Below are 72089 nucleotides of genomic sequence, written 5' to 3'. Positions count from 1 at the left end.
GTATACATTTCTGAAATAAATATTAATAGGTATATATATTATATTGTTGAATTACTTGCCTTTTACTTTTAGAGATTAAAAACTATGTTCATTTTGCTGTTGATCTATGAAGAAACTGGTTGGTAAGAAAGGGGGCGTTTTACCCCACCGCTATGGCAAAACGCCCCCTTTGTACAAAAATATTTTCAGCAAAAAAATTAATTATGAAAGTTGAGCAATTTTAATATTTGGTAAAAACTCCTGCCAAAGACACTCAAAACTGGCATGGCAATTCTAGTCACATTTATGTTTTGTTTTACAGTAATGTCACATTTTCCTTAAGGGGGGCGTTTTCCCCCACTCTACCCTAACGCTCTTGCAGGTAATTGTCGGAAAACGCCAATGGGCCGGACCTGTCCCGAAACACTCTTTCACGTCTGAAAGGTCTTCTCAATATAAGTGCTTCATCATCTATGATGTCATCCAAAAATGGGCATGCCATTGTAAAGGACGAAACATGTGTTTAGAGCTACTTATATTGCCTGACTTGATTGACAAAACTTTTGCTTCTTTATCAGCCATTTCTCTAATTCCCTCATCACATATAGCCTTTTAAAGACCTATCTGTCAAACTTAGAACAGCAGTCTTCAAAAACACAATTGAACAGCAACAATGCCCATATGGATAATAATTATTATAGTTAATAATGGTAGGCTACCATCAAAATGTTACAATAATAATAGTAGGCGACTGAATGCCAATATGTATCTGAGGTATTTTAATGCAGGCTGATAAAAAATTGCGCTGAACACATAGATGACAAAACGGAATAACTGACAAAACACATTGGATTCTGATCTGCATGACCGCTGACTGAACAGATAAGGCACCTGGATTGACTAAGCCTGGCTGTTAGCCTGGTCTGGAGCAGGCTAGCTGCACAGACTAAATCGCCATGGTAACTTATGTGCTACTGCTTTCGTGAAACCGAGTCCCAGCTTAATTCAGCAAGGATATCTGGAAAATCCCAGCTTAATCCGCTATCTTGGTTTTGTGAAACAGCCCTCAGGTCGCCAGCATATCACATGTCTCTCTCCCAGATCAAACACAACACTTACAATGACACCTAGTGGTTACTCCAAGATACTACATCCCCTCCTTCTTAAGTTAAGCACCAATAATACTTACAATAAATTACTTACAAAATGAAACAATATAACCCACATTCTAGATTTTTTTTTTTTAACTCAACAACTATCTTAGTTATTGACTTAACTTATGTAACATAGTCTTTCAAGTAAGCAGGAGCACGTCTCTCTCTTGCCGACCTTCTCAGGTGTATAGGTTGGTTAGTCTCTTTTTCTACTACAGTCACTTCTATCGACGGTCCTCCTTCAAGCGAAGCCCTCTCCTGTTCAGCAGATGCATTAGCCACATCCTCACTAGACAATGTAGAAGTGTCACCATCCTGTTCATTTTCAGTGGGTATTGCAGTCTCAAGCATCTCGTCTGTACAGCGTTTTCTTATTTGGTCCACATGTCTTTTCACAGTTAGTCCATGCCCTAGCACAGTCTTGTATGAAAGAGGTCCTGTACAACATTCCACTACTGCAGGAATCCATTTGGTTCCACCACCATAATTTCTCACGTACACTGAATCTCCCACTTCAAAACTTCTAAGTTTGCAGCTTTTGTCATGGATTTCTTTTTGTTTCTGCTGTTTTTTTTTAGAATTTTGGACTTCATATCGGGAATGAGTAAGTCGAATGTGGATCTCAACTTCCGTGACATTAGCATTTGAGCAGGTGACAACCCTGATGTTGCATGAGGAGTGATTCTATAATTAAACAAGAATCTTGCAACTCTTGTCTCCACAGTGTCACCTTTCATCTTTTTCATCCCCTCCTTGAAAGTTTGAACAGCTCGCTCAGCTAGGCCGTTTGAAGAAGGATGGTAAGGAGCTGACGTTACATGATGAATGCCATTGTTTTTCATGAACATTTCAAACTCATTACTGGTAAAACATGTCCCGTTGTCTGACACTAACATTTTGGGTAATCCATGGGTACTGAAACACATTCTCAGTTTCTCAATTGTAATTCGGGATGTGGCATGTGTGACAGGATAAACTTCCATCCACTTAGAATGAGAATCTACCAGAATGAGGAACATTCTTCCTAAGAAGGGCCCTGCATCTACATGAAGTCTTTCCCAGGGTGAGCTCGGCCATTCCCACGGGTGCAGAGGAGCTTGAGCAGGTGCCTTTCGGAAACGCTGACATACTTCACAATTCTGGACCACCCTCTCTACATCCTGATCCATACCAGGCCACCACATATAGGATCGGGGCAATCCCTTCATTCTTGACATACCAGTATGAGTCTGATGTAATTGCTTTAATACAGCCGCTCGACCTTGTGAGGGAATTATGATTCTCGCTCCCCAAGTCACACATCCATCTTTGACACTCAAAGCATCTCTCCTATGATGGTACGGTAACACTTGAGGCTCTACTTTCTCAGGCCAGCCCTTTAATATGTACTCATGTACCACGGAGAGTGTTATGTCGTGAAACGTCCATTTCCGAATTTGTGCTGCACTTACAGGGGAGTCATCCATTAAGTCCATCATCAGTACCTGATCATTAGTATCATCAGGTTCTCCCACGCCTGGCACTGGGAGTCTACTTAGAGCATCAGCATTTTGATGGTACTTCCCTGGCTTGTACACAATATTATACTGATATGCTTGTAACATTACAGCCCACCTTTGCACTCTGGGTGATCCCATTTGAGGAACTGCCTTTGTTTCATTGAACAAATGGATCAAGGGCTTATGATCAGTGCAAATAGTAAATGCCCGACCATACAAGTACTTATGAAATCTTTGGATGCCAAAAATCACAGCTAAGCCTTCTTTGTCCAACTGTGAATAACGCTTCTCTGCAGACGTGAGTGTTCTTGACATGAACCCAAGGGGTTTCTCCATACTCTCTCCTTTTCTACGCTGCGAGAGCACTGCACCCACCCCATAGGGAGAGGCGTCACAAGCCAGAACCAGTTCAGAATCTGAGGAATAATGAACTAGCACCTCGGCTGATTTTAGCAGGGATTTAGAGTCTTTGAAAGCTTCTTGTTGTGGCTTTTTCCACATCCACTGAACCTCTTTTCTCAGCAGCAGATGTAGAGGAGCTAGCAGCGTTGCCAGGTTGGGAAGGAACTTATTATAATAATTGAGCAAGCCCAGATATGCTTTGAGTTCTGCAACATTACTTGGTTCTGGTGCTTCTTCTATAGCTTTCACTTTAATTGCCATCGGATGTAAACCCTGGGCATCTACTCTGTGGCCTAAATATTCCACCTCATCTGCCAGGAACATGCATTTTCCCCGTTTCAATCGCAAACCAGCTTCTTTCAATCTCGCCAGAACTTCATCCAGTGTCTTCAAGTGACTTTCTTGATTTACGCCAGTCACCAATATATCATCAAGATAAACAACTACTCCTTGAATACCTTGCAACAATCCCTCCATTGTTCTCTGAAAGATAGCAGGAGCGGAAGCAACTCCAAAGGGTAAATGATTATATGTGAATAACCCTTTTTGTGTATTTTGTGTATTCGTCAAGTATTTCTTGGAGTTTTCATCCATGATGATTTGTTGGTATGCGTGACTCATATCCAGTTTTGTGAACTGTTTTCCTCCATCCAACCGAGCAAAAAGATCCTCCACCCTTGGTATGGGATACTGTTCCAATGTTGAGGCTCTGTTAACTGTGAGTTTGTAATCACCACATAATCTTACACTGCCATCTGGTTTCAGGATAGGAACAACAGGAGCTGCCCACTCTGAGTACTTCACAGGTGAGATGATTTTGTGCCGCAGCAGTCGATTAATCTCCTCCTCCACCTTTGTTTTCAGGGCAAATGGCACAGATCTAGGTCTAAAAAACCTGGGTGTGGCATCAGTCGGCACATGAAGAGTGGCAGTAGTACACCTTAATGTCCCCAGCTCCTCCTTGAAAACTTCCTCATGCTGGAATAGCACCTGTTGCAACGTCATCTCCGACTGCACCAGCTTTATCTCACTCCATTGCATTTGAAGCTCTTCAAGCCAGGATCGGCCTAGTAAGCAAGGCCCAGTTCCCTTCACTATAACAAGTGGCATTATCTTTTCTTGCTGCTGGTATTTTACTTCTACATCAGCCACACCCACTATTCCCAATGGCTCTCCTGTATACGTTCTCAACTTGATTTTTGTAAGTCTCAGTTTGGGAGCTTCAGAATCTTTCCAGGTGACCTTGTACATTTCCTCACTCATAAGACTGACACTACATCCAGTATCGATTTCAAAGTTTATCAGTCGGCCATTAACAATTAACTCAACAGTAAGGGGTTTTACTTTCTTCAGTGCATCAGTTTGTACACATGCCAACGTGAATGTTTCTTCAAATTCATCACTGTCATTATTGTCACTTACATTGAATGCTCGATGCGGCCGCACCCCCTTTCCACTTCTTCCAGTTATTGCGGGTCCACTCTGTTTACTTTTGTTACGACAGGCCCTGGCGATATGACCTATTTTTTCACACACATAACATTTGTCCTTCTTAAATCTGCAATAATTTGCTTTATGATTTGTCCCACAGCATCTGTAACATTCTCTTAATTCTTTTTGTTCACTCATTTCTCCCTTTTTCCAGCGATCAGGTTTCCCCTCTTTATACATGACGCTGTTACATGCCTGTACGCTGGATTTACTTTGTAAGTCGAGCACATTTTTACTTGCCCCTTCATTGGCTACTGCAATTTTAAAAGCAGTCTCAAACGTCAGATTTGCTTCTGAGAGCAGCCTTCTCTGAATCCGATCACCATCTATGCCACAAACAAGTCGATCCCGCAGCATTTGATCCAAAGTTGCTCCATAATTACAATCTTGTGCCAAACGACGTAACTCTGCTACATATTCTGTCACAGTCTCTGTCGGCTTCTTCATCCTTGAATCAAATCTAAATCGCTGTACAATCTCACTTGGCTGAGGGTTGAAATGATCTTTTAGCAGTGTTACCAGTTGCTGAAAAGTCTTTTCACTGGGCTTTGTTGGACTCAAAATATTTCGCATCACACTGTAAGTTTGTGGTCCCACAACACTTATGAGAATAGCTCTTTGCTTACCCTCATCTTCAATTCCATTAGCCACGAAAAATTGCTCCAGTACTTCAGAATAGTCTTCCCATGTTTGAGCTTGTGCATCAAATGCCGCTAGAGAGCCAATAGTTCCTGTGGCCATGGTTAATCCTCCATATGTTGTCGTCACAGGCTTCTTTTTTTTCCTGGTTGTCACAATCCAATCCTCGTCGCCAAAAATGTAGTATCTTTACACTGCAGAAAGTAGACAACTACATTCATAAAGTTTGAGTCAATGCTTTACTTGGTTTGTTGCTACATACACACACCAGGCTGCCAGCATATCACATGTCTCTCTCCCAGATCAAACACAACACTTATATTACAATGACACCTAGTGGTTACTCCAAGATACTACAAAATATGATCTTCAATTCCCGCGTTTTATACAGATTTAATGAAGTGCACGTCACCGAAAGCAACAGATATGAGTTGGATTTTATTGATCATCGGCTAATTTCAAAATCAGCAAAGACGGTGATAAGAGAGAGCGGCAACAGAACTGGTAAGATCATTTCGTTTCTTTACTTTTAATGAAGATGGTAGTGTTAATCGTCTGCGACTTACTTTCACTTTGATTTGCGATAGATTGCGGCACGTTGGCTTGCGTTCAGCCGCTCATCTGAGGTGATGATGCGCGTCGCAGTAGCGTCGTCATATCTGACTAAAATAGCATGACATGTAGCCTGTAACACGCTCTCACGCGTTTCTTTTTTCTTTTTTTTTTTTTTCTCGCATTTTTGGGAGTATTAACATTTACATATGTGGTTTCAAGAACAAGATGCATTTACTTGTCCAGTTTCGTCTGGAATGCGGCCCAGACCACCTTCTGAAGTGGTTTGAGTGATCGGATTCAAATCCGCCTCGAATGCGTTTCGGGGGGCATTTACACCAGGTCTTGTAGATTGTTGTAGATGCCTTTATTAATCCCCCCAGGGGAAATTCAATGTCCATCAGCATTAGTGTGTGTTGATTACCAGCAAACATTCTCACTACTATACACACATAAAAGAGAGCACCAATAATAACAATTAATAAAAGTTAATAAAAGAGTCGATAAAAAAGTCCCACAACAAACTGCTACAATCATTAGTAGTAGATCGATAATGCACTTCAAGCAGTTCCATTGTATAGCCTTATGGCGGCCGGAAGAAATGACCTCCTGAACCTCTCAGTCCTGCAGCGCATAGAGAGGAGACGGTCGCTGCGATTGCTTTGCTGGGCAACCACAGTTTCATGTAGTGGGTGGCTCCTGTTACTGAGGATGGATTTCATCATTCTCCTCATTCTTCTCTCCACCAACTCGCCTACAGAATCAACCCTCCTCCCCAGCACTGACACACCCTGGTTGACCAGTTTGTCCAGTCGGTTCCCATCTCTGGCTTTCATACCGCTGCCCCAGCACACCAGAGCAAAGAACACAGCGCTGGCCAGCGGTCTTTTCACGATCGGATAGCTATCCGATCACAGAAAACGCATGAAGTGGCCAGGTGTAAACGGCCCCTATAATGTAGCATAGGGTTCTTTAATCAACTCCAAAGGACATTTTATGCTAAAAAAGGTTCAAAACTGACCAGAAAGAACCCTTTTGGCTCAAAGGTTTTTTAAAGGCTATTATTGTCACGGGAACACACAGGGAAACAGGTGGATCCAAATGCAGCATATTTATTATCAGGGCAATCCAACTCATAGTCATCCATGCAGGGGTCAAAATCCATTTTAGCAGTCCAATAAACAAATAAACAAGAAACAAACCACGACCAGGCAAGAAAACAGACCTCAGAAGTGTTGGTGACATTCAGCAACGAATCCGTACACAAACTAACACAGACAGGGAATATATACACAGAACTAACAAGACTAACACAGAACAGCTGGGAACAATGATTACAGGGAACAGCTGAGTGCAATGAACTGATGAGTGACAGTGACAGACAGAATGCTGGGAAATGCAGTTCCAGAATTACATGACACCGAGGGGAAGGAGGACATCTAGTGGACAAACAAGGAAACACAACCAGACACTGTGACATAACCCCCCCTCTACGGAGTGGCTACCAGACACTCCACGACAACAACTACAACACAATCACAAGAGTTCAGGAGGGAGGTGGAACGGTGGAGGATCAGGGGGAGGGATGGTGGGCCAGGTCCATGAAGGGAGACAGGAACAAGGGGTGAGGGCTTTACCGAGGACCAGGGCGAGACACAGAGTCCATCGGGTGGCCAGGGCGAGACACGTAGTCCATCGGGCGGCCAGGGCGGAGCAGACCTTTCGGGTGGCCAGGGCGGAGAAGACCCCTCGGGTGGCCAGGGCGGTGAAGACCTTTCGGGTGGCCAGGACGGTGAAAACCACTCGGGTGGCCAGGGCGGAGCAGACCCCTCGGGTGGCCAGGGCAGAGCAGACCTTTCGGGTGGCCAGGGCGGAGAAGACCCCTCGGGTGGCCAGGGCGGTGAAGACCCCTCGGGTGGCCAGGGCGGTGAAGACCTTTCGGGTGGCCAGGACGGTGAAGACCCCTCGGGTGGCCAGGGCGGAGCAGACCCCTCGGGTGGCCAGGGCGGTGAAGACCCCTCGGGTGGCCAGGGCAGTGAAGACCTTTCGGGTGGCCAGGGCGGTGAAGACCCCTCGGGCGGCCAGGATGGAGCAGATCTTTCAGGTGGCCAGGGCGGTGAAGACCCCTCGGGTGGCCAGGGCGGTGAAGACCCCTCGGGTGGCCAGGGCGGTGAAGACCTTTCGGGTGGCCAGGGCAGTGAAGACCCCTCGGGCGGCCAGGATGGAGCAGATCTTTCAGGTGGCCAGGGCGGTGAAGACCCCTCGGGTGGCCAGGGCAGTGAAGACCCCTCGGGTGGCCAGGGCGGAGCAGATCTTTCAGGTGGCCAGGGCGGTGAAGACCCCTCGGGCGGCCAGGGCAGAGCAGATCTTTCAGGACCAGACACCGGCTCGGGAACAGGCGCTGGCTCTGCCTCCGGCACGGGAACAGGCGCCGGCTCAGGAACTGACACTAAAACAGACACAGTCACAAGAACAGACACAAACACAAACAAAAACGCTGGGTCCTGAACCAATATGAGCTCCGACTCAGGGACAGGCACCGGCTCAGGGACCGGCTCAGGGACCGGCTCAGGGACAGGCTCAGGGACAGGCTCAGGGACAGGCTCAGGGACAGGCTCAGGGACAGGCTCAGGGACAGGCTCCGGCTCAGGGACAGGCACCGGCTCAGGGACAGGCACCGGCTCAGGGACAGGCACCGGCTCAGGGACAGGTCTCTCCAACGTCTTAATCAGACGCTCCAGATAGTCCCAGCTCAGGGATACAGACGGGACCTGACCAGTCTTTCGTCGGGCAGACGGGACGTGGACAGTCGCTCGCTGGGCCGACGGGACGTGGACAGTCTCTCGCTGGGCAGTCTCTCGCTGGGCCGACGGGACGTGGACAGTCTCTCGCTGGGCCGACGGGACGTGGACAGTCTCTCGCTGGGCCGACGGGACGTGGACAGTCTCTCGCTGGGCCGACGGGACGTGGACAGTCTCTCGCTGGGCCGACGGGACGTGGACAGTCTCTCGCTGGGCCGACGGGACGTGGACAGTCTCTCGCTGGGCCGACGGGACGTGGACAGTCTCTCGCTGGGCCGACGGGACGTGGACAGTCTCTCGCTGGGCCGACGGGACGTGGACAGTCTCTCGCTGGGCCGACGGGACGTGAACAGTCTCTCTCTGGGCAGACGGGACGTGAACAGTCTCTCTCTGGGCAGACGGGACATGAGCGGTCTCTCGCTGGGCAGACGGGACGTGAACAGTCTCTCGCTGGGCAGACGGGTATTTCCTCCTCCTTCTCCGTCGTTCTTTATGGTGAGGTATAGGCTCCAGGCTGGACAGGACCAGCGGTGAAGGAAGCTCTGGGCTGAGCATCACCGGCCCATGGTCGGAGAAAGACCAAAGTTGAGAGTGATTCCGGGGCTCACTTCTAGGACCTCCTCTCCTGCGGCCTCCACGAGTCCCAGAAAACTTGGCCAGACGGGTTCCCCTAAAAGATTCTCGGTCATCGGTGGCCGGGTTCTCAGGGGAATTGACCACCTTGACCTCAGTCCAGCGGGCCAATAAAGCAAAGCCCTGAAAAATGTTCATGCTACTGGATCCATTATTTGACGGATTCGTTCTGTCACGGGAACACACAGGGAAACAGGTGGATCCAAATGCAGCATATTTATTATCAGGGCAATCCAACTCATAGTCATCCATGCAGGGGTCAAAATCCATTTTAGCAGTCCAATAAACAAATAAACAAGAAACAAACCACGACCAGGCAAGAAAACAGACCTCAGAAGTGTTGGTGACATTCAGCAACGAATCCGTACACAAACTAACACAGACAGGGAATATATACACAGAACTAACAAGACTAACACAGAACAGCTGGGAACAATGATTACAGGGAACAGCTGAGTGCAATGAACTGATGAGTGACAGTGACAGACAGAATGCTGGGAAATGCAGTTCCAGAATTACATGACACCGAGGGGAAGGAGGACATCTAGTGGACAAACAAGGAAACACAACCAGACACTGTGACAATTATTCATTCATATATTACATTATTCTGCAACATTTGTAGTTGTTATTAAATTATTGTTTATTAAACTGTTGTAGTAACTTAATATCACATTTTAATCATGCAGATTTTTAGAGGATAAAAAGTGAAATGCCACTCTTTGTCTGATTGATTAATTACATTTTTTAACCACCATATATTGAATTTTGTGATCATTCACATGCATTGCATTTTAAGGGTTCCAAATACATAACGCTTTAGAACCTTTTAAGGTTCTATATTGAACCTTTTCTTCTAAGAGTGTAATTGTTACAGCAGACACAAAGCGAACAGAACATTTCAGGGTAACACTTTAGAATACGGTTCCTTCGTTAATGAATAACTACACAAGAACTAATGAGTAACACAATATTAACAATCTAGTAACTATTATTAACTAACAAGAAACTCTGATTAACAAACTTGTAAGTAATAGCGCATAGATGAAAGGTAGTTCACTATTAACTAATCAATAACTTCTATTTTTTTAATACTTCCCAGAGAACTACTGAAAAAGTTTATTAACAATCTAGTAACTACTATTAACTAAAATAAACTCGTATTAACGAATTAGTAAGTAATAGCTCACAGATGAAAGTGTTACTAGATACTTCTGTGGGAATTACTAATTATTTGGATCCGTATTATAAAGTGAAGATCATTGGAACTAACTAATGACTCAAGTGTTACTACATGATCTAGTCATGATTTGTGCAACCGTTGTAACTTGTTGTATTATCACAAATAAATTGGATGTTGCACTTAAAATGCAATGGTTTACCTAAATAAATTATCGCCTAATATGACAATTCATATTGTGTCTTTCTGTCATTTGCACTAAAAACATCCCTGTCTCATGTTAAGGTCCCTAACCCCTCACATAATGATGACACATTGCACTCGCGCATTTATCAATTAGACATTATTAGTGTCATAAGGGAGTTCAATCCATTGTTTATGGCCTGACGAGCCACGTGTGAGTTTTAGTAATAGTAGTTTTTGACAATCAAGTGCCACCCCAAATAAAAGACTGGCACAAGCTGGCCCCCCCAGAAATAATGTCCTGGCTACGCCCCTGCATATAGCATAAATAATTTGCAAGCTGCTAAAATAAAGCATACAAAACATCATCTAAAATGATCTATAGGCTATATGATTATAATCAGAGCATGTGCATGTTTGTCAGTGATTTATATTAGGTTATTACAGCATTTAAAGAGCATTTGAAACGCCGTAACCTTTGCCGTTTCTGCATCTGAGGCAAACGCATTAACAGACTCTTTGTCAGACTCCGTACAGTTAAAATCCGATTCTGAAACGTTGTCAACCTCGGGCTGAAGTAAATTTATGTAGGCTACTCATTTTCACAAACTAAATTAGAATTACGAGTTTGCTTACTTGGCAGAAGGAAACGCTCCATCTTTCTAAATAATTCTAATACATTGCAATTTATGTGACCTGACGTTGGACATCGCATATGTGTAATGAGTAAAATGTTTGTCTTAAATTATTTTATCATTTATTAATTAGAATATACGAAAACATTGATTTTTATTAGTAAACTATTTTCTAAACAGCCAAAATATAATTGCTTCCAGATATTAGCTATTGGGGTGCTTTGGTCTTTCTTGGGGGTGCTGAAGCACCTGCTAGCCCCTCCCTAGCGCCACCTATGCCCTTTATTAAAAATTCATATAAAACAATCACTTAAAATGTCCTCCAGAGATTAATATTAATATGAGGAAGTCAAACACATGAACACTCACCTTGATCAAACTTTCCCTTATGGAACAAAATTATATTGCAGTATGTTGGAATATACCATGTGATATATTAGGCAACATATATTTATATATATATATATATATATATATATATATATATATATATATAGGATTTAAAATATTTATATTGTCCAATATATTGCAATATAGTCCATATATTTATATATATTGATACATATATTGCAATCAAGACCAAAATAGTCACTATATTTTTTACATATAGTTTGTCTTTTTAAAGTTTGGCTTTATAGGCTTTAATATACTGCAATATATGTGCTAGATACACGTCTATAGTTCTCAGTTCAGCTCAGCTGTTATTAGTCAAATAAGACAGAAACACACACAGGAGAACTGAGAGATCTTTAATTATAATAATGACAGAAGAGAGAGAATACAGGACAGTCTCTGACTCCATATGTGACACATGAAACACTTCTATAAACACACAACAATATTACTAATAACTCTCTTCTGATTTCCATGCAAGCTCTGGTTAATATTTCATATAAACTTAAATCTCTTCTGATATACTTTCTGCACTTTAAATCAAGTGTTTTTAGGGATAGTTCACCCGAAACTGTCCACTGACTTCATAAAATCATCTCACAATATTGTCTTTTCTGTTCCACAGAAGAAAGAAAGTTATTCATCTTTTGATGGACATGAGAGCATATGTACATTATGTCAGTTATCTTTGTAACAGCGTGAATAGTAGTTATTTGGTCAAAAGAGTATAATGTACATGCATTAGGAACACAAGCAAGACTACGAGCTGAAACTACTTGATGTTGTTGATCTGAAGTGAGAATAAACCGTGCTTTATACAACCCTCCTCTCCATCGTATGATAAAGTCCTGCTGATCCAGAACGCCAGCAGAAGCATCAACACTACATCAACACATCTTTAATAAAACTCTGTTCACCGCATGTGTTTTATGGGCCGCAAACAGAGCAATTGATGAATCAAGAGTTGTCTCTAATAAAGCTGAATGCCATAGAAAGGACGGGTGTGTGAGTGAACAGAATGTCATTGACTTCATGATGTTGAAACTGAAGTGCAGGTCCGTGAATGAGACGCAGGCATTAGCACTGAAACACAGCAGGCAAACGCTGCACTACTGTCTCCAGAGTGTTCGTCCCGTGTGTGTGTCGAATCCTGATGTGTGTCAGTTCTACAACAGCAGTGAACAGACTTCATTAACCCTCCCACATCAGGCCTGATGAACATGTACAGGACACAGTCAGCCAGCGGGTTCAGGAGCAGGAGATACTCAGAAAAACGCCCAAATATATCGAGCAATACCATATAGTACCACCTGAAATAGTAAGCACCATAATCTATAATAAAATTCGTGAATATGTAGGGGAGAATGAGAAAAGTGTAAGTCAGAAGCACCAGGAACAAACTGCCCAAAATCTTTTTGCGCTTTACAGAAGTAAGAGATATTGCGCGTGAAAGACCGCGACAAGTGCCGATAAAACACAGAATGATTATCGGGTAGGGGATTAAACAGGCGATCGATCGGGGCAGAGGTCTAAAAAGAGAATTGTACTTAAAGTCTGCAAAGATCAGAGGAACAAACCAGACGATCACAGAAATAACACAGCAGACTTTCAGTGAATGATGAGATCTGGACCAGATAGGACGAGAAACCAGAAGATATCGTTCAAGAGCAACACATGCCATAAAATACAGACCCACAATCAAACTATACAAATATGCATGACCTGCATTTCGTGACTCTGTGATTGTCCATGTCTGAATGAGATCTGACAGAATCAAATGAATCACAAACACTGGAGTGGAGCGCTGAGATTTGAGAAGAGCACACAACGCACACAGAGTTAAGATCATGATTACAATCTCAATGGTGGAAATGGTCCTGAGATATATTGGGTGTGCAACATAAAGTTTCCAGAGAAATTCCTTCATCTGACCCCATTCATGTTCATAATCTCCTCCAGTTGATCCGTTGATGCTGGCGTTTTGTTCTGCCATTGTTTCATGAAATCTTGACAGGCACTAAGGGCCAATCCCAATTCTACCCCTTACCCCTTCCCTTTCCCCTAGCCCTACCCCTTAGCCTTCCCCTTGACCCTAGAAACAGAGTGGCAATGCGTAGGGGTGAAAATATTCCCCTAAGAAATGGGACACCACTACGCCTCCGTTAAACGTCATTATAAGTCGTCGCTAGCGCCTACGTCACAGGATATGCGGCGATGTTTATCACAACTTCCAAGATCCCGTCGACAGCTGCAGTTATCTCAGTCGCGTGGGTTACAGCTATTTTCTTGCATCTTGTGAAGTTCGCAGGAAACAACGGAGACGACGAAAATATGTTGCGGGACTATCGTTAGCAAACTACAGTAATTTTAGCGATTTTTTTACAAACGTTTCTGTGAAGAAACTGACCGTAAATATGAACACAATATTGAATGTAACATAAAGCAAATCATTATTTGTCGTTATAATACTAATTAAAGCCACAAATACTTAAATTTATGGGTCTCCTTTGTCGCTTGGGCAGCCAGTCTGGGTTAGCAGTGACACTTCTCATACCCCTTCGTTTGAAGTGTGCTCCCGAAAAATCTTCGTTTGAAGGGCTATCTGGCCCTTCACCCTAGCCCTCCCCCTCCAACCAAAAGAGAATTGGGACAGCCCTACCCCTTCACGTGGACGCGCAAAACGGAGGGGAAGGGGAAAGTGAAGGGGTAAGGGGTAGAATTGGGATTGGCCCTAAATAACAAACCAGTCATTAGTTTAAAAAACATGCATTCATTTACTATTGTTATCATATATTCTCTTCATTAAAAACATTAGAGCTAAATATTTGACGTGACGTGTTTTCTGTGTGTGTAATGTTAGAAAGCTTGAAATATGTGAAATGTCAGATTAAAGTTAATAAATCCTCCATTTGAACAATATGACAGAAGCAAGAATGCTGTTGTTGTGAATATTCAGTCCAGCACAGCTGCAAGTGTACAATGGTTTATTAAAGGAGGAATAAATCTTGAAGAACTTACGTTACTGACAGGAGTGTGTGTTTGGTCTGCAGGTCAAAGCAGAAGTTTGTGGAATAACACACAGACTGACAGATGTTTCACAAGTTTCCACTGCCGTGTTTAAAGAGCTCTTCATTCACTGCACACACTGGAGAAACACACATCTTAAAGATCTTCTTGATCTAACAGAGGAAATGCCTGAGATTACACACACACACACACACACTATTTGACCCAACGTGTGAAACGTCTCAGTTACGGATTGTAACCCTCGTTCCCTGAGTAGGGGACGGAGACGTTACGTCAGAAGTGACGGAGATTGGGGGTTTCGCATAGAAAGCCAATCCTCTTCGAGTATTTAAAAACGAGCCAACGGCATGCAATGCCTTGGGGCTGCGGAAATTTGCATAGCGTACTCCGCCCTACTCCGTGAGTATAAAAGGAGGAAGTGAACGCAACCGCAGTATGTCTTCGCTGAGGAGCCAAGACTGAACTCGGCGTCTACCCAGCGGTACAGCAGAAGTGGCAGGGAGACGTAACGGGGAACGAGGGTTACATCCGTAACCGAGACGTTCCCTTTCGTAGTCACTTCGAGTTACGTCAGAAGTGACGGAGATTGGGGGTCTGTGCCATCACGCCATCTTCAAGCTGTCTTCCAGTGCCCTGCGAAAGTCTGGACCCCTGAGCCTTACCTTCTTTCTTTTTTTTTTTTTTTTTACAGGGATCCCACTTTGACACAGGATTACCAAGGTACACTGGGAAACATATCCCGGGAGGGACATGCTATAGATGCCTACCGAAGGAGGACTTACAATACACACAGTGGCGGCTGGTGAAAAATATTGTAGGGGGGGCTGAATAGGAGGGCGGTCTGGGGGTCCCCCCCCAGAAAATTTTGAATTTAGTAGATGTGATTTCCTGCATTCTGGTGCATTTTAGGCCTTAGGCCATGCCCTTACCTATACCAATAAAATAACTTAACACAGTCAATACCAATGGTCAAATAATACAATAATAATAATAACAGTTTGACAGTTAATGATAATGAACAAGTTGCATGTTTATTATGCTCTGTGTGCTGACAGAAAAAAGTGCAAACGCATAATATTGATAAATTATAATATAAAATAATAGGTAATACAACAATCTAGTTTAATCAATCCCCAGCTGTAGACTACATATTTATTTTTGACAAATTGGATAATGGATAACAATGTGTTGATACTAGAGAAAGAGAGGGTGGGACAACATTCTCGAGGGTAACACCCAAGTATGAGAAGAAAGTTGATTTTAACTAGTATGAAACACAGTAATCTAACTCAGAACTTAAAAAAAAAAAAAACAAAGCAATCAGACAGGTATTAATATTCCTATAATAACTATTTTAATATCAAATGTGTGTGAAACAGTGTTTATGTGTGTGTGAGTGAGTGAGTGAGTGAGTGAGTGAGTGAGTGAGTGAGTGACAGAGACAGACAGGTCAATTCCCACGACTAACTTTACATTATTTCCACTCGACGTCACTGGCGCTGCCATTCTGCTCTCATCTGAGGTAAAAAAAATGTCCCGTGGTGCGCGTGCACGGTGCACTCCCCTAATCTGATACTGTGGGCGATATTTTCAGCGCCCCCAAACCATAAAATTTGACGACGCTGATTGGCGAAATATAAACTTTTTTGCATAGCAACCGGGGAACCATTGGCTTAAATTCCAGCACTGTGGGGCTGAGCGAACTGGCGCCCTGAGAAGACAGCCTATTGGCTATACTACTACACCAACATGATAAAAGTAACGAAAGTGAATGCAAATATCATTCTGGCGAGTTCAAAACACTTTTCAAAGTAAAACAATTATTAGCATATAATTAACACAGATTATTTTTCAAAATGATAAATTATAATATATATTAAAAAAACAGACAGACAGGTCGGAGGGAGGGCGGCGCCCCAGCGCCCTCTATGGGCGAGCCGCCCCTGAATACACATATGGCCGTAAAGGAACACATATGGAGATCACTGGAGCACCAACCGTAGGTGGCTACTAGAATTTAACTCCAGGGGTGGCAGATGGCTTGCCAAGGGAAGACACATGCTCAGAGAGGCTTACAGTGGAAATACACATGAGACGGTTACCATGGGGAACCGTACGCATGGAGGCACCTAGCCGGCATCCAGAGCAACAGCAGTGGTGCCCGCATCGTCGGTGCTGGAGGACTCAAGGCTTCAATGGAAGAACTGAGGAGATATCGCACTTATCCAGTCCGAGGAGTGGAATGGCGAGCAAGCGAAGACACCTAAGCGGGTACAGTACTGGCGGAAGCGAGTACGTGAGAGGACACCGGCTCAATGTTGGTGTTGGGTGTCGCCCAGCCTGCAGCTCTGCAGATGTCTGTTAGCGAGGCGCCGTGCGCTAGAGCCCAAGAGGAGGCCACACTCCGAGTGGAATGGGCCGTCACACCAAGGGGGCACGGCCGGCCTAGCTGCTGGTAAGACAAAGCAATGGCGTCCACTATCCAGTGGGACAGCCGTTGCTTTGAGAGAGCCCTTCCCTTCTGGCTCCCCCCATGGCTCCCCCCGTAGGTGCGGAGAGCACGTACCGGACAGAGCAGTGCCAAGGCTGGGTCTGCCTCCTCCAGGGGCAGCGCTTGCAGGTTCACCACCAGGTCCCAGAAAGGAGTGGTAGGAACCTTGGGCATATATCCAGGCCGGGGTCTCAGGAATACGTGAGAGTAAGCCGGCCCGAACTCCAGGCACACTTCGTCAACGGAGAGTGCGTGCAGGTCCCTTACTCTCCTGATGGAGACCAATGCAATCAGGAGTCCTGTCACATAGGACAGGGCAAAAACTCTACCGACTGCAAAGGCTCCAGGGGAGGCCTCTGCAGAGCACTCAGATCTACTGAGAGGTCCCCAGAGGGCACGAGGGGAGGGAGGCGGATTTAGCCCCCTCGCACCCCTCAGGAACCTGATAACCAGGTCATGCTTCCCATAGACTTACCTTTCACTGCATCATGAGACGCGGCAATGGCCGCGACATAAACCCAAGGGTGGAGGGCGAAAGCCTACGCTCCAACCCTTCTTGCAGGAAGGAAAGCACGACTCCGATCGAGCATCTCCGGGGGTCTTCTCCGCGAGAAGAGCACCAGTTGACGAAGAGGTTCCACTTCAACGCATAAAGGTGTCTCGTGGACGACGCTCTAGCGGAAGTGATGGTCGCCGCTCAAACCTGCCTCGTCCCTTCCAGGAGCCACACGTGCAGCCTCCAGAGATCGGGACAAGGGTGCCACAGAGTGCCCCGTCTCTAAGAGAGTAGGTCTTGTCTCAGAGGAATAGGCCAAGGAGGTGCTGTCGCGAGGAGCATGAGTTCGGAGAACCACGTCTTGGTGGGCCAATAGGGGGCTACCAGCAAGACCTGCTCCTCGTCCTCCTTGATCTTGCACAACACCCGTGCAAGAAGGCTCACTGGGGGAAACGCATACTTGCGTGGGCCCCGTGGCCAGCTGTGCGCCAGTGCATCTGAGCCGAGCGTACCCTCGGTCAGGGAATAAAACTGGGCGCAGTGGGATGAGTCCCGGGAGGCGAACAGATCTATCTGTGCCTCCCCGACCTGGTCCCAAATCAGCTGGACCGTCTGGGGATGGAGTCGCCATTCGCCGGAGATAGGACGGACCCGTGACAGCTCGTCGGCTGCCAGGTTCCGGTCTCCTGGAATCTATACTGCACGAAGGGACCTCAGGTGCTTCTGACTCCATAACAAGAGGTGGCGGGCGAGCTGCGACAACCGGCGTGAGCGTAGACCCCCCTGGTGGTTGATGTACGCTACTGCAGTGGTGTTTGAGCGGACAAGTACATGTTGACCCCTGAACAGTGCTCGAAAGCGGTGCAGGGCCAGGCGTACTGCCAGCAGCTCGAGGCAATTGATGTGCATGAGGCGCTGGGGTCCTGTCCAGGAACCTGCGGCTGCATGCCCATTGCACATGGCACCCCAACCCGTGGTAGATGCATCTGTGGAGACAACGAGATGCCTGGAAGCTCGCTGGAGCGGGACACCGGCCCGCAAAAAGCTGAGGTTCGACCAAGGAAAGAAGGTTCAGCGGCATGCTGGAGTCACTGGAACTCGAAGCGAGCCGCAATGCCATGCCCACCTCGGGACTCACCAGGCCGTCCTGTGTCCTCAAAGATGGTGAGGCCAGGGTGGGCTTCGAGCACAGCACAACGAGTAAGTTTGCATCACCTGTTTTTATATATACCTGTTAATATATAGATTTTTAGGCAAACATTTAGCCTTAAAGTACATTTGGATACCCATTTCTATTTTGTTTTGTTCCAAAATGTTATTTAACCATACTTTTCATTATCATTCTGTATGTTTCAACAGGCGCTTGCGTTCGGAGGATCCTGTGCCAGACAACTGGAGGGATCTCTGTCTGTAACAGATGCACTGTTTAATGTTTAAAGTGTCTTTCTGCTTTTTATTGTGTGTGTGTGTGTGTGTGTATAGTTCTTAACTTGTTAAAGCTTTAATTGAGTTCATCTATATATTTCTTTGTTGTTTCTGTATTAATTGTGTATATAGTTTTTACTTTGCTTTATTGTAATTTTAATAAAATACAGTTTGCTTTGAACAATTGTTTGATTTGATCACAATACAAGCTAAGACGTCATATCCCAGAGGGCTTTGCATCTAAACAAACATGGCTGCACCCTCAATGTTACAAGACACACAAATAACACGCAAATATCTCTGCAAAACCTCGACAGATTTGGAAATATATTTCAAAAAATAAGAAGAGTAGACCATAATGATATTTATTTAAAATAAATTATAAGTCCTCCATCTCTTCATTGTTGGCACAATACTGTAGAGAAATAAAAATCAAACGAAAAGTTTACACAATTGCAACAGAGTTTGACAGCTGTCTGTAAAATACTGTAGAAAAATCAAAATCAAATGACAAGTTAAAGTTATTTTAGTCCTATTTTATCTCAGTCACTCTAACATTTGGTGAATGTAGGGTCACAGACAATAATTATATTAATAAAAGATTTTTAACAGGAGATTATTTAAATCGAAAACCATAAGCTACAGCATAATCAACAAACAATCATAATGCAACAATAGGTTTGTGAAAATTATTTTTTATTAACAATATTAAAGAGCACTCCAAAAGAATATGTACACTGCTTGTTGTTTACACATTTTATAAACTTGACACCATTATATATAAATGCACAGCCTCATCACATGCTCAAAAACACGTCACACAGTTTTACAGTTAGGGATTAGAGCTTATTCAGTTGTTTTGAATAGAGATCACTGTATTCTAATTTTTAGAAATCTTTTCCTGGGCATCTGAGAATGTGTGGAAGAAGATGCAGGCCCCGTGAACACTCCCGTAAGGCTCCCACTGTTAAAAGAATGATTGAATTCAGATTAACGGAAATTATTTTTTTAAAACAGAAAAGAAATATGCATAGCAGCTTTAATTCTAATTCTTATTCGTATAGTTCTTTACACAATAGTGCAATTCTGAATTGTCCATAGAAAAATACAGTTAGTTAATCATGTATTAGTTTATGGGAAAACACATCACCGATGTTGAGTCGCCTCTTCACAGGGGTCGAGTCGTCTCTTCACGGGCGTTTGGTCATCAAAACACAGGCGTTGGGGCATCTGAAGTCTCCGTGACACGCTGGATACAAGCTGGACCTGACGAACCCCTATTTTCTCGGGACAAGCGTCCCGAGATAACAGCAGAAAGGCAGAGGGGAAATAATTAGCATAGCTGATGTTCATAATATTAATGCATTTGATCTGATTCAGCAGTAGTATAAAAGGTGAGCAATATGTGAATGAATGGTTAAAGAGATGCGTAACTTTATGGAAATTGTTCTCAGGTTCTGGCTCGCTCTCAGCATCCCTCAAGGAGCTCTGAGGAGCCGACGATGGAAGGAGACACTGTCCTGGGATGCCCGGGTAGAGTGTGTGGTGCCTTCTTCAAAATCCTGCTGTGGTAAACCAAAAACAGAGAGGTTATTTTACTAATGTACAGTGAGCATAAATTCATGTACAATACTGTTCAAAGTATTTACAATACACTTACAATAAGTACTCTACTTACAATACAGTCTGTCTGGGTTGTCAGTTCACAATGAGGCTCCATTTAAATTTGTCACACATGGTCTGTGAGAGGCAAGCAGACGTCCGGCAAAATCACAGTCTGAAAAAATAGAGTCTGTCCGGGTTGTCAGAGATCCAACCACTCCAGCTCCAGGATGTAGATCAAGGTCAATTATTTCATTGGTCACACTGAGGCTCCTTTTACATGAAACTACAATGTTTAGACGCTATTGAGGCTCCTTTTACATGAAACTACAATGTTTAGACGCTATTGAGGCTCCTTTTACATGAACATTAAGTCCATACGCAAGCTCCCAATTTTGTCCAAACATTGATAGTCCATACGCAAGCTCCCAATTTTGTCCAAACATCTATAGTTCATTCGCAAGCTCCCAATTTTGTCCAAACATCTATAGTTCATTCGCGAGCTCACAGTTGAAAAAGAAAACATTGATAGTTCATAGTCTTGTGTCATAAAATGTGACACAAATTGTAAAGAATCAAATGTCCAGCCACTCCAGCTCCTCTATCTCCCCACGAAAAGTCCTCTTCTTGATGCCGTGGTCGAAGCAGATCTTATCATCTTTCTTAATGTCCGTGGTGGCCTGAAAGAGCAGGACGTGCCTGTCTCCCCCCTGAAGCTTCACTATGCAGTGGCATGGCTGCACGTTGCACTTCTTCTTTGAATGTGTAATCCATCTCCCGATGGTTTCCAGAGACGGGTGGCACTCACAGGGGAAAGTCTCCGCATCGATGCAGATTTCGTCAGGGCCATGTTTGAAGAAAAACAGGTTGCCCAGCTGGTCCTGCGTCTCTGCCATCTCCCTGCCCTCAGCACCTGTGATCACCTTTCCGTGGAAATCACACAGAATGGAGCCCTTCCCGAAGGCCTTGGTTGCAACAACGCCTGTGGTCAAAAAGAGGGAGTCATTAATGTGCTGTTCATGATGTTATTATATTCATTTTATTTATGGATTTTACTGTGCTCATAAGACAGTTGTACATACCTTTCTGCTCCCCAAAGGCCTTCACAGCCAGACCCGACCATTTCTGCCTGGTCACCCCCTTGATGATGCCCGGGTCACTCTCCGCCTGTGCTCTGCTGAGCAGCCTCCACTTCGCCATGATGTCCTCTGGACGAGGATGATTGGCCGTCCAGCCCTCTGCATCTATGACTTTGGCCACCATCGCTGCAGTTGGGGTACGTCTTGAGAATTTTGCTGTCGAAGAGAGCACATTTGAATTAAAATTCAGGTTCACACACTAGTTCAAAATGTTTCTGTTGGAGCAAATCTAATCATTGGATCATAAGGAAGTATATACACTTACACAAAAGATGTTGCTCCCGAAAGCTGTACTGCAGAGCCCTCCACTTATCATAAAAGACTCTGTCGGCGGGGAACCCAGCTTTTTCTCTCTGGGTCTTGTTGGGTGGTTGGCCAGTGATTCCCACAGGGAAGGCCTGCAGGAAAGCATTAAAGTCCGGGGCTGGGCTGCCAACCTCTTCTTCCACCCGCCTTCTCTTCACTGCCTGGGTGCCCTCTTCACCAGAGTCGTCAGAAGAGGAGCTGCAATATCGAAAAGGTTTGGAGGTTACAAACTAACGAACTGATGGATGAGCGTTGAGAGACATTATAATTATAACAGATTTATAACATAATTATATTACAGATAATTACATACCGTGTCAGGGAGCTGACAGCGGCTGCTTTAGAGCTGACAACGGCTGCTTCAGAGCTGCCACCGGCTGCTCCAGAAGGTTCACCCGCCGTGCTGGTGGACGCCTCTTCTGAGTCCAAGTCTGCCTGTTCAGGAGCATTAGCCACAAAAAAGTCTCTTTGGCAAAGCTCTTTCAGAAGAGCCAGTCTGGATGGTCTGTGGGGGTAACGTTTCACCATCTCCTTGTAGTCCCAGTTCCTGGCTTGCCGTGTCCACGCCTTGGCAGACTCCTTTGCCCTATTTGTTTCCTCCATCCGTTCTTCGGGTGTGTTCTTTTTCATACACACTCTGCTCAGATGCGTCGACAGCATCTCCTGTGGTTTCCCACACAGCAAGCAGTGAATGATGCGACGGTTGGATTTCTGGCTGTGAGACAAAGCAGACACACCAAAACTTACAAATCAAATGAATGAAGACAGTGAATTCTTAAAACAGAGGCCTAATATCACCCTTGACCAGCAAAACTTAAAAAAGAGATAAAAACTTAAACCTTAAACTCTTAAGTATGCAGCAGAACAGGGCATTGTCCTATTACCATTGAAATGGAGCTCAACAGAAAATACACAAAAACACAAACATTACCTCTTCTCAGCTTGTCCTTCCATTTCAGCAAAATCCAATTCAGATTGTCTCAGCAGTTCAGCAGAGTAGATAGAATCCAAGTGTTCTCAGCAGATCAGCAGAGTAGATAGAATCCAAGTGTTCTCAGCAGAATCCAGGAGTCCTCAGCAGATCAGCACAGTAGAATCATTTGAAGAAAAGTGATTTCTCTAGCAGTATGCTTCCCAGATAAACCTCCTGAGTGTCTCAAACCAGCCAATCAGATCGCAGTATTATACAATGGGTGTCTGCCTCTGCGCAGACCTGATAATGGGCCATCATGAGATAGCTGAGTCATGAGTGAGCCATGAGTGAGCCATCAGTGAGCCATCAGTGAGCCATCAATGAGCCATCAGTTTTACTGCCTGAGCTTGTGAAATGAAACTGGTTAGTTCTAATGGTTTTTAAATGGGCAATCATATTTACTGCCAGGGACACTTAAGTGTTTGTTGGCTTAAGAGATGGAATTAATTTAAGTCCTGAGGGAAATAATCTTTCTCAACTCTTAATCTTTCCGAACTCACTGATTAATTTGATGCTAAAAGCAGAAAGAAAGCTTGAGATTTGAGTTAAATAAAGACGTTTTAGCACAGCAGAAACAGTAACGACAAAGGCCTGGGGTGAGTTCAGCGGTGACAGCCGCAACTTTAGTCTGTATTATCAACTCCCTGAACAAGATACAGATAATTCAATGCAAACACATTAAAGTGCAGGTCTCAAGCTTTCAATAGATGTGCAAAACTTGTCTGTAGCATAAACAATGACTGAGATGCGTTCATTTTAATAAAATAATCCAAGTTGAAAACTGGTAAAGTGCTGCCAGATTTTCACCACGGCAAAGAGGTCAGCTAACCTGACGACCTCTCATTCATGAACATGGTAAAGCCAAATAAGTGTTGGGGTATGAAAGCACACATACCCCTAGATTAGTTTTATATTAAATAATAATATCAGGCTGTTTCATGTTGTTCCCGGCCCGAGAGAGCAGGGGTCAAACAGGCCTCGAATTAGGCCTCTGAGCTTTACAGTGACTGCACTAAAAATGGCTGTACGAATTTGTTTCTGCTTATTGCTGGTCAGAGAGGGGAAAATATTATTTCCCTCAGGACTTAAATTAATTCCATCTCTTAAGCCAACAAACACTTAAGTATCCCTGGCAGTAAATATGATTGCCCATTTAAAAACCATTAGAACTAATCAGTTTCATTTCACAAGCTCAGGCAGTAAAACTGATGGCTCATTGATGGCTCACTGATGGCTCACTGATGGCTCAGCTATCTCATGATGGCCCATTATCAGGTCTGCGCAGAGGCAGACACCCATTGTATAATACTGCGATCTGATTGGCTGGTTTGAGACACTCAGGAGGTTTATCTGGGAAGCATTCTGTGCTGATCTGCTGAGGACTCCTGGATTCTGCTGAGGACACCTGGATTCTATCTACTCTGCTGATCTGCTGAGACAATCTGAATTGGATTTTGCTGAAATGGAAGGACAAGCTGAGAAGAGGTAATGTTTGTGTTTTTGTGTATTTTCTGTTGAGCTCCATTTCAATGTTAATAGGACAATGCCCTGTTTTGCTGTATATTTAAGAGTATTTTATTTCTTTTTTTTTTTACTTATGTCTCATTCTTCAGATCATAGTTTAAATAATTGATTCTATATCATGTAATTTTGTATTTAAGGTCCGCTGATCGTACCGTTGTCCACTGCTTGCAGTGCCACAAACCCCAGGAAAACCTTGCTGTTCACCTGTCCAGAGTCTGCATGAAGAAACGCACGCCCGAGGAGAAAGCGGCCGAGGTCCAGAAAGCCAAGGCTTCGAGCAGAGAGTGGGTTCGGATGAACAGGACCTGGAACTACAACCAGATCTGTGCGCTCCTGCCTGATCACCGCTCTCGGGTCATCATGGTCAAGGAGTTTCTTCAGCGTGGTTTTTTTATCACGAACCAAAGGAGAGGAGAAACGAGCGGCAGCTGTGAGATGGGCGGAGATTGAATCATCGCGTTCACGAGGGGGATCATAAAAGCGGATGTTCGAGTGAAGAGGGCAAGCGGCAGGGGACAGAGAAATCCACGGCAGGGAAGGAGCCTGAAAACAGCAGTTCAACCTGGATGGAGAAGGAGAGACAGCAGTAACAGTAAAGTGCCATTGGAGATCCTCATTATCTGACTCCGGTCTCACACCGTATATAAACGACCAGTGAATTTGCCCTGGATCTTTGTGCATTCTGAGGTTGCCTATTGAGGTCTTCTGTTTGATATTGTGGTAACCTTTTTATGGCAGTGGTGTGTGCGTAGTATACTCTCCATACAGTGTGGACACGCTATTCCATCGGCACAAGAGGAGGGAGCTGGCCGGGATCAAGAGTGGAGATCTTATTCACTGCGAGTGGTGTGAGTTGCAGTGCCTAGTGTGAAGTGACTAGTGTGGACTGATCACATATGATTATTTGAAGTGATTGATGTTTGCACTGGGGTGAGGATTGTTGTGTCTGTTCGTGCCCCCAGCCGTCCTATTCCAGAATTAACCCCTTACTGTGTGCGTTGAGTATCCACTGTGCAGGAGTGTGCCTCCGGTCTATCCAGTGTGAAGAGGAGTCGTGAGATGTTTATGCACTGCTGTTTGACTTCCCGGTCCTAAATAAGAACCAGCGCCTGTCCATTGAGTCTCTCATATTGAAAGCCTGAATCTGCCCACCGAGTCTTTCATGCTGAAGTCAGCCTCCTGCTGTGAGTACGTACATACTATTGACTTGAAGATGACTTGTGAAATGTTTATGCACTGCTGTTTGACTTCCCTGTCCTAAATAAGCACCAGTGATGCGCGGGTCAATGTATAAACAATTCGCAACCGACCGATGTTTTCAACTACCCGCCCGCAACTCGGACCGCAAAAAAAGTAAAAAAAATATTGTACCCGACCTGCTTCCTGACCGCATGTTTTAAAAGTAGTGGAGAAATACAAATTTGTCAAATGTTTAATTTAGGTTTCCACTCCAATGGTATAAAAACTGATAAAGTCTCCAGCGAGAGTCTCCTTTCCTGATAGTCCTGTTTTTTGATTGGATTAGCTATAAGGGAGACTTCCACCTTTTGTCTTTAATGGCTCTGGGATGGCTCTTTGGAACCAGAGTTCCTGCCACCATCAGCATTTGAAAAGTTATGCTGATTCAATCGGATTGGTAATGGCCTCAGAGTAGGGTGTGTTCCTAATTCATTTGCATGCTTTGTTTCAGTTTCTCCCCCCCCTCAATGTAAACTCCTCCCCTCTAAATGTATAAATTGTAAGGGAATGTTTTCCCTTAGTTAGACTATCTTAGACTATCTTTGAGATGACTACAGCTACGCAATAAAGAACTTCTGCGTGTAAGATACCTCAAGAGTCTCCTGGTCTGTTGCGTGGAAGAATAAAAAACTTCACTACAGATGGTGCCGTGACCCGGATAGAGAAATCTTACCTGAATCAAGAACTGCAACAAAAGATTTCAACAGAGAAATCTTACCTGAGTTCCAGAACAAGATCAACAAAGTGAACTGAGTTCCAGAACAAGAACAAAAAGAACTTTTCTGACTGAGTTCCAGACTGAATCTTTTCATACAAGCAACGATTCGGTGAGTTTCACTCTATTCAAAGAACCAGACCAGTACCAAAGTTGTGCCTCTGCGCCGTCAGAGAAAGAGTTATCAGGCAGCTGTAGTGTTTGATTAACTAAAGTTATCCTTTAAAAGTGGTCTTTTAAAGATGATAGATATCCTCTGTTGTCAGGCAGGGAAGATTGACATTAAATGTTAATATTTTGGGATCCTCTGAATAAGTCAGGGAAGTTGTAAGATATCCTCTGAATGAGTCAGGGAAGTTTTGTTCAACGGAATAGTGCCTCTACGTTGCTAGAGAAGATATCCTCTAAACTTAGGGAAGATTAACATTACGTGTTAATATTGGTGATAACCTCTGTTCGCAGGGAAGGATTAGCATTTTTGTGCTAGTTATTGTGGTCGTATCCTCTAAAAATTTTGGAAGGTGAAAGATCCTTTCCATTTTCTTTCAGGGAAGATTAGCGCAACATGCTAATAGTTTGTGTTGTTTGTTTGTTGTTTTGTGGTGTTACCCTCTAAAAAATGTATTTTAGAGATGAAAGTTTGAACCTCTGTACAAACAGGGAAGTATTAGCATAAAGTGCTAGTAATATTGTGGATTTCCTTTGCTCTGTCAAAGAAGGTTTACAACAGTCGATCTGTGTAAACAAGTGTAGCCTCTGTTGATCAGAGAAAGTTAGTTGTTTTGTGTGATAACAAAGAAACTCACAAAATGGTTGTGACGAATGCTAGGTTGGTTCCTACAACTGAGAAAAGTGGCCTTGCCACTCCATTGTGGTCAGATAGTGAATTTAAGTCATTGTTAGGAGAGCACATGGACTCCATAGTGACTCCGTCAGTCAGATTGAATTTGACAAAGAAATTTGGCATTCACCCAGAAAAAGTATGGTCTATAGATGAGTGTAAAAAAGTGCTAGGAGCAAGTATTCGCAAGAACAATGTGAAAGCTATTATCTGTTGTTACAAAGAATACAGTTTATCCATTGCACAAGAGCAAGCTAGGTGTATTGCTAAGTTAAATGAACAGAACAAACAATTGCAGACTCAATTGTCCTGTTTCAAGACAAAGGTGGGCCATAACCAGGCCTCAGCCAAATGTAACACTGAAGACCAACAGTCAGATGAAACTTTTCCTGACTTACAAGCATTGTTTGAAAGAGATGTAGACATCCCATCAGTAACAGATAAGCATGTAAATTCAGTGAAGGTGTGTGCTGCTAGAAAAAGACAGCAGGGAATTGAACAGTCAGAAAGTGTTCCTTCCAGTGCTTCTGTTGTTCAAATCCAAACTGTTGCTACAACGCTTGGACCTAGAGACATAGAGAGATTGTCACAGAGTTTACCGCCAGCACGCACACAGTTCACTGAATTTAGAAGAGCATTGGTCAGCAAAATGCGTCTCTACGACATGTCGTTAACAGAAATCACACAGTTAATGTCTCAAATTCTAACTGAATCTGAATTCAACAGTTTTGAGTCTGCTGTTACTTCTGAACTGCAACATGCCAGAAAAGATGAATTGAGAGAAGGTGTTCTGAAAATCCTAAAGAATATCCTAGGACCCAAGATAGATTGGTCTAGAATTACTAACTGTGTACAAAAGAAAGAAGAAACTGTGAATGAATATACTGAGAGGTTTTGTCAGTCAGCTGTAACGTACAGTGGAATAGTGGATGATTCTGAAAGTGTACTCAATGACAAAGGACCACTGGTCCGCATCTGGTCAGATGGCCTTATAGCTGACTACAGAAGAGCTTTGCCATTTTTGGATCTGACTTGGTCTCACAGAACTCTTAGAAGTAACCTGGACAGGTTAACTGCTTGGGAAAGAGATTGTGATGTTAAGGCAAGAGTACAAATTGCAGCAGCCTCTTTTAAGGTCAGCACAGAAAACCCACAGAAACGTAAATGTCCTAAGAGAGAGGGCAGGTGTTATTACTGTGGTCAGCCGGGACATTGGAGCAGAGAGTGTAGAAAAAGCAGAAAGAAATTTAACGAAGTCAACCTTTTTGCCCAACTTCTCAGTTTGCTTGCTACTCTGAAGCCGCCATTCCCCACGTCTTTAAACGGGTGGGGCAGCTTGTTGCCGTGTTAACCATTTGGACTGTGAGTGCTTAATTTCCCCAGTAACTTACAACAGAGATAAAAGACTTATGTTTGTTTAACGGAACAAAAGGAAAGTGACTGTCTCAGCTTTTCCTTTGGGGGACTGCTTTAAGTAAACTCACAGCCTTAAATGGTATTCTACAGCACAGGCCTTTCATCAATAATAGTGTTAGGTCAGACTGTAAAGGCCCACATGCAGTGTAGCAATAATGAATGAAGCAAAAGTCAATTTTGTCACCTTTTCCCATTGGGGAAAGTGATTTAACTATCCTCACCCATTCTCACGTATGATGTCTACAACGACTGATGTTTTGTTAGAGGATGAAGGAGAAATAACTCATAATTGGGTTATGCAGATCAAAGTACACATGTCACAGGACAGGTCAAGCCATTAGAGCCTAAGTGGCATGTGCCCCATCAAGGGATGTTGATCGGGCAGTATTGTGTCAAGGAAGAAAAGAAACTTGGTATCATGTATCACAATGAAAAGTGTTCTGTCACATTGCAAAGTGTTCTGCAAAGTTCTGCCCACTGACAGGGACATAAAAAGGACACGAACCAGTGAGGAACCCAAGGGAAGAACCGAAATGCCATATGCGTCGGGGGTCACCCCTTGGGCGAAGATTCCCTCATAGGCCTTCCCCATCCATTTAATCCATCCTCACCTCACTGTTTTCTTTAGGTGTCAAGAATTAAGGAATAGGGAAAGAGGGAACAATAGCAGACTCAGTGTTTACTCAGCAGGATACAACCCTTGTCTTTGAAGAAATACTGCTCTCTTGTTTTCTTTTTCCTCTGTGCAGATACCACTTGATGGCTATCCCGAGACCCATACACACCGACCCTTCACCTGTGTAGGAAGACACCACTTCCAGAAAAACAACGAGACCCACTGCCGGGCCAACTAGCATCAAAGAAAAGAAGAAGAAAAATACACAACGCAGAGAAAAGACTTACGGAACCTTCAGTCATCCAACATGATCAAGATTGTCGTACTACTAACCATCCTGGACATCACACAGAGTGTGGACGTCAGAAACAACATATTCCTAGAACTCATGAATATGTCAAGAAACGCCTTGTTTGCGGGAAAGAACGTGTGCATGCCACACGCACCTTCAGTAGGAGCAGGAATCCCATGGGTGGCGCATCCTATCTCCAAATGTGACACGTGCACCTTATTCGATCATCATAGCAGTGGATTATACAACAAGGACACATGCCACAACATAACACTTCCTCCAGTTTCTTCATGTTGCATTCCAGGACTACCATCCTGCAACCTAACTTCAGCTACTCCCATCATGACAGATGTACTTCTGCCAATGATGTTCTACTGGTGCATGGAAAATTATGCTCCAGCATCGACTCCACTGGGTGAAATTCCTCGTGAACGCTGCAGATTTGTGATTGAAAGAGGAGAAGAAGAATCCCATGTGTATGTTCTAACAACCGAGGAGAAACAGGAAAATGACTTAAAAAGTTGTCTCTACAGGAACCCATCCCTACCAAAAATTTTTGCCGTAAATCAGTTGTGTAGGATCCCTCCACCACCTGACACTTTTTGGTTATGTGGAACTTCTGTTTACAGCATCCTCCCCAGCCAGTTCAACGGAAGGTGCACGCTGGTTTATGTTCTACCAGCTATCAGAGAGAATACACATTCCACCTCAAGCTCCCCACAGCTACAAAATTCAGCTCCCACCACAAACCAAGAAGATGGGTGCATTCCTGGACTCACTTGTGCACAAACATGGTGGTCAAGAACTCTTGGAGCATTAATACCGTCTTATGGTGTCATGCAGGCCTTGGATCAAGTCAGAAGCTTATCGAATTCTGTACAAAAATTGGCCAATGATACAGCATTAGCACTGGGTAACATCACAAACACTCTCGCTTCACACAAGATAATGATCTTACAGAACAGAGTGGCCTTGGATTACATTCTAGCATCACAAGGAGGAGCCTGTACCATCATCGGTCCTGAGTGCTGCACCGGGTTAATGGACCCCACAGAAAACTTGACCAAAATCCAACAAGACATTCTTGATCTCTCAACTGGATTAAAGAAGATGACTGAAGACAATTCGACATGGTTCGGAAACTTGATTGGTAAACCGTGGATGTGGATGAAGGAAATAGCAATTCTGCTGTTGTTTCTCTTATTAGCGTACAATCTATGTGTCCACAGTATCAAGTGTTTCATCCAAAAAATGAATTACACCTCTCACGAGAAAATCACCGTTCCAACCAGTAAAGACTATTATCCGTAAGAACTTCACGGACCCTAATTGCATGTTTGTTTTCTGTGTCAGCATGTAATTACAGAAAAAGCAGACACAGAACATGAGTATGTGCCTGTAACTAGCAAAAGTTACAAGAGTGAACTTTTAATTGTTTAAATTTGTATATAGTGTGGGAGTTATTTAGAACTCCCAAAGGGGGAATTGGAGAAATACAAATTTGTCAAATGTTTAATTTAGGTTTCCACTCCAATGGTATAAAAACTGATAAAGTCTCCAGCGAGAGTCTCCTTTCCTGATAGTCCTGTTTTTTGATTGGATTAGCTATAAGGGAGACTTCCACCTTTTGTCTTTAATGGCTCTGGGATGGCTCTTTGGAACCAGAGTTCCTGCCACCATCAGCATTTGAAAAGTTATGCTGATTCAATCGGATTGGTAATGGCCTCAGAGTAGGGTGTGTTCCTAATTCATTTGCATGCTTTGTTTCAGTTTCTCCCCCCCTCAATGTAAACTCCTCCCCTCTAAATGTATAAATTGTAAGGGAATGTTTTCCCTTAGTTAGACTATCTTAGACTATCTTTGAGATGACTACAGCTACGCAATAAAGAACTTCTGCGTGTAAGATACCTCAAGAGTCTCCTGGTCTGTTGCGTGGAAGAATAAAAAACTTCACTACAGTAGTAAATGCTCATCGGAGCGTTATTGGGCCATAGACGTGTAACAACACGGCATCGCAAGAAGACGTACGCCTACATATAACAAAGGCAAAGCCAGCACTTAGGTCATCATCTTTCATTATTTCAGCAAATGTCTCCCACACTTTTACTCTTTCTATTTGTGTATTTGCGGAGCTTCCACTCCCCAGTCTTCACCTTTTCTCTTGCCGCCTCCATCTCTCTCCAGACTGTAGTGATCATCGTAGACATGGCCGGTTCGTGAACGAATCGTTCTTTTGAACCGGTTCTTTTTAGTGAACCGGTTGAACCAGTACACTAAATCGAACTGAATCGTTCGAAACAGTTTGCGTCTTGCGTCAGTGCTGATCCAGAAGTTACTAAAGTTACTCACTTTTAGACATGCCTGATAGTCCCTCCGAATCGAAATAAATCAATATCCTGAATTATATTTTACTCCAGTAACTCCAACAGTTCACTGAACCGAGACATGTTGGTGCCCCTGTTGAGAGAAGTGATGAGCACGAGCAGCTGATACTGCTCATAGATACTGCGTACTACCGAACGCACAGGGACAACAGTTCTCGAATCACCAGTATAGATCCGGGAACTGTTTAGACTGAGCTTGTGTGTAATCTTCGTGCCAGTTATTAAGCCAATAATGTGTAGGGCTGTATATTTTTATCAAAAGTTGTGTCTAGTACTATATTAATACAAATGTTTAATTGGCATCTTTTTTCAAACGACCCGACCGACCGCGACCCGAATATCATTAAAAACATTTTTAGATGACCCGTAACTGCGGGTAGCCGTGGGTGACCGCAGGCACCCGGTCATTTCGGATCAACCCGCGCATCACTGATAAGCACCAGTACCTGTCCATTGAGTCTTTCATATTGAAAGCCTGAATCTGCCCACCGAGTCTTTCATGCTGAAGTCAGCCACCTGCTGTGAGTACGTACATACGATTGACTTGAAGACGACTTGTGAAATGTTTATGCATTGCTGTTTGACTTCCCTGTCCTAAATCAGAACAGCATCTGCTCTATACTAACCCCTGGCTGTCTGAAGAGGAACTGCCGTGTGAATTCCAGAACAGCATCTGCTCTATACTTACCCCTGGCTGTCTGAAGAGGAACTGCCGTGTGAATTCCAGAACAGCATCTGCTCTATACTTACCCCTGGCTGTCTGAAGAGGAACTGCCGTGTGAATTCCAGAACAGCATCTGCTCTATACTTACCCCTGGCTGTCCGAAGAGGAACTGCCGTGTGAATTCCAGAACAGCATCTGCTCTATACTTACCCCTGGCTGTCCGAAGAGGAATTGCTGCGTGAATTCCAGAACAGCATCTGCTCTATACTTACCCTTGGCTGTCTGAAGAGGAACTGCCGCGTGAATTCCAGAACAGCATCTGCTCTATACTTACCCCTGGCTGTCTGAAGAGGAACTGCTGCGTGAATTCCAGAACAGCATCTGTTCTATACTTACCCCTGGCTGTCTGAAGAGGAACTGCCGTGTGAATTCCAGAACAGCATCTGCTCTATACTTACCCCTGGCTGTCTGAAGAGGAACTGTTGTGTGAATTCCAGATCAGCATCCACTCTATACTTACCCCTAGCAGCCAAGAAGAAGAAACATCCAGTTTTAGTTTACGAAATTTTAATTCAATAAAATCCTTTTACATTTGATACCTTGTTTGTGGTCGTGGTGTTTCTGGGTAACTCCTCGAGGTGGTACGCTCATAGGGGTGGTCTGCAACAGGGGGGGGGCCATCCCAACCTGTGACATAATGTTTGATCATTAATTAAAAAATGTAATGTGTTCTCATTCTTTTAGGAGTCGTGGCAACTCAGACTTTTTCAAAGAACGACATTGTTTGCGACTGCCACGGCAAGGTCATCCCAGCTGCTCAAGGGAGGGCGATGGTGCAGGCACAGCATGACGAGGCCGGGTACATGTTCTTCTTTAAAGCCGGAAAGAGAGATCTCTGCGTCGACGCCCAGACCTTTCCGTGCGAGTGCCACCCTGGCAAAGACACCGTTGGGAGGAGGATAAACCACTCCACAAAAGCGCCCAACCTGAAGCCCTTTCACTGCAGGTTACGTGTGAATGGGGAGGACAAGGGCGTCATCCTCTTCAGGGCACTGAAGGACATCAGTGTGGGCGATGAACTACGGTTCGACTACGGGGTCAAAAGGAAGTCCTTCAGTGGAGAGGGCCTACACCTGGACTGGCTGGATGGTTGAGAAGGCCTTCATCAGGCTGGAGTGGCTGGACTTTTGATTCCTGTTTTAAGGACTAGATTTTGCTGGACTCTCACAGACCATTTGTGTTAAATTTTATGACACTGGGAACTGTGTATGAACTATCAATGTTTTATTTGTCAACTGTGAGCTCACGAATGAACTATAGATGTCTAGACAAAATTGGGAGCTTGCGTATGGACTATCAATGTTTGGACAAAATTGGGAGCTTGCGTATGGATTTGATGTTCATGTAAAAGGAGCCTCAATAGCGTCTAAACATTGTAGTTTCATGTAAATGGAGCCTCAGTGTGACCAATGAAATAATTGAGTTTGATCTACGTCCTGGAGCTGGAGTGGTTGGATCTCTGACAACCCGGACAGACTCTATTTTTTCAGACTGTGATTTTGCCGGACGTCTGCTTGCCTCTCACAGACCATGTGTGACAAATTTAAATGGAGCCTCATTGTGAACTGACAACCCAGACAGACTGTAGTGTAAGTAGAGTAAAGTACTTATTGTAAGCTCACTGTACATTCGTAAAATAACCTGTTGTTTTTTTTTTGTTTTGTTTTTTTGGCTTACCACAGCAGGATTTTGAATAGGGTGCCACGCACTCTACCCGGGCATCCCAGGACAGTGTCTCCTTCCATCGACGGCTCCTCAGAGCTCCTTGAGGGATGCTGAGAGCGAGCCAGAACGGGAGAACCATTTCCATAAAGTTACGTATCTCTTTAACCAATCATTCACATATTGCTCACCTTTTATACTACTGCTGAATCAGATCAAATGCATTAATATTATGAACAGCAGCTATGCTAATTATTTCCCCTCTGCCTTTCTGCTGTTATCTCGGGACGTTTGTCCCGAGAAAATAGGGGTTCGTCAGCTCCAGTTTGTATCCAGCCTCTGGAGACTTCAGATGCCCCAACGCCTGTGATGAGAAGACCAACGCCTGTGATGAGAAGACCAACGCCTGTGATGAGAAGACCAACGCCTGTGAAGAGACGACTCAACGCCGGCGATATGTTATGCCCATAATATTACATGATTATCTAAATGTATTTTTTTCCATGTACTTTCCTTATATACACTTACTGTAAAGCTTCTATTAAAACAATATGAATGTAAGCCAGAGAAGAACTGGCCCCGACTGAGCCTGGGTTCTCCCAAGGATTTTTTCTCCATCCAATCTGATGGAGTTTTGGTTCCTTGTCACTGTCGCCTTTTGGCTTGCTTAGTCGGGGATATTTGTTAATAAAATATGCAACCAACCTGCAGTGTATATAAATTCTTTTATATAGTTAATACTGTGTGACGTGTGTTTGACCATGTGATGAGTGTGTTTTTCTTGTGAAAACAGTTTCAAGTTAATAAAGTGTGCAAACAAAATACAGTGTGTCCTCACTGTGTCTGCTGTTCTAAAATGTCTGTATTTAACTCAAATCTCAAGCTTTCTTTCTGATTTTTGCATCAAATTAATCAGTGAGTACTACACTTATTAGTGCTAACACTAATTATGCTGTTTTTTGGTCAGAGAGGGTAAGAGACCGGCTCCAACTGTGCTGTCAATGTCATCTTCCGCCTGTAATTTCACACCAAAATGTCTTTTATTCAGCCAATTCATGAGATGGTGCCATGTGTTTTGCTTCAAAATAAAGCTGAGTATGTGTCCTTTCATAATCCAACACTTATCTGGCTTTATCATGTTCATAGAGGGAATGAGACCTCATCAGGTTAGCGGACCTCTTTGCCGTGGTGAAAATCTGGGAGCAGTTTCCCAGTTTTCAACTTTGATTATTTTATTAAAATGAATGCATCTCAGTCAGTGTTTATGCTACAGACATGTTTTACACATCTATTGAAAGCTTGAGACCTGCACTTTAATGTGTTACTATTCAATTTTCTGTATCTTGTTCATTTATTTTATAATACAGAGTAAAGTTCAGGTCGGCGCCGTTAAACTCACCCCAGGCTTGTGTACTCACTGTGTTTGCTGTTCTAAAATGTCTGTATTTAACTCAAATCTACAGTAACACAGACACACTGCAAAGAAATAAACAACAAAAAGACAATTATTTGTAACTTTATTCATCTGTTATTTCCACTTAACAGTGTTTAACAGCGTTCCTAACCCTAACCCATCTATTTACAGTAACAATTTCCCGTAAACATTTGTTTGATTTTGTTCTTATTGTTACTTTCTCATATTTTAAATCTATTTGCAACACAACCAGTATTTACAGTAGTTCAACGTACTAACCCAGCAAACAGGGGACGTCCTCCGGACGTTGCGAACGTCTAATTAGGTCCGGATCTGGTCCGGTTCATAACGTTCGCTGGGGGACGTTTGGAGGACGTCCGCATTTGGTCCGGTTTATAACGTTCGCTGGGGGACGTTCCGAGGACGTCCGCATTTGGTCCGGTAACGTTCGCTGGGGGACATTCCGAGGACGTCCGCATTTGGTCCGGTACATAACGTTCGCTGGAGGACATTCCGAGGACGTCCGCATTTGGTCCGGTAACGTTCGCTGGAGGACATTCCGAGGACGTCCGCATTTGGTCCGGTATAACGTTCGCTGGGGGACATTCCGAGGACGTCCGCATTTGGTCCGGTTCATAACGTTCGCCGGGGGACGTTCCGAGGACGTCCGCATTTGGTCCGGTTTATAACGTTCGCTGGGGGACGTTCGGAGGACGTCCGCATTTGGTCCGGTTTATAACGTTCGCCGGGGGACATTTTGAGGACGTGCACTTTGACATTAAGGTGCAAAACCATAAAAACAAGAAGTGTTGGTGGTATAAAAATACTGCCTATTAGCATTTTTAGCACATGTTCAAATGAGATATGCTTGAGTGTTCGCAAAAACAATAATAAAAAAATCTGAAAAGTGCCATTGTCCCGGAGTGATAATCCTAGGAACGGGTCATAGCTTTAAAATAAGTTTTAGATTCATGCTTTAATAATGATATTTTTATTCAAGTAGGTTATAATTCTAATTTATGTTTGTAAATGACTTGATGCGTTTTAACGGGCATGCGCGTGAAGTTGAGTTGCCATGGAAACGGAGGGTCACCAGTGCAGACAGCAAACTCCGACTCTCCCTGTTTTCACTGCTTTCATGTGAGTTTAGTCTGTAAAATCACACAAATAATACACACGACTGTTCTTGACACTTCTCTTAATTTTAACTGGCACGCTTCTGTTTATTATTTAACGTTACTTTATAGAAATGGGTTAGTGTCTTCGAATAAATCCATTAGCATCACTAACCGTTTAGCTAGCTACAGAGTTAACGTAAGGCTAACGTTATAGCTTGAGCTTTTGTTTATGAATGTTTGGGCTTTTAATCACATTTTATGTGTTGATTAGAGGTTTTGATATTTTTGTAGCCTAAATATTTTGCTTGGAAGTGAGCTAAAAACGTATGTATTTAAAAACGTTACGTTTTATTACTGTTAATCAATGACGTCACTTACACGGCTGAACTAGCTAATGGTTCATAAATATTGATAAAAAGAAAAATTATGTGATTTCAGCAGCAACAAGATAACTGTTGGCTATGTGACAAATGGTTTGTTGTGTTCCTAGATCGTTCCATGCTGCCCTGCTCAGTAGCAGAGTTGAGTAACCCCAGAGTGCACTCTGGACGATGGGGTGGGGCGACACTTTTGGGTGGAGCGACACGTGTCGCCCCGCCCCTATTTTCCTGTTCCCGCCTTTGCCATTTTCCTCCGACCCCCTAGGGGGCAGTTTGCGATAAAAGGCAACGGTGGCAGCATTAACGAACGAACGACACTCCACGTTGATTGCGATTCCAAATGGTGAGTAAAAATGGTTGTGTAGTTTTATATAAACATATTTAAAAATGTACCATGATGTTCGTGAATCAAATCTGGAATAGTTTCCTTCTGAAAGGATGTCATGAATAAAGAATCTTGAAGAACTTTGAGAGCTCTGTTATACAATAGCAATATGTTTAGTTTTTTTTTTTAAAGCTATGTTTATTTATGTTAATTATGTTTGTTTTAAATCGAGAGCAATAAATTACTTTATTGTTAAAGTTTGAATGAATTAATAATTTCTCATTTTTTTTATGAATAATTGTTGATTGTGTAGTGGGTCTGAGCGTACAGCACGAGCAAGCACCTGCAGCTCGGTAGCACAGAGGTTTGGAGCTGAATCCTGCATTAGAGAGAGCCCTGCATTGAAAGTGGAGATGTTTTGTCATACAGCAAAATAACAAGATCCCACATCGACAACTTCCGCTTCTTCAAACAGAGGTTTGACTTCTTGACAAAAACAGAGTATCACATATTTGTTTGGCATAATCCTCTCCATGTAGAGTAATCTGTTCTATCTGGTAATATCTTTATTGCTTTATAAGGATCTCTTCCAAACACGGAGACCAAAAACCAAATGGATAATAGGAACAAGCCAGCAGTTACACCTGAATCTGAACTTAAGTGTGGAAATGTCAAGAGTTCTACAGGTAACAGACTTGTAAACTTGTACCTCTTAGGGTTGCAGTGGTATGAGATTTTCACAGTACAAAAGCAGTTTCAGAAATTATCGTGGTTTAATGGTATATGGTCCTGCTCAATCAAATGTGAGTCATTTTTAAATATATTATATTTTTAAAAATATTTTGCCATTGCATAATTTTTTACTCCTACTCCAATAACAATAAATATTATTACTTAATTATTTCTATAAGTCCTTTTACTTTAGTACAGCTTTTGGATATTCTGCCCACCTCTGCTGTCACACCGCATAGCCTTGATTTTCAAAACTGCATTTACTGTTTGAATTGTGTGATAAAAGTAACATAATTTGAGACTTTTTGCTTTATTTTTGACTAGATACAAAGCTCATCACAGTTTACATCCGTAAACTGTGGATGGAAAGGATGCAATAAATAGTGTTTAGTTGGGCAACTACTGAAAATAGCATAGGCTAAAAAATTGATCTCGGGATTTAAGATTTGATATAGAGCAATAGTACAGTACTGTAAATAATCAAATGTGTGAGATATAACTCTTTTAAGCATGAAACTGTCATACTGCTGCAACCCTAATATAATATACTGTATAAAAGTTAGTATGCATAGTGATCTTAAAACATTAGTCACATTAAAGTGCAGTAGTAAAGACTGAACTTTAAACATGTTGTTCCATACTGATGGTAGGTTAAATTTTAATTGTTATTGTAGTTAATTATTGTAAGTTATACCCTGCTCATTTTCTTGCACTTTGTGAATTGTAACAGTGCACTCTGTACATGGCTTTGGGGCTCCGATTTGATTTTTCAGAGGTATGTCATTACCTCATTACATATTTCACGTTAAATAAACAGACATGCATAATTGTTTATTATTATTATTTAAAAAAATTCAGGATGACATGCCCCTGATCAGGAGGTGGTGGTGTGCTCTCATACTGGACAACTTCACTCTGCAAATGCATGTAGCTGTTTGCATGTTCCTACATTAAACATTAGTTTATGTACTACATCTACCAATATACATGCCTACCTCTTGTCATTTGTTTTTCTTAGCACTCAACCTTACAAAAGGCAATGTCTTCGGGGAGATTCAGACAGAGAGATTCAGGTAATTTATTGTGCACATACATTCATTAAGCAATTTCTTTGAATAGTGTTCTGGTAAAACTTCCATTTGTTGGTGAAACAATGGAGTTATTTGTCATTGTTCAAGACAGGCATGTTAAGGGAGGGCTTTAGTGAAGCGCTGCAGAGCTTCTCTCCTAACGGTGGAAACACAGTGTGATATTGTGCTCGGTGATACAGGTCCAAGGCTATTAACACCGCCCGACCCTTGAAAGCCCTGGCTCACACTGGCCCGACAGTGGGGAAAGCGGCTAATGTGTGTTGGAGCGATATTATTTTAATATTATCGTTATAAGAGAATATGTATCTCTTTATTTATTATTTTATTCAGAGCATGCAGTTTTGACAACAATATATCAGGTTTGTCTGAACCAAGGTTTATATTTTTTTCAACAACATTTATATACAAGTATAAATAACAATGTTTTTTGTTTCAACAGCTTCCCCATGAAATAATAGCAACTGGTGATTCTGCATATTTGACGCTTTCACTGGTATGCAGATGGTTTAGGGATGTGGTCACAAATGAAATTTTCCAGAAAGCAGCACATTTTGCCTGGCTAGACTGTAAGATGTTTTTTTCTGTTCAATGTACATTTCTTGGATTGAAATGTGTGGTATGTGACATTTAAACTTGAATCTCCACACTTATATCTTTTCTGTATTTTGTCTTTACATTTTAAGGTGTGGTCAACTGGAAAAAAAATTCTCCGGACTACTGTGATGAGTTTCGCCGGATCTACAGCTTCAGGGAATGCTTGGAGCTTTTTTTAAGTCCTATCCACCAGGGTACAGGGGAAGAGGAAGACTAGGGGAACTGCTGGGCTTTTACTGCGAAGATCTTTGTACAGGATTTTGCTCGCAGGACTGTTTTTTTGCTGCAGGAAATGAATTTCTGTAAAACTCAAAACTTGTAGATGGGAATTGAGAGATGAACTGGTTTTGATGTAGTAATTGATGCAACTAAAAGGTAAACTTAAAGGTCAAACTTGAAAAATTAGAATATTGTGCAAAAGTTCATGTTCAGTAATTCAAATTAAAAAGTGAAACTAATATATTTAGTATAAATAACTATATGCATATGGCATGATTATATATAATTTTCAGAGGGCTTACATTTTTGTAATATTCTGATTTTGTGAGATTTTGAATTTGATGTTCATCAAAATTATAACTTTTGCACGATATTAAAATTTTTCGAGTTTCACCTGTATAGTGTTCTATTGAAAAGCTATGGCAAAAACATAGGTTTCACTAATTGTGCATATGGTAAAGTACCTTGGTTCTTTAAGGTTTGCATAAATTACATTCTGCTGATGTATAAGTGCAGTTTGGAGTCTATAATAAAGAAAAAGTGACAAAGTCTTTGTTTTGTTGTGTTCTTAAGAGCATGTATAGAAACTCCCTTATAGGTTTATTATAGTACAACCATTATTAATTACATTTATGTAAACGCACAAATACTATAATTAATTACCATAGTTAATTTGTGATTACCATGGCTTTTTGGAGCTATGATCAGTGAAGTTTAACAGCCGTAAATGTAGTTTAAAAAAAAATGTTCGTAGGATTACGGAAACTCGTGGTTACTAGCAGGTGAGACTGTTGACATGTCCGCTATAGTTTGCTCTCTCTCTCTCTCTCTCTCTCTCTCGCTATCTATCTATAGATAGAGAGCGAGATGTCATTAACTTACAAAAAAACAGTGAGTAATACAGAGGTAACGGACCATCTAACTTACTACAGCTGTTGAGGGAGTGATTGTGAATTAGACCATTATTTCTATTCTCTTTGTATTTCTACTTCAATGGAATAATGTGGAATCGTATTAATGTCCGCCAAATCAACAAGTTTATTCGTCTGTTGTGTTCTTCCGCATTCCCAGCCGGCCCGAAGCGTCACACTTCTCTGCACCAATAATCTGTAATAGCGTCACACTTCTCTGCACCAATAAGATCATCTTTATTATAAACCAATAAACGTTAACGTGTCGCTCCGCCCAAAAGTGTCGCCCCGCCCCATCGTCCAGAGTGCACTCTGGGGTACTACGCAGAGTTGAACTGGCCATCATCTGAACCTGGCAACCGGACACGCAAACACACGCTCTTTTTTGATAATGAAAATAAAATTATTTTGTTTCCTAATATTCCTTGTGTGTTTGTTCCTTGGGTAGTTAATATGTTAAAAATACTTCTAGTGAACATAAAGTTCACTATAGAAGTCTGAAAAGTCCCCGAATGTTTGCTGAACGTCCCGCAAACGTTCCCCGCGACGTCATGTGAACGTCCCGCGAACGTCCCCCGCGACGTCCTGTGAACGTCCCGCAAACGTCCCCCGCGACGTCCTGAGAACGTTTAAAGTGTGTATGTCAGGTTAAAATTTTTTTTTAGATATATTAAATAATGTTTAGATGTATGAGTGAAAATGTAATTATCATTAAAATTAGTACTGTAATTGCCCTACATTAAGCTTTATAGCCATTTCTGTCAAGAACATATTTTTAAAACACAGTGGAGCTGCCTGTGATGTCATAAGAGGGAGATGTGACAAAAACGTTCTATTCAAGTATGGAGAGTTTTGAGTCTGAGGAGATCCAAAATCCCCCTCAAACCTCCGATGGGCCACAACCTTACAATTTTGAGCCTCCCAGGCGTGAGACAGATGAGGAACCAAACAGAAATTTAAATAATTCCTATCGAAGAAACATAAATATCTGGTGTGAAGAGAACCAGTGGAGAGTTGGTCGGGTGTCTTGGTAAACTATAGGCAATAACTTAAGAGGTGGAACGGTACATGTATTCGTATTGAACCGAAACGTACGGCCGTCACGGTTCAGTGCATGAATTTACACGGAGAATACAGGGTTGAAATAAATAAAACTCGCGTGCAAATTAATTAATGCGGAACTACTGTTAGATACGCGGTAGAGATGTGCGGTAGCCTATAGGTCAGTGTGAAGAGGTTCAGTATGTGGAAAGAAGACAGGGTCGGCGTGACTGGGACTCGTTTATTCAGAAAAACAAAACAAAAAAGAAACGAGGCGCACAGTAGCGGATTCGCCACCATAAACAAACACGCGATCCAACACTTGCTTCTCAGTCTCGGTTGCAGTAGCCGCGTGAAGTCCCAGTCCAACTCTCTCTCGCTCGCTCTCTCATTCCCCGGTTATATACGGTCTCTCCACGGAAAATTACTGCAATCAAACACAGGTGTTCATCATCTGCACTTGATCTACTAATCTCACCGTGCGGCTCCGTCCTTTCTCTCCCGCAGCCGCTACAGACTCACGCCCCCTCGCCACAGTCAGGTTTGCCGAAGTGCTGATATTCTGAGAGCTAGTCTCGCGGCTGTCATCAAAAAGTGGACTCTGTGACCGGTTTTAACGGTGTTTTTGCACCCAGTACAAACGCACTAATTCACCATCGTGATAATACGCCTGCATACATTTCTTCTTTTTCTTCTTCTTCAGGGTTTGATTGCGGTTGGCAAACCTATTTCCTGCATATACCTAACTAACTACCTAACTTAAATAACTAAATAAATAAATGTCCTAATCAAATAAGTCTCTCGCTTTATCATTCGTACAATTACCAACACAGCTCACTGACTCACTCTCAGCGACCTGGGGAGACGTCTCCCTCTTATGACATCAGTGATTCGATTGGGGGGAGGAGCAGTTTTAAGTGAGTACTGAAAATAACGAACTTTTTCATCTTATATTCTGCCTTTAGGTATCGAAAAACATACAAAACAATACACCAACTTGACAAACGTGTTTTTCCCCTAACTATTTTGTGTTAATCATAATTACAAATTTAACCTGACATACACACTTTAATATCATAACAAAATTATACACCGGTTTTCGGTATAAACTGCTATACTGCCCAGCACTAGATACACTCACCCTGACTCCTAACCTGCTAATTACTAGCTATCAGATCTACTGATATCTGTCTTCAGCCACTCATCAGATCCTCCTCTGTCTTCTCCGTCCCATCTCACCTGCAAGTATCAAAATAATTTTGAATGATGTTCTTATAATAAAATAAATCCAGCCATACCTCACTGCATTACATTTCCACCTGCCATTCTAGTTTACTGCTTCAGATTCCCCTGCATTGTAAATAAACCTGTTTATATATCACTCCGTTGTCTTTCTCTTCTGTTCAGTGACAGGTACATCATGTTTAAAACATTTGAACAAAAAGAAACATTTGTTTGGGCATATGAACGTTTTGTACTGTTTTGGCATATGAAAAATATGGATACCACTGATCTTCTATTACTTGTTTATAAAAAATCCTGGTGTTGATATTATATTGTTTTTAAGGAGGACATGAGGAGTCTTCCTCCTTGGGAGAAAAAGACAAGCTGATGTTCATGGCCCAGACAATAAAGGCACTTGAAAAGGAACGAGATTTTCTCCGTCAAACTGTCCTAAAACTCTCAAGTACGAAACATATATCTGTTTTGCTCTATTGACTATTTTATTTAAGAATTTAGTAATTACTGAACAAGTATAATTTTCAAACTTCCACATCAATCCTGAACTGCTTATCTAACATGTTTGACTTTTTATCTAACTAAATGTGATTTTGTGTTCTTAGACAGAGGGGCAAAAAAGAAAGTTAAGAAAATCTTGGACTCGAGCACTGAATGCAGCACCAGTGGCACTGATGAGGAGTCCCTGAGTTCTTGCTCCTCTTCAGAGTCATCTGATAGCGACATTCCTCGGAAGAAGAAAAGAGGTCATAAAAAGAAGACCAAGAGCTCCACCAGGTCAAATACCAAGCACAGCTCACGTGGTAAGTGCATATTCTGTTTTTGTTAATCATCTTTCTGTTGATGTGCATTTACTCCTTGTAACACATGGCAAATATTGGTTATCAGTCTCTATGACTACATCTGGGAAAACCTGTTGGATGTCGCGCTGGTACGTTTTCAGTAAGGTCTAAATATAGATTGAATGTTGGGTTTTTATATTGAATTATTATTCTATAACATCTTGTTTATCATCTCTGAATATATCTTGGGAAAATTCACTAGTTTAGTGCAGAAAAATAGCAATATATAATGTTCAGCTGAAAAGACTGTGTTTCTCTTTAAGAACACGCAGGCGGAGCTGAGGTGCAAAAGACAATATCTCCCGTTTAGCTCTCCTTCTCTTAACACTACAACGACAGTTCGCCTATCAAAATAAACCACAAAACAGAATAAAATCCAGTCCTGGGTGAACTACAACAGCCTGCAAGTTTTTATTTATTTTATCCAGTGTTAACCAGGTTTTATCCAGGTTTAATTACCTGTTTTTTTCTTCCGTTTCTGAAAATCATAGCGATCAGCCGACTTCAGATAACCATAACTTTTGTTACAGACAAACGATAAAAGAAGTAATAACAGATTTGGAAAGGGCTTGATCCCAGCTTTAATATGGTCTCAAAACCTGCAATATGTCAAATTTCACAGTGTGGTGGGTTTTCCCAGATCGCATCACATATTTATAAAATGTCTGAGAAATGCAAACGTGATATTTAAGATAGGAAACTAATTGTAAAAAAAAAAAAAATGCTAGCAGTTCAAGACCACCAATATACTGTATATATTATGTTTGTTTTACAATAATATGATTTTACCTGGAAATTGATCAGTTTGATGCAAGTCTTGTTTTTTGGTTTTGGTTTGTCTTAATAAAGGAAGCTTTAATCTTTTTACAGCAACAACCCCAGAAGATGTACTGAAGCGGTACAATAAAGTTTTTCACGCCTTCAAGAAAGAAGGGAGTATCAGTAAGGCATGCACCAAAGTTGGGGTTGATCGAAATACACTGGCATTAACAGCTGTTGTGGCTGAAATACAGCTTGTTGATCCAGAGTTTTACCGAAGCATCCCAAAGTTCAGATTAAAGGATGAGAAACTCTGCGACTTTGCAAAGCGGTGCCTGCAGTCAATGACAGCAGACCTCAAGTCTACCATAGAAAATGCAAAAAAAGAGCGTAAACTGCTGCCAATAACATACAAGCTCAGATAGAAAGACAAAGTTAGTCCGGAGCCCTGTGCAATGTTCCTTATAGCTGCTCTGAAATGGTAACTTGAGTTTGATTTGACAATTTTGGTCATTGTATACAATGCTGTTCTAGTGTTAACCCAGCTGCAGGTACACTGAAGTTTTACTTGAAAATCTGGTAAACTGTTCTATAATGTGTTAAATAAACATTATTCAGCTTTATTACATTGTTTTTCTCTTCTTTTTTTTTCTTTTTTTTTTGGCAGTCATCTATATTTTTTTTTTACTGAGAAGTAATCAAGGTTTAATACTTGGACATTTTTCCCAAAAAAACTATTAAAATACATTCAAGTGGACAATTCCAATGGAATTAACATGTAACATTTCATAATTCGGAAGTTCCTTTGAAATCATGTAACGACACTGATGGTACACAACAATGACCCTAACAATTGGACTTCATATTAAATGGACAGTTTCTGCAGTGTTAACATTTAAGTACACTGTTAATACAATGTTGTACAAAGGTTTTGGTTTTTATTGTACACAGTAAGTTATGACAGTTTAACACATCAAGTGCAGACTTCCTAAAGGAGTTACCATGTAAGTACACTGTTAATACAGTGTTGCACAGAGGTTTGGGTTTTGTATATTACTTGTAATGTTATAGCCATTTTACACTTTATATTAGGTAGACAGTTCCTGAGGAATTACCATGTAAGTACACTGTTAATACAGTGTTGTGCAGAGGTTTGGACATTGTATAATACACAGTAAGTTATGGCTGTTTTACACTTTACCTTAAGTGTATAGTTCCTGAGGAATTACCATGTAAGTACACTGTTAATACAGTGTTGTACAGAGGTTTCTGTTTTTTTTATTATACACAGTAAGTTATGATAGTTTTACACTTTATATTAAGTGTACAGTTCCTAAGGAGTTACCATGTAAGTACACAGTTAATACAGTGTTGTACAGAGGTTCGGGTTTTTTTTTATTATACACAGTAAATTATGGCCGTTTTACACTTTATATTAAGTAGACAGTTCCTGCGGAGTTACCATGCAAGTACACAGTTAATACAGTGTTGTACAGAGGTTTGGGTTTTGTATATTACTTGTAATGTTATAGCCATTTTACACTTTACATTAGGTAGACAGTTCCTGAGGAATTACCATGTAAGTACACTGTTAATACAGTGTTGTACAGAGTTTTTTTTATTATTATACACAGTAAGTTATGACAGTTTAACACATTGTATCAAGTGAAGAGTTACTGAGGAGTTACCATGTAAGTACACTGTTTATACAGTGTTGTACATGTTTTTTTTTTTAAATTGTTTTTATTATACACAGTAAGTTATGACCGTTTTACACTTTATATTAAGTAGACCGTTCCTGAGGAGTTACCATGTAAGTACACAGTTAATACAGTGCTGTACAGAGATTTGGGTTTTGTATATTACTCGTTAAGTTATGACCATTTTACACTTTATATTAAGTAGACAGTTCCTGCGGAGTTACCATGTAAGTACACTGTTAATACAGTGTTGTACAGAGGTTTCTGTTTTTTTATTATACACAGTAAGTTAAGATAGTTTTACACTCTATATTAAGTGTACAGTTCCTAAGGAGTTACCATGCAAGTACACAGTTAATACAGTGCTGTACAGAGGTTTGGGTTTTGTATATTACTCGTTAAGTTATGACCGTTTTACACTTTATATTAAGTAGACACTTCCTGAGCAGTTACCATGTAAGTACGCTGTTAATACAGTGTTGTACAGAGGTTTGGTTTTTTTATTATTATACAGAGTAAGTTATGATAGTTTAACACATTGTATAAGTGCAGAGTTACTGAGCAGTTATCATGTAAGTACACTGTTAATACAGTGTTGTACAGAGGTTTGGGTTTTGTATATTACTCGTTAAGTTATGACCGTTTTACACTTTATATTAAGTAGACAGTTCCTGCGGAGTTACCATGTAAGTACGCTGTTAATACAGTGTTGTACAGAGGTTTGGTTTTTTTTTTTTATTATTATACACAGTAAGTTATGATAGTGTAATGCATTGTATAAGTGCAGAGTTACTGAGGAGTTACCATGCAAGTACACTGTTAATACAGTGTTGTACAGAGTTTTTTTTATTATTATACACAGTAAGTTATGATAGTTTAACGCATTGTATAAGTGCAGAGTTACTGAGGACTTGCCACGCAAGTACACTGTTAATACAGTGTTGTACAGAGGTTTTTTTTTTATTATACACAGTAAGTTATGATAGTTTAACGCATTGTATCAAGTGCAGAGTTACTGAGGAGTTACCGTGTTACACTGATACCACAAGGGGAAACTTTAGCTGTAATTCAGCGCGAGTCATACAGTAAATACATGGTATACACATAGGAATCATCATGATTTCAGTGGAGTTTCAGTGCCTTCCAAACTGGTAACTACAGTATTGAAGACTGTGTGGAAGTGGAAGAATGTGTGTAAATGCATATTGTTGTTACAAAATGTAGTTACAAAATGCCTGTTACACATGTGTACTTACTCCAGTGAAAAAAGTGTTGTTACCAATGTCCTGTTACACATTTGTACTTACCCATACATTTCAGTGTGTTATTACATATGTGTAGTTACACACATACTACAGCTGTAAATACTATGTACCAATATGTATTTACACTGTACTTACATACTTAGTACATATCTAGTAACCATGTAATTTCACAGGTATTAGGGCCACTTAATATAAAGTGGGACCCTTTTTTTTATATAAAAGCGTCTTATATCTAAATATGTAGCCTAAATGTAATAATAATAGCATATTATTATTAGGCCTATTATTTGCGTTTATAACTTTAAATGAGTTCACTTAAGACAGGAATATGTAAAACAATTTTATTTTTACAGACCTATAACTTTGTGTTTGTCTTAGGCTAAGGCTGTGTTTTTTGTAAGTGAAGTCCTTTTAAAAACAATGCATCCCGCATCTAAACAGGAGGCCTGGTTGAATCATGCGGCACATTCTCGGGGACGAGCCACAAATCTGCGAGTCTGGATTACACACCCGTAAGTAGCCTACGGATTGCGAAAGCGTGGACACAGTTTATGAATTTGTGGGTACATATTTCTAAAACTGAGGGCACGGTTTACAAATCTGAGAGCAGGGATTAGGAACTTGTGGCTACGGTTTATTAATCCGTGGGCAAGAATTGTTAAACCGAGGGAACAGTTTAAGAATCTGTGAGTAGCCTACAGTTTATAAATTAAGGGAACGGATTGCAAAAGCTACTATTTAAGCTTCAAGAACGGTAGGATAAACATAAAAGCTGTCGGCCAAGAGCATGTAACGAGGTTCGATCTTGCGTCGTTTGGAGGTATATGAGGTTGAGGATGATGCGTTAACCACACACCTATCGCTGGACTTCTAATGCGCTGTCGTCTTATACAATTGTAAAGCCTCATTGATGTAGCCTAATATGTTTTGACTGCAATGTTTTAAGGTTTCATTATTTTTTCAATTTAATTTCAGTATTGTGATTAATTAATTAATTTAACTACGTTTCACTTGAATTAATCTGTTACCATCTTTCAATCGCTTTGAAAGAGCCGCGGCACAGTTGAAGATTACACAAAAAACGGACACTTTTCAAAGTCTGTGATTGTTGCGCCTCTTAGCGGACAAAGGCAGCAACTACACCTCAACTTTTACCGCCGCGGCAAACCGGCGGCGGTAAAAACCACATTCTGGTTGTCTACCTACTGTATATCTGTCCATTAAAACATCTTGTTACTATGTCACTATCCAGCTCAAAAATACTGTGTGAAAAATGTCAAACTCAATTCAAATCAACTGCAATCCAAATGAAAACATATGGAAAACTTACCATGAAATCTACATCTGGCAAAATTTTCACGGCAAAAATTGGAAATAACATTATTAGCACGCTTATTGATTTGAAACGCAGCAGATCTGATGATGATATTGTTGATTCTCTACTTGACCTACCAGAAATAAGTCACAACACACAATGAGTTTATCATGAAAATTGAAACACAAGACACCAAGACCACTACAATGACTGATGACGAAAGAGCTGGACCATCAACACCATCCTTTGAAGATAAAGACTTTGATCAAAACTTACTTCAAATTTATACACCACCACACACTACACATCCTACACCAACTGATACATCTCCTTATGCTATTGAAGACACACAAATTGACACAGAGCCACCATCCAACACAGAGCCACCATCCCACACACCACATGTACAAGACTCAAAACGTGCCAACAAAAAAAAATTAGATGTGTAGGCACACAATTGAACAAAAAGAAATGATTTTTTTTTCCCACTGCATGAAAATGTTTTTTTTTTTTTTTTTTGACTTAATAATTTTGTCAAGTATTTATGTACTGTTGTTATATATTTTTCTTACACTTTCATTACCTTTGCCAGAATTTGTGATTTACCATTGTTGGTATTTTGATGTTCTACTTTCATTACCTTTGCTGGTATTTCTGATTTACCATTGTTGGTATTTTTTTTCCTTTGTATTTACCTTTGCAGGTATGTGGGATTACCATTGTTGGTATAATTATTTATGTATCTACTTTTTTTTTTTTTTTTTTTTTACACATTTGTAAATATTCAAAATTAAAATGATTTCATGGGAGAAAATTATTTGCTTTTTACAAATAAACTTGACATTAAATTGATTTAAAGTAAGTGCAAAACTGTCCCTTATTTATACTACAATATTTTGTTCATTCTTGTAATGTAAAATTGAATTTTCAACATCATTACTTGAGTCTTTCATGTCATATGGTTTTTTAATTCATTTCAATATGCTGATTTGCTGCTCATTTTATTTTTACTAAAGCAAACAGTTTTGCTTATTGTACTTTGAAAACTGAAATACAAAACATTTTAAACCTGTTCAAAATAGTTATGTTTGCTAAGAAACATCATATATGCAATAGTGCCAATTGGATCCCTACTTTTTATTTATTTAATTATTTGATATGGACATAACACACTTGAGCAAATGTGATGCATTATAGAACAGTGCAATAAAAAATAAAATTGCCATAGACTACCATACATTTTAAATGCAGTAGACTTTTTTTGTTTGTTTGTTTGTTTTTGTTTTTCCAAAAAAGTAGCATCTGTGGCTGTATTCATAAATAATTTTAAGGCTAAAACTACCTCCTAACTGGTGAATTTAGGAGCAACTCCTTAAAATAATGTGTCACTCATAACTTTAGACTATATATATATATATATATATACTGTATATATATATATATATAAAAGAGTAATTCTAGAAGCATTTTAGCCCTAAAAGTAGCACCTAAGTCTGAGACACCTTAAAAGTCAAGAGGATTCCTAACTCACTAAGACATATTCATAATATGGACACACAACATGTTGGACACACTCAGGGGGTGCTTCTCAATATCCCTCCTCGTCTCCTCGCTCCTCCGTCCTCCCTCCTATGACCCGGAAACCGATCGAGCTCAGCCATCTTAAAGGACATCTCAATTCTCTAATTGCACCGTGAGGAGTCGAGGATCGAGGAGATAGGAGGCTTCCTGAGGAGTCATAAGCGAGGATACACAGGTGCATCCTACGCGGAACTGTTATATTGACTAAACGTGACGCACGTGTCAATTCTCCTCCCCCTTCACATCGGTCACAATCATTTTAATTTATACTTTACCTTTGCAGTTTATATAAACCACACATCTCAGATATTTCAACAGTATAGCCTATCTTTATTATTATTTATTATGAATTTATTAAATAACCAAACATCAACAACATAACGGCAGATACTTTTAGCGCTGCTGATGACACTGTGGAGTGAAGCTCGAGTCATCAAGTACTCCAATGTATATTAAAAAAAGCTTTTATTCGATTCCTCTGTCCTCCTTTCCTTTCCTCGCTTCCTTCCCTCGCGTCCTACAGGGGGTGGAGCTGAGACGCAAGGAAAGGAAGCAAGGGAAGGAAACGAGGATGCACAAATAAGAAATGAGAAGCACCCAATGGCTCACACTCACACACTCACTCAATACACCTTATTCCACTCATCATGCTAATCACAACCAATACCTTACATTAAGTCCCCACCCATTACAGTAGTTGCCATTTTGAAATGTACAGTTCTCAGTTTTTTTCGCTACTCCTCCTTCAAATTTTGTCCAATTTTCTCCAAATATGCACTCAAATGATCTTCGGACTGAGCCGCATAAAAGTACTGTTACCGATTTTTTTTAATTAATTTTTCTTCAAAAGTTATGGTGTCACAAAATGAACAAGGTTGACCCAGACTTGGATCAGAAGCTGTAACTTGTGAACAGTTTGTCACAAAATCATAAAATTGGTATCTATCGATTCCCTGCGTCCTGTCGAATCCGAGGATATGCATGTTGCCAGGATTGGGTGTACCAAATCATAAGATACATTAGCATTGAGCTAGCTTAGCTAATATAGATAACATGTCATGGAACTTTTTTGTGAATCATTCTCATACTGAACGCTCTCCCTTACTGCTTTGAAAATCACAACCTCTGAGTGGCGCAATATGCTAAACCATGTATCTCAAATACTGAACCACTCTGGTTGTGGGTTCGAGTCCCACGTGGGGCAACTTTAAAATTGTGTAATAAGTTTTCATTTCAATTCCTTCCTGCTCTGCACTACTGTTTGTGCTTAAATGCTCACTGTGCTTAATACAGGCCGTTGAGCGCAGTCCCTTAGAGCAACGTCCCCAGAAAAGGACACACAAAGAGCACGGAGACTCTAACTCCTGTTGCTGCGGGGCCCGAGAATAACTCGGGTCACACAGGCCAGACTGAGCCTCCCCTTTTTTCAGAGACCTGTGTTTTTCGTCATTACCGTGATGGCTGATTCTCATGCTCCAAATGCAAATGCTGTTTTCGTGTGTTTAAATATTGATTTTGTGTTATGTAATTTATTTATTTTTTTAAATGGCGCTTTCATGTTTATTTAAACACGAAACACATTTAAAGTGCTTTTGTGTTTTTATATAAACCTCTGGTGGTTTCCTAGCGTTTTAAATGGTGCTTTAGTGTTTTTAAATATATTGATTGTCTTTTTATATAACGCTCTGGGTTTCTAGTGTTTTAAAATGGTGCTTTCATGTTTGTATATAGTTCTTTCGTGTTCCCAAAATAAAGTTTTACTGCATGTCTGAGCGTTTTTTTTTTCTTGTCTTTTGGTTTTTTGGATTGTATGCTTTGTTCACTGGATTACCCTCTCGTCTGACCCTTGCCTGTTTTGTTTGCCTGATAATTTGGACTGCCTTACAGTGTCTGACTTTTGCCTGTGACTTGGATTGGATTACTTGGATGTCCCTGATCTCATTTGGATTTACAATGAGGTAAGTGAAGCATTTTGATTAGTCTAATCATAAAGCATTTTAACTACTCCATCACAAGTCAGAATTTCAATGTGTTTTTTCTTTTATAAAGTAAGTTTCTTAAATTTATATTTTTATTTGATTACACCGTTTAACTGACAGTTTAAAATATCTTCAATGCCGAGACAGATGAGTGCAGACTTGTAGATGTGTAAAGAACATGTTTAACCAGTTATTCTACAGCTTTTGTAAACTGTTAAACATTCTTTTGTTTGTTAGCAAAGTCAAGTCAACTGTTCGTTTTCCATCGAGCAGACAATCAACTTCTCAAAGGGAAGGTATGTTTCTGCTCAACCTATTTTGCTATTTTTGTTTTTTATCTGAACAATTGTATTTACTAGCCAAATAATGTATGTTTTGGCAATCTCATTTCAAAATAAAAGTGTTTAATAGTTGTTGTTTGGAAATTTGCTGTTTAAATCAAGGGCCAGCCCTACCTAGACTTTAAGATTGTTAGTTTTGGCTGTCCATGTTAAAGCAAGGCATTGCACTGTATAAAAGTTTATTATGCTGGTTAATTTGTGCGCTTTTCTTTCAGCTGTGCACAGTGTCTGGATTATCGGTGATAGCTACGTGCGACGGGGCCAACAGCGACCATGGGGACCAATCTTGGTCTTCATTCCCAGGTCCAGTGGTTCGGCAGGGGTGGCTTGTGTTGGAGAGACCTTCTTTCCTTCTTCAAACAGTGACTTAAAGGACGAACCCTTCCGAATGTGCTGGTCATTCACTGTGTAGGGAATGATCTTGGCCGTGTGACGAGCGTGCTTCTTGTAAACGAAATGAAGGATCTGCATGAAATTAACGTGAAGTTTCCTCAGATGAAAATTGTGTTTTCATCCATAAATCAAAGACGCCACTGGAGGCATGCCCCCCCTGTAAAGGTTGAGAAAATGCGCAAGTTTATGAACAACATCATGGCAAAGTTTGTGCCCTGTGTCAACGGCTGTATTGTACTCCATGGACAAATTATGTACAATAAGCCTGAGATGTTTTTGAGGGACAAAGTTCACTTAAGCCCTCACGGGAATGATGTGTTTTTAAATGAAATTAGAAATTGTCTCAGAGTAAATAACATGTGAGTTTTATTTTTTTGCTCAAGTGTGAATACACTGTTTTATTTCTTTTAATTATTAAAGGTGATCTGCTAGTGACTTGTTGACAGTTTAAAGTATTTTCAAACAAAACGGAGGCTTGATAGACCCACCGTTCCTCATCTGTGCACTGACCTTATACTGTCTATGGCACTGACACCCCCAGGGCCTTGTCAGTTATTGGCTGGAACAGTTTGTAACGTTTTCTTAAGCGTTTTGAATTGTGTCAAACCACGTCTTTAATTCAGCCAAATTGTGTGCTGTTGTCATGTGTTTTGCTTCAAAATAAATCTCAAATCTCAAGCTTTCTTTCTGCTTTTTGTATCAATTTAAACAGCATGTACTGCACTTATTAGTGGTAACATTGAATATGGTGTGTCTTGGTCAGAGAGGGGAAGAGACCGCCTCAAACTGTGCTGCGTGTTATTTTCTGCCGAAAATTTCAAGTTTCTCACACCAAAATGTTTTTTATTCTGCCAATTCATGAGATGGTGTCATGTATTTTGCTTCAAAATAAAGCTGAGTATCTGTCCTTTCATAATTAAACACTTATTTGGCTTTATCATGTTTATAGAGGGAATGAGACCTCATCAGGTTAGTTGACCTCTTTGCCGTGGTGAAAATCTGGGAGCAGTTTCCCTGTTTTCAACTTTGATTATTTTATTAAAATGAATGCATCTCATTCGGTGTTTATGCTACAGACGTGTTTTACACAGTTAAAGTTCTCCTTTAACACTACAGGCTCAAGTTCAGGACGGGGCCATTGAGCTCACCCGAGGCCTGTGTCCTCACTGTGTCTGCTGTTCTAAAATGTCTGTATTAAACTTAAATCTCAAGCGTTTTTTTTCTGCTTTTTGCATCAAATTAAACAGTGAGTACTGCACTTATTAGTGCTAACACTGATTATGCTGTATCTTGGTCAGAGAGGGGAAGAGACTGTGTTGCGCATCTCACTTGCAGCCGGTAATGTCACCTGTTGCATCGCAAAATGTCTTTAATTCAGTCTAACTTTGAGCTGTTGACATGTTTGGCTTCAAAATAAAGCTCAGTACGAGCACTTTACTAGTGTACTGATGATTTGACTGCATCATGTTCCTAGCGTGAATGGGAGGTCGTTGATTTGGCCTTGTTGTGGTGAACATCTGGGAGCACTTTTCCAGTTTTCAACTTTGAATCTTCTGTTAAAATTAATGTCTTTCAGTCAATTTTTATGCAACAAGGTTTTGCACAGCTTTTAAAGCCTAAAATGTGTAGTTTAATGTGTGCCTAATACATTTTCTGTATCTCGTTCAGGGAGAATAATTAAATTGGACAATTGTTCATTAAAACAATGTCTAATCAGACTGTGCCTTACATCATTGGAAAGCTCATGTAAAGTGTATCATCTGCAGTTTCCAAATATATGAATGAGTTTAGGGTATCTTGTTCATCAAGTGAAAGAGAACCCAGGGAATCCAGGGAATGTCTAATTTTTCTAATATTATTGGAAAGCTCATATTTTGCCCTTTCACATGATCCCAAGCTGACTATTGTACATTGTTCCTGGCCCGAGAGAACGGTCAAATTGCCGTTGATTTAGGCCTCTCTGCTGGGTGGTGAAAGCACAAAAATGGCTGTACGAATTTGTTCATTGTTTGTGAAGGCAATGTCCTATCAGAATGAGTCTTACATCATTGTAAAGGTTGTGTTTTGCATTTTCACATGAGTCCGAGCTCACTATTTCATGATGTTCCAGGCCCGAGAGAACGGGTCAAATTGCAGTTGATTTAGGCCTCTCTGCTGGGTGGTGAAAGCACAAAAATGGCTGTACGAATTTGTTCATTGTTTGTGAAGGCAATGTCCTATCAGAATGAGTCTTACATCATTGTAAAGGTTGTGTTTTGCATTTTCACATGAGTCCGAGCTCGCTATTTCATGATGTTCCAGGCCCGAGAAAACAGGGATTAAATAGGTGTCGATTTAGGCCTTTCTGCTGGATGGTGAAGGCACAAAAATGGCTGTACGAATTTCTTTATTGTTCATTGAGGCAAAGTCCCACCAGATTGAGCCTCACATCATTGTAAAGCTCATGTTTTGTCATTTTACTTGAGGCCAAGCTCTCTTTGATTTGTTGTTCGAGGCCCGAGATAAAATGGGGTCACGTCGGCCACCATTAAGGGCACAAAACGCACAAAAACGCTGCTCTTATGGACAGTGTACATGTACACATACAAATCTTGGCCGGACGCTCCAATGCCAGACTCAGTGGGATCTGGCACTCTCACGCGTTTCTACAAATCCCAGAGAGTGCTCGCTCAGCTCATGGAGCGGTTTCCAATACCGTGAGGGGCCGCGCATAATTGTGAGCCTCGCACGCCTGGATAGTACGGGCCACGAGACCAATGAATCAGGTGGTGTTTCACCATTCGAACACACCCACACTCTCAGGCCGCGCGCCACTCTGCTGGGGAGGTACCGATCGGTGCTTTTTTAGGCTTCACTCTGAAAAATTCGTTCCATACAAAAAAAAAAAGATTGGCATAATCTCGATCCCACCAAGACGGACACAACGATGTATTAATCGCAGATGATGTTGACTTTATTTCACAAACTAACACCGTTTCTTTTCAGTTCAGTCCATTAACAGTACAGCAACAAACGAGTATTTGCTCGAAGCTGAACATTGTACATGTTGTAAAAGATCAAAGCAATCCAGATGAGATTGTTGAAGGCTACGTTCACACTGCAGGCTGAAACGACCTAATTCCGATTTTTTTGCCCCATGCGACCTGTATCTGATTTTTTTCATGACAGTCTGAACGACAGATCCGATCTTTTCAAATGCGACCCAGGCCACTTGGGTATGTGGTCCAAATCCGATATGTATCCGATCTTTTGAAATGCGAACGGACAAGTCACATATATCCGACCCGCACGTCATTGCACGCACCTGTAGCTAGCCAACACGCTAACTCCAACGCGTTTCTGCACTGTTATGGGCCGCTGCAGACGTGTCTCTTCCCCAGTGTTGTGCCTGAACGCGTTCATTTACTGTATGACTGCCTGATGAACATTACTGTGAACACGTTTCATTCTGGTGTCTGTGAACGTGCGCGCTCTGTCAGTTTAACTTCGTACAGTAGGGTGCCAGATTTCTATGAGCCTTCCAGGCGAAAACCTGGCTAAAACACATGTAAACATGCCTTAAAATGTAGCGAAAAAACACCCAATCTGGCAACACCAGCCACCAGTGTCGCACCGCGGCCGCCGGTGACAAAGCAAGGAGCGCCGAGGACGCGCACTATCAATTAAACGACGAGGTCGGTGAGGATTGGAAAAATCTTACATTTATGTGCAAACTTTGCCCGTCGATAAAATAATTGTTGTCTGTGTTTGTATATGGGCTGTGGCAATAATAATAATAAAACAAAAGCTCGCAACATATGGAAAAAACAATTATTCCGCAAACAACAAGTGACGTCGTTGACCGCTGATTACTCTTCTGTGCATGCGGGTCACTTCTGGGTCATTTCACGTTCACACAGGAGATCACAAAAGGTCGCATTTAATTGGAAATGTGAACGGCCTTGCAAGAAAAAAAAATCTAATTTTTTTAAAAAATCGGAATTGAGCATTAAGCCCTGCAGTGTGAACGTAGCCGAAATGGCTGAACCTTGTGAAACCAAAGATATCGTTGGGCATGGTAACTGCTTTTTCAGATCGGTAGATTATGCAGTAAGTGTAAGTGAACAAGAACATAGAAAACTGAGACGCGCTGTTGTAACACATTCTCCAGGATAACATAAAAAATGAAATATGTCGGAACTTGGGCAACAGAGCTAGAAATACAAGCAGCCATTGATTTAATTGGTGTGGAAATATTTACATTCAGTGAAGAGAAATGGCTTAAATAGTCAGCCCGCGTTCCCGCGTTTTGATAGTTTTTTTTATTTTCACATAGCTGCAGAGACTTAAAATACTCCACCATTAATGGTTATATAAATAATTCAATACATGATTATAAACTATAGAGGGTCTTCTTTTTAGTGTACACTCTTTTTGTTTTTGTTTAACCGATAATGTTCTGGGAGGCCATTGTTGCTATTGTAACGAACTACACTTTTACATGCCTCTGATTGACAGATAAATCATGCAATCTTATTTTCTGTTGTTGAGGTTTTCAGCTTTGTACAATATTTGCTTCATACATTTACTGTAGTTCAATTGTATTGTTAAAGAGGGCAAGTTTTACCATTTAATTGAGCTGTGTATGAGTTTTAGGCACATTGTTGTAGTGATTCTAGCAAAGTTGAATAATTTATATTTATTCACCTCAAATAAGAGTAAATGTACCATATTTTAATTATACTAAAGAAAGTAGAAAAAAAGAAAAATCTACTCAAGTGCTGTAACAAAAATATTTGTAATGTTACTTTCCTCCTCTGATAGAAACACAACAATATATATCCCATTTCAATATTGTTAAGGTATGATGTTTGAATTAGGGATGTAAAAATGTTGTCAAAATAAGGTGTTATTTCTCTCTCTCACCCCCTTTTAAAATAGTTAGGGCAGCAGAAGTGTGGCCATCTACTTGCACTCATACTGTTCTCCCCAATAATTAACTATTGAACCATCCCACTGCTTTTCTAATAGTCCAATAGAGATGAGTATTTTAAAAAGTATTTTATGGCCCACAGTGTCAAAAGGTTTTGACAAATCAATAAAAAAGTGCTGATATTAACCAAATTTTGAAATGGCTGTCATTGTACGGTGTTGTTTCCTAAAACCAGGATCACCATACTGATGATTCCATTAATTTAGCTAAAACTGACAATTTAGAAATAGGCCTATAATTATTTATGTTTCCAGGATCACCACCTTTGTGAAGGGGGAGCACATTGGCAGATTTCCAAATGGCCGGTACTTGATTCGTAGCTAAAGGTCAATTAAATGTGCAACTGGGTTGGCTATCAAATCTGCAGCCATTTAAAGAAAAAAAGTAAGGCTTCAATTTGTCTAAACCTGATGATTTTTTTTTTTTCAGATCTAGATCCTTCAAGGCCTTCCTTACTTCTGATACAGTTTTTGTCTTGAAATAAAATGGTTGTGCTGACAGTAACTGATCAACAAGACAACCAATGGGAGAGCTGGAAATTGGATTATGTGTTAGATAAAGGGAGGTAGCAGCAATAAATTATTGAAACCATTGAGATGCGAAGTCCATTTTTACAGTGCATAAATTACATAAACGCCGAAATTTCAACTAGTCAGACTCAAGATTTGACTTTCTAGCCTGAGCCCAGGCTTGGTTTCGCTCTTGAAGAAGGTTAGACAATTCATTATTAAACATTATTTCGCCCTTTTAATCTGTCCTTATGCTTATTTACCAGGCCTGTAAAACCATCATAAAAAATGTCCAAGCATTCTCATCAAAAAGGCTAATTCTTCCCCAATCAAAATCATACAGATCAAGTAGAAAACCTTGCAATGAGACCTGCTTCATTACCTTCTTAAAGATTATGAACGGCCTTGTTTTAGGATTTTATTTGTTCCTTACTGATGCTATAGACCATTTCACAAGATGTAAACAACACTGGTCCAGAAGCACTTCCTGTTTCAGTTTGGAACCGTTTTCTTTATTTCACATGTAAAGAAAACATCTTAAAGATGTTTGTTTAACTTTTTGATTCAGTTTTAAATGTTCTGTTGGTTGTATTTTATCCCAGCTTTTATGTAGTGTTAAAAAACTGAAACAGGAAGTGCTTCTGGACCAGTGTTGTTTACATCTTGTGAAATGGTCTATAAGAACATGATCGCTAATGTCATTTGAAAAAACAGAGGCACAACAGTGGAAGAGCATTTATGAGGAGCATTTGTAAGAATAAGATAAATAATTGGAATATTTTTGGTTTGGTTTAGTGTAGCCATTCACAATCTGAGAAAGATTAAAAGAATCACAAAATGATCAGACATTGGCAAAAGCCAGTTCCAGTTAAGATCTCCTAAAAAAACAAATTCATTATAATTTAAACTTATTAATAACTCCCTCAATGTAAAAAGAGTGCCACCATCAGCTGAAGGGCTGAACAACCAACAAGTGTGATGTGAAGACTCTTAGAAACTTCTAGTCAAGGGCCAACAATTCAAAATGTCTGCTTATTGACTGAGACAATCAGATTCACAACAAATGACTTTTTTCACATATATTGCAACACCTCCACCCTTTTTATTCGGTCTGTTCTGAATAAGTTGAACCCATCTACAGACACATCCTTATCAGAAATAGAGTTGTTAAGCCATGTTTTCTTTTCAAACAAAAACATAAGCATTGGTTTTAAGTGAACCACATCTATTTTGCCAACCAGACTATGAACATTCAAATGACTATCCTAATTAATGATCTTGCATCACCACATCTTAAACAATGTTTGATTTTCTGTAAGGACAATTCTAGGGAATTCTAGGAAATTCTAAGGGTGACTGAGTTAAATAGAATAAAACTGTCTTTGGGACAATCAGCTTTTTCCATTTAGAGCAACAGAAAGATGGAATTCAGGTCCTGTTTTATATTAGAAAAACTACATCATTTAGCATTTTAAATAAAAATCATTTCTCCTAACAAAGCAAAGACAACTTTTCCACCTTTTGTTGTTAGTGTGCACAGTGTTGAAAACTTTGAATAATGAACCATTTTATGATACAGTTGAAGAGAAAGCCTCAAAGCTTCATTTCACCATAACCAGTAGTTGCAGTGAAAATCAATTAAGTAAACATAAATAAATAAATTATTATTATATGCATACAAGCTTTTAGCTATGCCAATAATTTGACACAAAACACCGCAATCTCTCTCTGTCCAACTCTCGCTAAGAGCTCCTAAAGCACTCTGAGAGGCCCTTTTAAAAAGGCCAAGCCCCTCCTATTTGGATTAAACCATTTAGTAATTAAAAGTAATTAAGAAATTCAAGAAAGATAAAAAATAGGATTTAACAGTAATAGAGAGGTACACAATTATAATAATTCAAAATACATAAACATTTGAATTAAAACAAAATCTATTAATTAATAATGTTCAATAATGTTCAACCTAGAATTAAATAGATCACCAATCTCCCCCTCATACATGAGAACAATGGACTGTGCCTTCTATTGGCGGGAATGAGATAGTGACGGGAAGTTCGGTTCTTTTCCACCAACTGGTAAAAAAACCAAAAAACGGTTCACCAGTTCTTTTACGTAATGAACTTCTATCTCCAAGGTGGATAAACAATACATATACAATACATAATTAAAATAAAGTAATTTGCAATAATAAACTCACCCCACCATTCAAGTCCTCAGTTCACTCGTGTTCGTTTTATTACTATCATGCATGCTTAGTATCTCCAGCTCATTGGTTCTCCGTATCAAATGTGTCCGAAAGAAACAGTAGCAGTGTGTGTAAGTCTGAGCTGAGAACTGCTGAAACCTGAATATACACAGTCGACAAAGCTGAAGTTGAAGTTAACCAGTCAGCTAACAGGGAACGTTCCCAGAACATTCACTAACGTTCTTGAAAAGTTGTGTAAATGTTAGGACAAAACGTTATTAAAATAATGTTTTCGGAACGTTCATATAACGTTATTGACGTTCTTGTAACGTTGAGAGAAAACGTTCTTAGAACAACGTTCTTGGAAGGTCTTTATGACGTTATTTATGATTGATGAACGTTCTCATTACGTTGATAAAAAACGTTCTTAGAACAACGTTATCGGAACGTCTTTATCACGTTATTTGTGTTTGATAAACGTTCTCATAACGTTGATAGAAAACGTTCTTAGAACAAGGTTTTTGGAACGTCTTTATCACGTTATTTGTATTTGATGAACGTTCTCATTACGTTGATAAAAAACGTTCTTAGAACAAGGTTTTTGGAACGTCTTTATCACGTTATTTGTGTTTGATAAACGTTCTCATAACGTTGATAGAAAACGTTCTTAGAACAAGGTTTTTGGAACGTCTTTATCACGTTATTTGTATTTGATGAACGTTCTCATTACGTTGATGAAAAACGTTCTTAGAACAAGGTTTTTGGAACGTCTTTATCACGTTATTTGTGTTTTATAAACGTTCTCATAACGTTGATAGAAAACGTTCTTAGAACAAGGTTTTTGGAACGTCTTTATCACGTTATTTGTATTTGATGAACGTTCTCATTACGTTGATAAAAATTGTTCTTAGAACAACGTTATCGGAACGTCTTTATCACGTTATTTGTGTTTGATAAACGTTCTCATAACGTTGATAGAAAACGTTCTTAGAACAAGGTTTTTGGAACGTCTTTATCACGTTATTTGTATTTGATGAACGTTCTCATTACGTTGATAAAAAACGTTCTTAGAACAAGGTTTTTGGAACGTCTTTATCACGTTATTTGTGTTTTATAAACGTTCTCATAACGTTGATAGAAAACGTTCTTAGAACAAGGTTTTTGGAACGTCTTTATCACGTTATTTGTATTTGATGAACGTTCTCATTATGTTGATAAAAATTGTTCTTAGAACAACGTTATCGGAACGTCTTTATCACGTTATTTGTGTTTGATAAACGTTCTCATAACGTTGATAGAAAACGTTCTTAGAACAAGGTTTTTGGAACGTCTTTATCACGTTATTTGTATTTGATGAACGTTCTCATTACGTTGATAAAAAACGTTCTTAGAACAAGGTTTTTGGAACGTCTTTATCACGTTATTTGTGTTTTATAAACGTTCTCATAACGTTGATAGAAAACGTTCTTAGAACAAGGTTTTTGGAACGTCTTTATCACGTTATTTGTATTTGATGAACGTTCTCGTTATGTTGATAAAAATTGTTCTTAGAACAACGTTATCGGAACGTCTTTATCACGTTATTTGTGTTTGATAAACGTTCTCATAACGTTGATAGAAAACGTTCTTAGAACAAGGTTTTTGGAACGTCATTATCACATTATTTGTATTTGATGAACGTTCTCATTACGTTGATAAAAAACGTTCTTAGAACAACGTTATCGGAACGTCTTTATCACGTTATTTGTGTTTTATAAACGTTCTCATAACGTTGATAGAAAACGTTCTTAGAACAAGGTTTTTGGAACGTCTTTATCACGTTATTTGTATTTGATGAACGTTCTCGTTATGTTGATAAAAATTGTTCTTAGAACAACGTTATCGGAACGTCTTTATCACGTTATTTGTGTTTGATAAACGTTCTCATAACGTTGATAGAAAACGTTCTTAGAACAAGGTTTTTGGAACGTCATTATCACATTATTTGTATTTGATGAACGTTCTCATTACGTTGATAAAAAACGTTCTTAGAACAACGTTATCGGAACGTCTTTATCACGTTATTTGTGTTTGATAAACGTTCTCATAACGTTGATAGAAAACGTTCTTAGAACAAGGTTTTTGGAACGTCTTTATCACGTTATTTGTATTTGATGAACGTTCTCATTACGTTGATGAAAAACATTCTTAGAACAAGGTTTTTGGAACGTCTTTATCACGTTATTTGTGTTTTATAAACGTTCTCATAACGTTGATAGAAAACGTTCTTAGAACAAGGTTTTTGGAACGTCTTTATCACGTTATTTGTATTTGATGAACGTTCTCATTACGTTGATAAAAATTGTTCTTAGAACAACGTTATCGGAACGTCTTTATCACGTTATTTGTGTTTGATAAACGTTCTCATAACGTTGATAGAAAACGTTCTTAGAACAAGGTTTTTGGAACGTCTTTATCACGTTATTTGTATTTGATGAACGTTCTCATTACGTTGATAAAAAACGTTCTTAGAACAAGGTTTTTGGAACGTCTTTATCACGTTATTTGTGTTTTATAAACGTTCTCATAACGTTGATAGAAAACGTTCTTAGAACAAGGTTTTTGGAACGTCTTTATCACGTTATTTGTATTTGATGAACGTTCTCATTATGTTGATAAAAATTGTTCTTAGAACAACGTTATCGGAACGTCTTTATCACGTTATTTGTGTTTGATAAACGTTCTCATAACGTTGATAGAAAACGTTCTTAGAACAAGGTTTTTGGAACGTCTTTATCACGTTATTTGTATTTGATGAACGTTCTCATTACGTTGATAAAAAACGTTCTTAGAACAAGGTTTTTGGAACGTCTTTATCACGTTATTTGTGTTTTATAAACGTTCTCATAACGTTGATAGAAAACGTTCTTAGAACAAGGTTTTTGGAACGTCTTTATCACGTTATTTGTATTTGATGAACGTTCTCGTTATGTTGATAAAAATTGTTCTTAGAACAACGTTATCGGAACGTCTTTATCACGTTATTTGTGTTTGATAAACGTTCTCATAACGTTGATAGAAAACGTTCTTAGAACAAGGTTTTTGGAACGTCATTATCACATTATTTGTATTTGATGAACGTTCTCATTACGTTGATAAAAAACGTTCTTAGAACAACGTTATCGGAACGTCTTTATCACGTTATTTGTGTTTTATAAACGTTCTCATAACGTTGATAGAAAACGTTCTTAGAACAAGGTTTTTGGAACGTCTTTATCACGTTATTTGTATTTGATGAACGTTCTCGTTATGTTGATAAAAATTGTTCTTAGAACAACGTTATCGGAACGTCTTTATCACGTTATTTGTGTTTGATAAACGTTCTCATAACGTTGATAGAAAACGTTCTTAGAACAAGGTTTTTGGAACGTCATTATCACATTATTTGTATTTGATGAACGTTCTCATTACGTTGATAAAAAACGTTCTTAGAACAACGTTATCGGAACGTCTTTATCACGTTATTTGTGTTTGATAAACGTTCTCATAACGTTGATAGAAAACGTTCTTAGAACAAGGTTTTTGGAACGTCTTTATCACGTTATTTGTATTTGATGAACGTTCTCATTACGTTGATAAAAAACGTTCTTAGAACAAGGTTTTTGGAACGTCTTTATCACGTTATTTGTGTTTGATAAACGTTCTCATAACGTTGATAGAAAACGTTCTTAGAACAAGGTTTTTGGAACGTCTTTATCACGTTATTTGTATTTGATGAACGTTCTCATTACGTTGATGAAAAACGTTCTTAGAACAAGGTTTTTGGAACGTCTTTATCACGTTATTTGTGTTTTATAAACGTTCTCATAACGTTGATAGAAAACGTTCTTAGAACAAGGTTTTTGGAACGTCTTTATCACGTTATTTGTATTTGATGAACGTTCTCATTACGTTGATAAAAATTGTTCTTAGAACAACGTTATCGGAACGTCTTTATCACGTTATTTGTGTTTGATAAACGTTCTCATAACGTTGATAGAAAACGTTCTTAGAACAAGGTTTTTGGAACGTCTTTATCACGTTATTTGTATTTGATGAACGTTCTCATTACGTTGATAAAAAACGTTCTTAGAACAACGTTATCGGAACGTCTTTATCACGTTATTTGTGTTTTATAAACGTTCTCATAACGTTGATAGAAAACGTTCTTAGAACAAGGTTTTTGGAACGTCTTTATCACGTTATTTGTATTTGATGAACGTTCTCATTATGTTGATAAAAATTGTTCTTAGAACAACGTTATCGGAACGTCTTTATCACGTTATTTGTGTTTGATAAACGTTCTCATAACGTTGATAGAAAACGTTCTTAGAACAAGGTTTTTGGAACGTCTTTATCACGTTATTTGTATTTGATGAACGTTCTCATTACGTTGATAAAAAACGTTCTTAGAACAAGGTTTTTGGAACGTCTTTATCACGTTATTTGTGTTTTATAAACGTTCTCATAACGTCGATAGAAAACGTTCTTAGAACAAGGTTTTTGGAACGTCTTTATCACGTTATTTGTATTTGATGAACGTTCTCGTTATGTTGATAAAAATTGTTCTTAGAACAACGTTATCGGAACGTCTTTATCACGTTATTTGTGTTTGATAAACGTTCTCATAACGTTGATAGAAAACGTTCTTAGAACAAGGTTTTTGGAACGTCATTATCACATTATTTGTATTTGATGAACGTTCTCATTACGTTGATAAAAAACGTTCTTAGAACAACGTTATCGGAACGTCTTTATCACGTTATTTGTGTTTTATAAACGTTCTCATAACGTTGATAGAAAACGTTCTTAGAACAAGGTTTTTGGAACGTCTTTATCACGTTATTTGTATTTGATGAACGTTCTCGTTATGTTGATAAAAATTGTTCTTAGAACAACGTTATCGGAACGTCTTTATCACGTTATTTGTGTTTGATAAACGTTCTCATAACGTTGATAGAAAACGTTCTTAGAACAAGGTTTTTGGAACGTCATTATCACATTATTTGTATTTGATGAACGTTCTCATTACGTTGATAAAAAACGTTCTTAGAACAACGTTATCGGAACGTCTTTATCACGTTATTTGTGTTTGATAAACGTTCTCATAACGTTGATAGAAAACGTTCTTAGAACAAGGTTTTTGGAACGTCTTTATCACGTTATTTGTATTTGATGAACGTTCTCATTACGTTGATAGAAAACGTTCTTAGAACAAGGTTTTTGAAACGTATTTATCACGTTATTTGTATTTGATGAAAGTTCTCATTTCGTTGACAGAAAACGTTCTTAGAACAACAATATTGGAACGTCTTTATCACGTTATTTGTGTTTGATGAACGTTCTCATAACGTTGATAGAAAACGTTCTTAGAACAACGTTATCGGAACGTCTTTATCACATTATTTGTGCTTGATGAACATTCTCATAATGTTGATAGAAAACGTTCTTAGAAATATGTTACTTGCTGAACATTCTCATAATGTTTAGAGAAAACATTCTTATAATATTCTCTGATTGAAAGGGACAACAACTCTTTTTTTTTCAAAGGTCTTTTTTTTAACACTCCACTGTAGTACTTTTACTTGTACTTGAGTAAAATTTAGCAAGGGGTATCTGTAGCCTACTTTTACTCAAGTAAAAGCTGTGTACTCTGATAGAAACACAGAAAGGGTGGGTATAAAGTTGACAAGGAATAAGTATTAAGAAAATTCATATGCTACTTGTTTTTGTCTTATTTTATGTTGAAATTACTACTCATTAAAATATAAAGAAATTGTACAACAATAATAATAATTTAAAAAATGTGTATATCAAATTGTGTTCATTTGATTATCATTCGCAAACGCTCAAGTGCACACAAAATCAACCTACCACCGACCAGACAGCACATCACAATAAATGGTAAGAGTGTGAGTTTGTTTTCTTATATGGAATGCTTATTGCCATTTACAATGTTTATATTTTGTTAGCTAAATGTATATTTCACAGATTATTTTAGCTACATGATTTCATTGCACTAGAATCTGGGTGAACCTGCTGTACAGTTAAAATAGATTTGAGTTAATTAATTTCATTTTTTTTATTTAAATTGTTCCAAACAATTTTTTTCATATGTTAAATGTATCATATTTAAAGAAAATGTAAATGTTGAAGAAAAAAATACAAATAAAAATTGCACAGTAAATCCGGTATTGAATATATGAACAACGTATATGTAATAAGTAATATGTCATTTTAATCATTTTATTTTAATTGCTAACTGTCCTTCGTATATAGCCTAATAAGGTTCAAACTGTGCTTTCTGGCATTGACAAACTTGATTAAAAAATGTAAATGTAAATGTAAAAGATAAAAAAGTATCTTTAGCACACTCAAAAAGTAAAAAAGTTTTAATCTATTTTTTTGTTTGTTTTGTTGTAGCCTATTTAAAGGATAAATCAAATTATTTTGTGAACATAAAAATGTGTTCTTCTTCATGTTTTGCTTAAAATTAACAAGATTTAAGAACACACCATTAGTCCAAGACACATTTATTTCAGTCATTGACTCATTGTACAAATTAATAGTTAAGAAAATTAATGAAATTAAGCTGAGTTTGCTGCTAATGTCATTATCCTATGCAGATCAACTGCAAAAACAAAATGTTACAAAACAGTTAAGGCATCTGACTGTAAAAAAATAAAAAAAGTTATTGCATAAAATCGCGCCGAAATATGTTCACGTGCTCTCTGGGAAACGCTCCACCCACTGAAAACGAAGAAGGAAGACGCCATCTCGTGAGGGTTAGTCGCGGTGCTTCGATCAACTAATGGTAGGTCCAGTTGATTCTGGAAATATCTTTGAATACTAAGATGCTATTTGTCTCAGGATTACAATCTAAATGTATAACATATTGTAGATGAAAAAAATATGCTATGCTGGTAGTTTGGTTACTGAGTTTCCTACGCTGACGGTTATCCAACGACGTTTGGCGCCATTTCATTGAGGAGAGCCGTGTAACATTAGATTTTTTTTCTTCATAATGTTAATTATATTAATAAGAATTTGGATATGCGTGATTTGATGTCATATGGTAGCAGCTAACGATAACTTGGTTGTTGTTAGAGATTTACCTGTTTCTATCGCATTTCGCGGTTCCTTTCACACTCAATTTGAGGAATAATTTGACACTAGAATCATAAAAAATGCATGGATGAGAAAATGAATAACGTTAAAGGATTTTACCAAGAGTTATTAAGCGCACAAGCCGTTATACGATCTCATTCCGTGTTCTGACAGACACCCAATGTCAGGGAAATCCAGGCCAGCTCATAACTGGAGTCGGGCCTTCGTCGTGTCCTGTTATCACGAATTTACGTTGCTACGTTAGCTGCTATAGATCTTTTTCGCAGCTTCCACATAAATATAGTGTCACAATGACCATCGTGCAGGTTTTCACTTAAACACAGTTGAGTGAAAACTAAATGTGTGTCATCTCCTGTGCATTGGTCTTAAATTGACTGTGTACTGCTGTGCTGTCTGTCTTTAACCCATTTACTCCTAAAACGTCAGCTAAAAACGCCTATAAAAACCTATGTTGTTCTAGGATAAATGTCCTCATCTCCTGAGGGTTTTCTGAAAAAATACTAAGAATTGTCAACGTCTACTAAAACCTTAATATCTAAGCCTCTGTAGCACTTAGAAACATGAAATAAAATAGATTTTAAAGGTAAGAATCACAGCTTTTATTTAAACATGCTTCCTTGGAACTCATATAACAAAACATTTTTCTAGAAATTCTCAAAAAATAATTTAATAAAAAATATAAATCAATTATATAAAATATCACAAATAATATTTTAAAACATGCCAACACTGAACAATTCATTTTATGAGAGAGAGGTAGTGAAAGTCCTGAGGTGGAACTGGGAACAGCCTCAAACAGACAGACAGACTCACTGACTGACTGACTGACACATTCACAAAAGAGACTGGCAGAAAATCATTTGTGGCGAACAACGTGGTACATGAAGCACTCGCGGTGCAGAGGAAGGTTGCATTGCCTGCACCCCATCAGAGTTGACCCAGAACGCACATCGGTGCCGCAGTGCTTCAGAGAACACTCCCTGCAGGTCTTCCTCTTTTTGTTGATCTGGACCAGGTCATGTTCAGCAGAAGCTCCAGTTGGGCTGGTGGGGTTCACATTAGGAGCACTTCTCGCAGTGACGGGCACGATCAGCTCCTGGGTCAGATCCTCCAGCCAGTCCTTGTAGCCGCCCCTCCTGTACTTCCACTTGGCTCCTCCCGCAGACCAGGCAGCCACAAAGGCATTGTAGCACGCCACTGAAACAAAATAAAAAAAACAGCCTCCTCCACCACTTCGTAGACCGATGATGGATCTGGTAGTAGCCCACCATCTGGTCCAGAAGATCAACTCCTTTCATATGCTGCTGATAGTCAGCGAGGCATGCTGGCACCCGAACCTCCGTTTGGCGTTGACCATTGGCCTTCCTCCTCACTATCCCATGAGCTGTCGGGTCATGGTAGTTGGAGAGGACCATCACAGCCTTGGTGTCTTGCCAGACACAGAAGGTCAACTCATCGCGCTGCGCCACATTGAACTCATGCTTGTTCAACTCAGCCTTCTTTGTGAGCTGCGTCATCTTGGGGAGGTCCTTTCTGTTGGCACGCACCGTTCCACACGCTTGCACCCCCCTGACCTTGAGGTCCAACATCAACTTCACACTGGTGTAAAAGTTGTCCATGTATACGCACAGGTTAGATCCGTAATAAGGGGTCACCAGGTCTGGCACTATCCGGTGAGCCAGGTCTTTCTCCATCTTACCCTGAATGGCACCCGTGTACACCTGAAAATGGGTGACATAGCCTGTTTTGCTCTCCGCCATGACCCACACCTTTATTCCCCACTTCACCGGCTTCATGGGGAGGTACTGCCGAAAGCCCAGGCGTCCCTTGTACTTCACCATGGACTCATCCACGGTCACAAAGCCATTGACTTCATAGAGCGCCTGGAATCTAACCAGGAGGAGGTCCATCCACTTCCGGATCTTCCAGAGCTTGTCCGTTTTGTCCACGGCAGGGTCATGTTATCTTGGAGATGGAGATATCTGAAAATCATTGTATTTATTAATTTTATGACTATTTATTCATTATGCCATTATTGTATTATTATTTATTGTGCTATTTACTCATTATGCCATTATTGTATTATTATTTATTATGGTATTTATTGATTTAATCATCATTGTATTATTATCCATTATGGCATTATGTAAAATAATTTATTATTCTATTTATTCATTTTACCATCACTGAATTATTATCCATCATGCCATTATGTATTAATATTTATTATGCTATTTACTCGTTATGCTATTATTGTATTATTATTTATTGTGCTATTCATTTTACTTCATTGTATTATTATTAATTATGCCATTATGTATTATTATTTATTAAGCTATTTACTCATTATACCATCATTGTATTATTATTATTCATTATGCCATTATTGTATTATTTATCTATTATGCTATTTATTCATTATGCCATTTTTGTATTATCTATTATGCTAGTTATTCATTCTAAAAACAAATCACAAATCATTACCTCCAGATCATGTCGAAGCGGTCCCTTGCCATGGCTTTGGGGACGTTGGTCTGGTACAACCATTTTGTCTGCCTCCAGAAATCCCTGCGTGCTGGCAGTTTCAAAATACCAAAGGCGAGACACAGCCCGACAAATGTCTTCATCTCCGTTTTGGAAACAGGCTTCCACTTTGAGTTGGTGGGGGTCTGACCGCGCGTCTGTTCGGCGTACCGATTAGTTTCCGTCACCAACATGTCCCAAAGCTCATCGGTAAAAATAGACGAAAATACATCCAGGGGGGTAGCATCCATGGGGATCGGTTGTTTCACCCCTGCTTTGCGGGTGAACTGCTTCGTCTTGCACGGCTGGTAACCCTCAGTTCTCCAATCTACCTGGAATCCGTAAAACTCATCCTCCTCCTCTACGTCTGTGTCCCACAAATCCCACTCCTGTGCTCTATCCAAAGGATCATCCGGCATGTATTCATCCTCTACCACCTCCTCCCTCTCAAACTCCTCACTAACATTATCTTCCAATTCAATGTCACTGCCCTCGCTATCAAAATCCTCCTCTGTCGTTGCCATTTCGCGCTCGCGTCTCCGAAAAAAAATCCAAAACAAATGCACGTGTGTGTCTGATTGATTGACGTGATTTTCAGCGAACCACAGTACATTTGGGTGGTCACGTGGTCGTTAAAAAATCGACAAGACCCACCTCATGTGTATCTGAACCAATGACAGTGCGTTTTATGCTGCACGTGTCATGAAAAGTTTGATGAATACAAAATGCCGGCGGGAGTTTCAGAGTTGCGCAACGCAGTAACCGGCGGTAGATGTAATGTTGCGGCGCGCAGCTTCCGTCACAAATGGGTTAAAATAGGCAGGCTCTCACTGCGATTCGGACAGGAGGGCTCGACCAGCGGTTCGGAAGGGGGACGAGCCCGACCCACGAGCGGGGAGCCGTCACTGCGTATGAACGGGGGAGCCTGCAATTTTTAAATATTACACCGTAATTTGGATATGCTTACGACGCGGGCGTGGAATACGGTGATGGTGTCGATGAACAGAGCGCAACAGGTGATGGAATTTAACTAATTAATTAGTAAGGGCTTGGTGAGCATTTCGGATGTGGAAACGGCTGGATCTAATGTAAGTTTTGAAGG

At 40.3% G+C, this 72089-nt stretch overlaps 3 protein-coding genes and 1 long non-coding RNA gene across 5 annotated transcripts; 2 read left to right on the top strand and 2 right to left on the bottom strand.

The window, feature by feature from the left end:
- Nucleotides 1–12571: 12571 nt before the first annotated feature.
- LOC148997663 (uncharacterized) lies at nt 12572–14684 on the bottom strand. The gene is made up of 2 exons (XM_089120339.1): nt 14560–14684; nt 12572–13558 (listed from the first exon to the last, which is right to left on the bottom strand). Exon 2 carries the CDS (start codon nt 13532–13534, stop codon nt 12572–12574), a length of 963 nt encoding a protein of 320 aa, XP_088976465.1. The 5' UTR covers nt 13535–13558; nt 14560–14684.
- A 6435-nt stretch (nt 14685–21119) lies between these two features.
- LOC148997662 (uncharacterized) lies at nt 21120–22981 on the bottom strand. The gene is made up of 5 exons (XM_089120338.1): nt 22959–22981; nt 22341–22742; nt 21987–22225; nt 21665–21877; nt 21120–21564 (listed from the first exon to the last, which is right to left on the bottom strand). Exons 1-5 carry the CDS (start codon nt 22979–22981, stop codon nt 21158–21160), a joined length of 1284 nt encoding a protein of 427 aa, XP_088976464.1. The 3' UTR covers nt 21120–21157.
- Nucleotides 22982–37472: 14491 nt separating this feature from the next.
- LOC120475884 (uncharacterized) lies at nt 37473–40837 on the top strand. 2 transcript variants are annotated; one of them, XR_016147479.1, is made up of 7 exons: nt 37473–37668; nt 37964–38127; nt 38232–38336; nt 39401–39455; nt 39653–39832; nt 39913–40039; nt 40157–40837. It is a non-coding gene; the product is annotated as an uncharacterized LOC120475884 (long non-coding RNA). The 2 variants fall into 2 exon arrangements; XR_016147478.1 differs by lacking the exon at nt 39653–39832.
- A 2646-nt stretch (nt 40838–43483) lies between these two features.
- Nucleotides 43484–45747, top strand: LOC148997661 (coiled-coil domain-containing protein 106-like). The gene is made up of 3 exons (XM_089123331.1): nt 43484–43925; nt 44083–44280; nt 45190–45747. The coding sequence occupies exons 1-3, from the start codon at nt 43850–43852 to the stop codon at nt 45501–45503; spliced, it is 588 nt and encodes a 195-aa protein (XP_088979457.1). The 5' UTR covers nt 43484–43849; the 3' UTR covers nt 45504–45747.
- The last annotated feature ends 26342 nt before the right edge of the window (nt 45748–72089 follow it).

The sequence above is a fragment of the Pimephales promelas genome, chromosome 2 (genome assembly GCF_988280905.1).
Source record: "Pimephales promelas chromosome 2, fPimPro1.hap1.1, whole genome shotgun sequence".
Lineage (NCBI taxonomy): Eukaryota > Metazoa > Chordata > Actinopteri > Cypriniformes > Leuciscidae > Pimephales > Pimephales promelas.
This window is presented reverse-complemented; position numbering and strand designations above follow the sequence as displayed.

What these genes read in the sequence shown, in the direction of transcription:
- LOC148997662 (XM_089120338.1), bottom strand. Translation starts at nt 22,981, where the DNA reads ATGGAAGGACAAGCTGAGAAGAG. An exon ending in GAAGGACAAGCTGAGAAGAG is followed by an intron (nt 22,743 to 22,958) that starts GTAATGTTTGTG and finishes TTTGTCTCACAG; the next exon opens with CCAGAAATCCAACCGTCGCA. An exon ending in GCTGTCAGCTCCCTGACACG is followed by an intron (nt 22,226 to 22,340) that starts GTATGTAATTAT and finishes TCGATATTGCAG; the next exon opens with CTCCTCTTCTGACGACTCTG.
- LOC148997663 (XM_089120339.1), bottom strand. Translation starts at nt 13,534, where the DNA reads ATGGCAGAACAAAACGCCAGCATCAACGGATCAACTGGAGGAGATTAT.
- LOC148997661 (XM_089123331.1), top strand. Translation starts at nt 43,850, where the DNA reads ATGTTCATGGCCCAGACAATAAAGGCACTTGAAAAGGAACGAGATTTT. An exon ending in AACTGTCCTAAAACTCTCAA is followed by an intron (nt 43,926 to 44,082) that starts GTACGAAACATA and finishes TTGTGTTCTTAG; the next exon opens with ACAGAGGGGCAAAAAAGAAA. An exon ending in TACCAAGCACAGCTCACGTG is followed by an intron (nt 44,281 to 45,189) that starts GTAAGTGCATAT and finishes ATCTTTTTACAG; the next exon opens with CAACAACCCCAGAAGATGTA.